At 50.5% G+C, this 70,936-nt stretch overlaps 1 protein-coding gene across 1 annotated transcript; it reads left to right on the forward strand.

The window, feature by feature from the left end:
• The first annotated feature begins 18,421 nt into the window (after positions 1-18,421).
• On the forward strand, positions 18,422-56,789 carry NCK2 (NCK adaptor protein 2). Its single transcript, XM_082852120.1, has 3 exons — positions 18,422-18,659; positions 37,347-38,056; positions 55,563-56,789. The coding sequence occupies exons 1-3, from the start codon at positions 18,434-18,436 to the stop codon at positions 55,755-55,757; spliced, it is 1,131 nt and encodes a 376-aa protein (XP_082708246.1). The 5' UTR covers positions 18,422-18,433; the 3' UTR covers positions 55,758-56,789.
• Positions 56,790-70,936: the final 14,147 nt, after the last annotated feature.

A 70,936-nucleotide genomic window follows, 5' to 3' on the forward strand; every position in this document is an offset into this window, starting at 1 on the left:
AGATTCACCCTTCCTTATTGATCTGTATTTCATGAATATTTATGTATATTCCATGTACTTCCCCCGTTTTTTGGGGGGGGGGTTCTTTTTTTTTTTCTTCCCCCGTTTTATTCAAAGTAGCTGCACGACATAAAATTTAAATTTTCAACTGGAATTCTTCCATGGCTTCCCTCGTGAGTGAAGAGCCCGTATTACACAGAGTAACGAATGACGGTATCCGAAGGTGAGACTGTTCTAAACGAAGTTCCTTAAATTTGAATCCAACCGCAAACCAGGGCTTCAGCGTCGGAGGCAGCATCTCAGTGTCTTGTGTCCACCCGGGGGGTCTGGGGGTGGAGCTCGCACAGCTGCAGAGCGTCCACGCACGCCTTCGAGCGCTTGCTGGGTGCACGGGCTCAGGCACTTCTAAGCGCTCGGTTTGCGCGGAGACAGAATCCTTGTCTGCAAGGAGTCCCACTCAGCGAGAAAACAGCCAAAAATATGTGTGAAGTCCCCCGTCAGTGCCAGGAAGAGAGAAAGCAGAGCAGGGAAATTGTCAGGCGGGGGCGGCAGGGGGGATGCAGCAGCTCTTCTAGATGAGCTGGGACCGTGGGGCTGGGCGGAGGCTTGGGTGTCATCAGGGTTGGGATGTGGACGTGAGGGGGAGGGAGATGCCAGAGAGCAGGGCGTGCGGGCCTGGGGGAAGAGCTGGCGTTGGCAGTGGTTTCGGGTTGTGTTCTGGTGTGACGGGAAGGGATGGCAGGGCTTCAACTGAGGAGGCCCAGCCCACTGTCTGTTTGCAGGTACCACAGGCTGCTGCTGGGGAGTCAGACCAGAGGGTGGGGACGGACCGGGGAGGAGAAGGCTGCCTTGTCCGGGCCCTGCTGCTGCTGGCTTGGAGCTGGGCGGTGGCAGGGCCAGCGCTGGTCGCATCTGAGACGGATTTTGAAGGCGAGCCTCTGGGGTTTGCTGATGAAATGGATGGGGACACCACGTTCTGTGGGATGTGCTAGGATTCTTGCCCCGACGGGCACCTGGGTGAATGGTCGTCTCACGTTCGTATACTCAGAGGGGACCTGGGGAGACGGGGGGTGGGATTTTGTGGTTGCTGTTCATGTGATTGGTTTTCTTTTGGTTTTGGTTCGGTGTGGATGGTGACGAGCTCTATCTGGATGAGTCTGGAGGGCAGTGGGGCGTCCACGTGGAGGTGTCGCTGAGACGGGGTAGCAGGCGGCATCTGGAGGGGAGCCGGGCTGGAGGCCGCGTTTGGGAGTAGCTTGGGTAGAGACAGGGGTGAGAGGATCGAGGCCTGGCTGCTGCATCTCTGGGTCAGAAACACGAGGAGGGGCCAGTAAGAGACAAGGCAGGAGGCAAAGCAGGGCTGCGTGACCCCAGGCAGCCGAGTGAAGGGCGGCTCCCCACGACGGGCTCATGGGCCGTGTCCGCCGTCAGCGGGCAGGAAAGATGACCCAGAAGAGAGAGGAGTACTCATGCCACGGTGGAGAGAAGGGGCAATGACCAGAGGAGCCGATCCTTCGGGAAGAGGGGGTGGGTGGGGTCCAACATGGAGGAGGTGGCCCCCGACGGTCACCCGGGGACCGGAGGGACAGAGGCGCCTACAGCCCTGGGACCCCCGATGGCTTCTGCTTCCTCAGCGAAGGAAGAGGCAAGGTCATTCACCAGCTCCACAGCGGGAGTGGGAGGCGGTGCTCAAGGGCGGAGAAGGAAGGTCTGGAACAGCCCTCACCGGGGAGGGCGTTCACGGAGGACGTGGGCGTGGCTTGCCAGGCAGCCCCAGGCTCCCTCGAGCCGGCGTCAGACACAGGACGACAGGACGTGGGCCGGGGGGCGGGTGCGTCTCTTGCACGATCGATCGGTTGCGTCTCTTGCACGATCGATCGGTTGCCCTGGGGCTGGTGGGGAGTGGGTGCCACCAGAGTTTCCTGCACGTGCGCACGGACATCGCTGCAAATGCTCCTGACGTGTTACCGCGTCCTGGCTCCGTTAAGTCGAGGGTAAAGGATTATGCTTGGAGGAGCTGAAGTACTTACAGCAAAGACCGCAGGTGGAACCAGGGCAGCCTGGCCGGTGCGGGGCAGGTTAGCGAGGGGCTGATGGCGCCGAACCTGGAGAAACAGACGCTGTGAAGAGCAGGGTGGGGACCCAGCAGAAGGTGTCACTTAAAAGCATCGTGTGATGGGAGGGAAGGCGCGTGGAAAACAAGTCAGATCCCATCACTCACAAGAGCTTCTTTCCTTTCAACAACACCCAGGAGCTGGACTGGAGTCAGCGCAGGAGAGCTCTGTGTGTAACACACACAAGAAGTGGGATGTAGGTCCTGCTGGTTCCGGTAAAATCTGCCGTATTGGTCCCGAGACCGGGGCGGCAGGTACACAAGGTGAGCTGGAGTAGCTCGCGGCGCCAGAAAGTCAGGATGTGATCAGAGCGCACGCGCACGCACATGTGCACGCACAGACACAGACACACACATACATACATACAAAAACACACACAAACTCACACACAGACACACATACAAAAACACAAACTCACATACACACACACACACAAAACACACAAACTCACACGTACACATACACACATACAAAAACACGGACACACAAACTCACATACACATAAAAACACAGACACACAAACACATACAAAAACACACAGACACACACATACAAAAACACACATACAGACACACACACACAAACTCACACAAATTCACCACACATACACAGACATACAAACACACACACAAATTCACACAGACACACATACAAAAACACAGACACACACAGACACACATATAAAAACACAGACACACAAACTCACATACAAACACATACGAAAACACAGACACACACATACAAAAATACACACACAAATACACATACAGACACACATACACACACACAAAACTCACACAAATTCACCACACAGACATACAGACACACACACAAATTCACACAGACACACAAACACACACAGACTCACAAATTCACGCACACAGACACACACTTGCAATGACAGGGTATGTCACGGGGACACAGGAGCCAACGGAAAGAGCCCCCAGTAGCCGAAGTCGGCACAGTTGGAGCAACAAAATAAATAGGGAGTATTGGTTGCAGCTCAAAGTATAAAATAAATACGTTTATACTAATACGAGTAAATGATGGAATAAATCTCAACATGATGGGGGAAGGGGCAGATCTCCCAGGCAGAATCCCAGATAAGTTCTGCAGACCCTGGCCATCAAGGAGGTGGAGCGTCACCCCCACGGCAACCGTGGACTGTGCTCAGAGCCTCCTTCCCCAAAGCGCGGGGTGGGGGGAAGAGGAGAAGAAGGACTTTGCAGGGGGAAACCGGACAGTCAGGACTCAGCCAGGTGACGGGGTCAGCCCGGGGGCAGTCACAGTGACAGCAGGCACCCCGAGACAACGCAGGGACTGTGGGCTTTCACCTCTGTGGTCTCCTCCCCAAAGCCCAGAGCCCAGCCCTTGTGGGGAGAAAGACATCAGACAGATTCCACACAAGGGACATCGTGCAGAACACCTGCCTGGCCCTCCTCAAAAACGGAGGGTCATCAGAGCAAGGGAAGTCTGCAAAACTGTCACGCAGAGAGGAGGCTTCGGGAGACGTGACGAGTCAAGGCAAGGTGGTGTCCCGGATGGGATCCTGGGACAGAAAAAGACATTAGGGAAACACCTTAGGAGGCCTGAGTAAACTGTGGACTCCAGTTAGTGTATCGATATTGGTTTATTAATTGTAACAAATGTATCGTAAGAATGGAAGGTGTTAATAATAGGGGAAACTAAACAGTTCTAAAAAATAAAATGTATTTTAAAAAATCGCGTACAGATGCTAGAAATCTTTATTTCCTCATCGTTTTCTTGAACGATAGGGAAGATTTCCTTAAAAGAAGCGTACATTTGGGATAAAAGTTAGCGTTTCTCTCTCTAGAATTTGTAGAGGTGTCTGTTTAGTAATTGAACCAGAGTAGCTCAGGTCCCTTCTCAGGAACTGGGTCCCTGCCCTGCTGAGCACGATGGGTGCGGGTCCTTGTCCCCAGAGTGAGGAACAGAGGGGCTTTCTGTAATTACCTTTCCCGTTAAATAGGAAAATCTAAGCCAGAATGTGTAGGAATGTGGGCGTAAAGCACATACATCTGAAGAACTAAAATGACTGTGACAGCTTAGTCGTATTTGAGCGCTAGGAGACCCAGATCACAGGGAGTGTGTTTTGTAAATCACTTTGCTTCTTTTACCCTTGTATGTTTTGTAATTAGGCAGAGAATCCTGAATAATAAGGTAGCCAGGAAAAAGGTCAGGTATCCAATAGTGTAGCTGAATTCATTAGCGTGATTCAAGGAAGCGCATGACATTTATACTTTGATATGTTTATGAACCAGGTGTTTACGTTATAGAAGTTACAACTACTTTCATGGTTGTGGAAAAAAATAGCAAACCCCTAAATACAGTGACAGAGGGCTGTCTGTTTACTTCGGGAGCAGTGGCATGCATTGTCTGAAAATACTTCATGCTCTCTTGACGTTTTAGAGGAAAGTCAGGTTTCACCAAAGATGTCAATGTCCATTTTCAAAAATGGGTATTTTTCCTTTTTTTTCTTTTTTAAATTTCAGCCTTACCAAGGTATAATTGACAAAATTGTAAGATATTTAAAGTGTACATGGTGGTGATTTGATATAGGTATGCATTGGGAGAGTATTCTCCCCATCTGGTTAATTAGCACATCTGTCACCTCACATGTTTATCTTTTTTTGGTGAGAACATTTAAGTTCTACTCTCTCAGCGAGTTTCTATTATACAGTACAGCGTCATCAACTGTAGTCGCCATGTTTTGCGTTAGATCCTCAGAGCTTATTCATTTATAGCTGAAAGCTTCTACTGTACCCTTCTACCAACCTCTCCCTGTTTCCCCCTCCCCCCAGCCCCTGGCAGCCACTCTTCTGCTCTGTCTCTGTGACTCTGACTTTCGGGGACATCTTCCCACTGCTGGTGTTTTCCCCATCACTCCATTAACTGTGATGTCTTCCAGGTTGGTGTAAGGCAGTGTTGATTCCAAGTGCAGTGCAGTTTTATGGACTTTCATTTGTTTTACAGTTAATACCATATAATAAAATCGGCTTATTAAATTGACTGTGATTCTCCAAAATGATGGTGCTTAGCTGTTACCTAATGTTCGTGACCTTCTTCCCAGTGTGATGAATGTCTGACACCCAGGAGGAAATTGAGAGAGGTTAGCGAAAGTTAGCAGAATAGGAACTCCATGGCTTGAGCAGTAAATTATGTGGAAAAATAGTATTTCCCAGATTCTAGCTGAAACAACAGAGTCCCCAGTCCTATTTCTTCTGTAAAATTTCCTAGGTGCCAGTGAGTTGTATTGACTTACAGGCTAGTCTCTGGAATACTGGTTTTGTCCAGGCATTTCACATAGTAAAATGAGTTGCTGGGTGATTATCTCTTGAACACTGACTCACGTTTTAAGGTATTTTTCTAATGTGATTTAATTTGGGGCGGGAGGGAAGCGCTGATCCTGGCAGTAAGAATGAATTAATGGTAGAAATTCACTTTATAAAAGATGGGGAGAGGGTGCAGCAGAAACCCTAGATTTATAATAAAAGTATAAAATTTGGTCTTTATTGAGAATTGCCATCCACTAACAAATCCTGTTCAAGAAAGTTCATTTAGGAAATTTTGGGTACCTCATCACACCCAGTAGAATGTCTGCTACCAAAAAGCAGAACGACAAGTGTTGGTGAGGGTGTGGAGAAACTGGAACCCTTGTGCACTGCTGGTGGGAGTGCACACTGGTGCAGGTGATATGGTGCTTCCTCAAAAAATCAGAAATAGAATTATGGTCCAGTGAGACCTGCCACTGGGCGTCACACAGACACAGGTAGAGCGGGGATGTCTAACATTTATCCAGCACTGACCAGGTATCGGGTACTTCCTGTGATTGTCTCATTTCATCCTGATGTCTGCAGACAGAAACAGAGGTCGGAGGTTAAGCAGCTTCCCCCCAGGGTCGCTCACTGGTAGGTGCTGAGCCTGGATCTCCCATTCCTGGCCTCTTCCGACCAGAGAGGAACATTCCCAGGAATGGCTCCCGTCGGTGCCCACAGAGGAGACCTTTCCAGACTCAAAGACCGAGACTGTACAGGCCACAGCCTTTGACTGTGACCCAACAAAGTTAGAAAAATCATGAAAAGACCTTCTCCAGAGTAAACCACAGAGCAAAGGTCGCTGGGGTCTTAGAGACTCAGTACCAGTCAGCCATGCCCAGCAGGAGCGGCTGCAGGAAGGAGGCCTCTGCTCAGGGTGGCAGCAAGACAGGTGACAGCAGGACAGATGGCCTTCCCCGCCCCCCGCACACCCCCAGAGGGAAGGGCGTGAGGAATGGAGCTCTTTGACCCTGTGAGGTTTTCCCCCCGCCACCCCGGTACGCGGGCCTCTCACTGTCGCGGCCTCTCCCGTTGCGGAGCACAGGCTCCGGACGCGCAGGCTCAGCGGCCATGGCTCACGGGCCCAGCCGCTCCGCGGCATGTGGGATCTTCCCGGACCGGGGCACGAACCCGCGTCCCCTGCATCGGCAGGCGGACTCTCAACCACTGCGCCACCAGGGAAGCCCTGACCCTGTGTTTTGAAATCGGGAAAGTTTACCCTTCAACTTGGGCTGGGCCTGCTTGGCCTCTCCTCAAGTAAAACGTTACAACACCAGCGAGGCTCTTCCCAGATCAGACCTGGAAGATCAGGAACTACTGCTCTTTCCCGCAGGTGTTTTCACTGATGAAATTTATCAAAATGAAATTGAAACTCAGTTTTTGTTTATTGGCACCCGCCTTACCCTTGGGATTTCTTTTTTTGGGCCATGCTGCAAAATTCTGCTACCCAGGACTCTACCAGCTGCAAGGGGAAGGAAGCTCAGGCTTTGGGATGAGACAGTTCTCATGGGTTTGAATCCCAGCACAGGCACTTTGTAGCCTGTGGATTTGGACGAGTTATTTGATATCTTGAAGCCCCAGTTTCATCAGTCATTCAGTATGTGTATAGATCCTCTCTGTTTCAGAGGATGTCTGTAGACCTCGGATGAGCTCACACTTAGCAAACAGCCCAGCGGGCACGAGGGGAGTTGGCGGCTCCTCCTGTGATGGAGTGCCAAGCCTGCCCTGTTGTTTATTTTCTCTTTTATACGTGGTGTATTTTTGTGCCTCAGGGAAGTGGTAAGACCTTGACCCCTGTCACAGGTTAATTAACTTGCCGAGAGTTGAAACAGCCATGAGATTCCACATTGTGTCCTACTTAAAGTTGAAGCGTATCAGCTGTAATCAGTGATACTGCTTGTACAAAGCCACCAACCGACCTTTCTGTCCCCCCCAGGACACCACAGGTTCCTGCCAACTCCTGTCAAATTCGTTGGCCTCTGTAAAGTCTTTTATCCACAACACGGCCTGAAACTTTAATCACGAATTTATAGGGTCTTTTAAAGCTGCTTCTGAGACTGTTTCTTTGAGTGGGTCTCCTTAATGCAAGTGTACTATTTTGAAGTGTTTGCAAATAAGAACCAAGGGAGGAGAACACGGTGAGAAATGAGGGAAAACATAGAAAGTGTTCCGTGTTTGGACTGACCTTGGCACAATTGCTCACTGCGTTGGTTTTCTGCGGCTGCTGTATTCTCTCCCAGTTCTGGAGGTCGCAAGTCCCACCCAGGTCTCACAGGGCTAGGTCAAGGTTGCGCAGGGCCTCGTACTTCCTGGAGGCTCCAGGGGAGGGCCTGTTCTTGCTTCTTCCAGCTGCTAGGGGCTGCCCTCGTCCTGGCAGGTCCCCCCTTGACTCTTCTGTCTCCTTTCCGACTCATGGGGGCTCTATGGTCACTCCGGGCCCCCCGGGATACTCCCTCAAGATGAGCTGACCGTAATTCCCCTATGCCGTGTAGCCTGACATATTCACAGGTTCCAGGTAGGAGGATGTGGACCTCTTTGGGGGGCTGGGCTATTATTCCTCCAACTGCATCTACAGAAAACCTCTGTTTGAGTGAGTTTCCATAACAATTGGTTGACTGCCTCGAAGGCATGAGACGGTACGAAGAAAAATCCTCGACTCGTCTTGAAGTAGATTGTATTATTGGAGTAATTCAGACTGTACGTTGAAAATCACGGCAAGTTTGACTTTTTTTTTTCCATGTAGTCAGTCTCTTTTCTTACCTGGTTCTTCTCTAAACCAGTTATTTGCTCATAGCTCTGTATTTTGATATGTCTGTATCCATGTGTACACACAGGTATTTTTCTGAAATTCCGAGTTAACATCCTAGAGGTAAAATGTTACACCTGTTCTCTCTGTCTCTGTTTTGAATTGAATGCAATAAATCGTATTCCATCCATGTAAGGTTTCTATTACACAGTGGGATTGGCAGGGTTTTTTTTTTTTTTTTTTTAACATCTTTATTGGGGTATAATTGCTTTACAATGGTGTGTTAGTTTCTGCTTTATAACAAAGTGAATCAGTCATACATAAACATATGTTCCCATATGTCTTCCCTGTTGCGTCTCCCTCCCTCCCACCCTCCCTATCCCACCCCTCCAGGCTGTCACAAAGCACCGAGCCAATATCCCTGTGCCATGCGGCTGCTTCCCACTAGCTATCTACCTTACTACGTTTGTTAGTGTGTATATGCCCATGACTCTCTCTCGCCCTGTCACAGCTCACCCTTCCCCCTCCCCATAACCTCAAGTCCGTTCTCTAGGAGGTCTGTGTCTTTATTCCTGCTTTACCCCTAGGTTCTTCATGACATTTTTTTTCTTAAATTCCATATATATGTGTTAGCATACGGTATTTGTCTTTTTCTTTCTGACTTACTTCACTCTGTATGACAGACTCTAGGTCTATCCACCTCATTACAAATAGCTCAATTTCGTTTCTTTTTATGGCTGAGTAATATTCCATTGTATATATGTGCCACGTCTTCTTTATCCATTCATCCGATGACGGGCACTTAGGTTGTTTCCATCTCCGGGCTATTGTAAATAGAGCTGCAATGAACATTTTGGTACATGACTCTTTTTGAATTTTGGTTTTCTCAGGGTATATGCCCAGTAGTGGGATTGCTGGCTCATATGGTAGTTCTATTTGTAGTTTTTTAAGGAACCTCCATACTGTTCTCCATAGTGGCTGAACCAATTCACATTCCCACCAGCAGTGCAAGAGTGTTCCCTTTTCTCCACACCCTCTCCAGCATTTATTGTTTCTAGATTTTTTGATGATGGCCATTCTGACTGGTATGAGATGATATCTCATTGTAGTTTTGATTTGCATTTCTCTAATGATTAATGATGTTGAGCATTCTTTCATGTGTTTGTTGGCAGTCTGTATATCTTCTTTGGAGAAATGTCTATTTAGGTCTTCTGCCCATTTTTGGATTGGGTTGTTTGTTTTCTTGTTATTGAGCTGCATGAGCTGCTTGTAAATTTTGGAGATTAATCCTTTGTCGGTTGCTTCATTTGCAAATATTTTCTCCCATTCTGAGGGTTGTCTTTTGATCCTGTTTATGGTTTCCTTTGCTGTGCAAAAGCTTTGAAGTTTCATTAGGTCCCATTTGTTTATTTTTGTTTTTATTTCCATTACTCTAGGAGGTGGGTCAGAAAGGATCTTGCTGTGATTTATGTCATAGAGTGTTCTGCCTATGTTTTCCTCTAAGAGTTTGATAGTTTCTGGCCTTACATTTAGGTCTTTAATCCATTTTGAGCTTATTTTTGTGTATGGTGTTAGGGAGTGATCTAATCTCATACTTTTACATGTACCTGTCCAGTTTTCCCAGCACCACTTATTGAAGAGGCTGTCCTTTCTCCATTGTACATTACTGCCACCTTTATCAAAGATAAGGTGTCCATATGTGCATGGGTTTATCTCTGGGCTCTCTATCCTGTTCCATTGATCTATCTTTCTGTTTTTGTGCCAGTACCATACCGTCTTGATAACTGTAGCTTTGTAGTATAGTCTGAAGTCAGGGAGCCTGATTCCTCCAGTTCCTTCTTTCGTTCTCAAGATTGCTTTGGCTATTCGGGGTCTTTTGTGTTTCCATACAAATTGTGAAATTTTTTGTTCTAGTTCTGTGAAAAATGCCAGTGGTAGTTTGATAGGGATTGCATTGAATCTATAGATTGCTTTGGGTAGTAGAGTCATTTTCACAATGTTGATTCTTCCAATCCAAGAACATGGTACATCTCTCCATCTATTTGTATCATCTTTAATTTCTTTCATCAGTGTCTTATAATTTTCTGCATACAGGTCTTTTGTCTCCTTAGGTAGGTTTATTCCTAGATATTTTATTCTTTTTGTTGCAATGGTAAATGGGAGTGTTTTCTTGATTTCACTTTCAGATTTTTCATCATTAGTATATAGGAATGCCAGAGATTTCTGTGCATTAATTTTGTATCCTGCCACTTTACCAAATTCATTGATTAGCTCTAGTAGTTTTCTGGTAGCATCTTTAGGGTTCTCTATGTATAGGATCATGTCATCTGCAAACAGTGACAGCTTTACTTCTTCTTTTCCGATTTGGATTCCTTTTATTTCCTTTTCTTCTCTGATTGCTGTGGCTAAAACTTCCAAAACAATGTTGAATAATAGTGGTGAGAGTGGGCAACCTTGTCTTGTTCCTGATCTTAGTGGAAATGCTTTCAGTTTTTCACCATTCAGGATGATGTTTGCTGTGGGCTTGTCATATATGGCCTTTATTATGTTGAGGAAAGTTCCCTCTATGCCTACTTTCTGCAGGGTTTTTATCATAAATGGGTGTTGAATTTTGTCAAAAGCTTTCTCTGCATCTATTGAGATGATCATATGGTTTTTCTCCTTCAATTTGTTAATATGGTTTATCACATTGATAGATTTGCGTATATTGAAGAATCCTTGCATTCCTGGAATAAACCCCACTTGATCATGGTGTATGATCCTTTGGCAGTTTTTTTAAAGCCGTATGACCCTGGTCTTCTCTGAGGCCAGCTAGATTGGTCAGTCCGTAGAAGGATGAATGAGGCAGATGTATTGAATACATTCACTTTGAGTCATCAGTCGCCCTTTCCTTCACCTCCCCATTAAACCGGGCGGCTGAAGCCTCAGCAGCCACTGTCAGCACATAACAGGGTGTCCCACACAGTGAACAGGTAACCTCAGGTGATGCAAGTGCTCTCGGGGAAGGACAGCCGTAGGTCGTACACTGATGACCTCTGGGGAGGAGACCCTGGACAGTGGCACTTAGATGGGGAGGGAAGGGGAGGGGTCTCTGGAGAGGTGCTTCTGTGCCTGGGGCTTGAATCACAAGAGAGTAGACCCTGGGTCTGTACACTCTCCAGGGAACCCTGGTGCCCTGGAAGCATATCTGCTGCTCAGGAGAGCCTGACGGAAGGAAGGAAGGAAGGAAGGGGGGAGGGGCCACTAGGACTGGACCAACCCCCACCCCGCCCCCTACACTGACCACGTGTGCTGCAGCGCACACAGCACTTTCTTTCTGACTGTGGTTCCCGTTCTGAGTCTCTCTGTGTGGGCGGGGGGCTCGGAGCTGTCTTCACAAGCTCCCAGGTGAGGTGCTGTTCTTACCTCATGTGACAGAAGGGCAGCTGGGCGAAGGTGCACAGAGACTCTAACCCCGGCCCATATGACACAAAACCCCGACCCCTTAAACACGACATTCTCAGGCTGCTTGCGAGCATCCAACGTATCTTCTGAGGCGAGGCAAATATTGCTGTTCCCATTTTACAGAATAAGCTGAAGGCCGAGGAGGACGCACAGATGGCTCAGCTAAGCGTCGAATCCCAGATTCTTGACTAATGTTTTCTGTTTGCAGTTATGACCGAGTGGTTCAACTTGGTCCCCGTGACCCCTTGGGAAGTCCCTGTGAGCATTTTGGGGTGTTGGCTATTAGGAGGATTATGTAACCCAGTCATAAACCGGCAAGACGCAGTTACGGGGATCCGTTTTAGAAAGAGGGTCCCAGAATAGGATTGATATTATTTTAGGAGTTAAGTGACAACTACTGGGCCGAGAAAGTTTTTATAGCTATTCTAGTCTGTTTGGGTTTTTTAAAAAAATCTACTTCCATCTAAGACTTGGAAAAGCAGCTTATCATGTTCGGTTTTCTGAGAATTTCTTTTATTCGGTATAACATGGGGTTCTTGCTAAGCTCTATTGCAAACTGGTCACATGACATGAGACATGATCTGGCTATAAAATATTAAATTTGTGGCTCTTCTTTCTGTTGTCTTTAGGTGGGTGATAACTAGCTTAGTTAATGAAGGCAAAAATTAGATGTTCTTGAACTGCCCAAGCTGGAGGGTTAAACATTCATTATGCTTTGCATGTGACCTCTGTGATTCTTAGACTAAATCAGAATCCCATTTCTGACTCAAAGTTTCAGTAGTCAGAATGTACTTTTTCAGACTTTCCTCTGTTACAGCTTTTCCATATTAGGCATTTAAGTCAGTTGTACTCTCCTTTCTGTTGTGGAATAATCTTGTTTCAGCTCCAGCCTTTTCCTATTGCAGTCCGTCCTACGCTCATAGCAAAGTGCTCGTGACTGAAAGGAACCGCTCCGGCTGGGCTCCTGGAGCAGTTTCCCGGGGCCTCGTGTGGAGCCCCCAACTCTCGCCTCCCGCACGGCTCCCTCCAGGATGGGCGTCCGAGGGGAGGCCGTGGGGTCTGGGGCCCGGGTGCGGCGGGGCGGGGCGGGGCGGGGGTCTTGCTGCACCTGCGCCTGTGCGCTGACTGGCCACAAGCAGGAGAGAAAGCATGCGCGGTTTTATTCTAAGGCACTTCCGGAGTCACTTACTCCTCCTCCTTAGCCCTGGGCCCTCACATCCTGTCCCTCCCTCAACCACCGGGTCGTGCAGTCCCCAGCCCGTGGCCCCGTCCACGCGGCTCTCCTCTCCTGGTCCACAGCGGGGCCCTAAGGGACGCTGACCGCATCCGCCTTCACGCAGGACGCTGGCTGCCCGCTCGGCCCCCCCCCAGCCCGGCTTAGGAAGCTTTGCGGGCCACCAGGTCGGTATCTGCTGAGTATCTGAGGTGGAAGTTCTCAAGGATTGGTTGCCCCTTAAGTGCAGGTGCGGCTTAGGACAACGGGACAGCTGTTGATTGGCTGATATGCGAAGCATTGAAGTGAGCAGGTTGTTGATTGGTGGACTGTACTCGAGTGAGGCGTCCTCATTAGCTGGCCTTCAGAGGTGCTGGGATAGAGCTTGGTGGTTGGCAGCCTTCGCTGGGGTGACGTGGTTATTGATGGGAGACTGTGGTCCCTGGGGGAGGTGGTTGTTGACGGGGGACTGTGATCCCTGGGTGGGGTGGTTGTTGACAGGAGGCTGTGATCCCTGGGTAAGGTGGTTGTTGACGGGGGGGCTGTGATCCCTGGGTGGGGTGGTTGTTGACGGGGGGGCTGTGATCCCTGGGTGGGGTGGTTGTTGACGGGAGGCTGTGATCCCTGGGTGAGGTGGTTGTTGACGGGGGGCTGTGATCCCTTGGGGAGGTGGTTGTTGAAGGGAGGGCTGTGATCCCTGGGTGTGGTGGTTGTTGACGGGAGGCTGTGATCCCTGGGTGGGGTGGTTGTTGACGGGGGGCTGTGATCCCTGGGTGGGGTGCTTGTTGACCGGGGGCTGTGATGCCTGGGTGGGGTGGTTGTTGATGGGGGGCTGTGATCCCTGGGGGAGGTGGTTGTTGACCGGGTACTCTGATCCCTGGTATGGGGTTGTGTTGATGGAAGGCTGTGATCCCTGGTGTGGGGTGGTTGTTGATGGGGGACTGTGATCCCTGGGTGGGATGGTTGTTGACCGGGGGCTGTGATCCCTGGGGGAGGTGGTTGTTGATGGGAGACTGTGATCCCTGGGTGGGGTGGTTGTTGATGGGGGGTTGTGGTTCCTGGGGGAGGTGGTTGTTGATGGAAGACTGTGATCCCTGGGGGAGGTGGTTGTTGACCGGGGACTGTGATCCCTGGGTGGGGTGGTTGTTGACGGGGGCTGTGATCCCTGGGGGAGGTGGTTGTTGACTAGGGACTGTGATCCCTGGGTGGGGTGGTGGTTGACAGGGGGCTGTGATCCCTGGGGGAGGTGGTTTTTGACCGGAGACTGTGATCCCTGGGTTTGGTGGTTGTTGATGGGAGACTGTGATCCCTGGGTGGGGTGGTTGTTGACGGGGGGGCTGTGATCCCTGGGTGTGGTGGTTGTTGACGGGGGCGGGAGGGCTGTGATCCCTGGGTGGGGTGGTTGTTGATGGGCGGTTGTGGTCCCTGGGGGGGGTGGTTGTTGATGGAAGACTGTGATCCCTGGGGGAGGTGGTTTTTGACCGGAGACTGTGATCCCTGGGTTTGGTGGTTGTTGATGGGAGACTGTGATCCCTGGGTGGGTGTTGACGGGGGGCTGTGATCCCTGGGTGTGGTGGTTGTTGACGGGGGCGGGAGGGCTGTGATCCCTGGGTGGGGTGGTTGTTGACGGGCGGTTGTGGTCCCTGGGGGGGGTGGTTGTTGATGGAAGACTGTGATCCCTGGGTGAGGTGGTTGTTGACTGGGGACTGTGATCCCTGGGTGGGGTGGTTGTTGACAGGGGCTGTGATCCCTGGGGGAGGTGGTTGTTGACAGGGGCTGTGATCCCTGGGTGGGGTGGTTGTTGACGGGGGGGGGGGGGGGTGCTGTGATCCCTGGGTGGGGTGGTTGTTGATGGGGGCTGTGATCCCTGGGTGGGGTGGTTGTTGACGGGGGGCTATGTTCCCTGGGTGGGGTGGTTGTTGACGGGGGGCTGTGGTCCCTGGGGGAGGTGGTTGTTGATGGGAGACTGTGATCCCTGGGTGTGGTGGTTGTTGATGGGGGGCTGTGATCCCTGGGTGTGGTGGTTGTTGATGGGGGGCTGTGATCCCTGGGTGGGGTGGTTGTTGATGGGGGGCTGTGATCCCTGGGTGGGGTGGTTGTTGATGGGGGGGCTGTGATCCCTGGGTGGGGTGGTTGTTGACGGGGGGCTATGTTCCCTGGGTGGGGTGGTTGTTGACGGGGGGCTGTGGTCCCTGGGGGAGGTGGTTGTTGACCAGGGACTGTGATCCCTGGTGTGGGGTGGTTGTTGATTTGGTGGACTCCTGAAGCCTTTATACCGATGGGAAGCTTTCATAAGTCACTTACAACAGGTTTTAAAGCCCTTTGTTATGTCCAAGGAACAGCTGCTCAGTTTTTAGGTGCTTGGAAATTTATTTTTGTTCTGTCCCAGAGTCATAGATTTCCTGGGTGGATTAAGCCTGTCAAAGACCCCACACTAGTTCTCACCCCCTCCCCAGCTCACCCCAGAAGTGAGCACAGGAGCACAGCCCTGCGCTCAAACCGTGGCTCTGTTGTTCAGCAAGGCACGGAATCTCTGATCCTCTGTGTCCCGAAAGCTCACACTTCCCTGAATGGCGGGTGTTTGCAGAGTGAATGAGTGCCCCCATGTACTCCAGTGCCCTCCCCCAGACGGAGCAGTGCGCTGAGTTCACGCCCCGGACCCAGGAAGAGCACCTGTGAGGGGGGCTGTCAGAGTGACCTGGGGCCTGTGACACACTGTGCGTGCTCGGGCCCCGCTCCTCGAGGGTCCCATGGGGGTGAAGCCGGGCACAGCATTTTCTAGGTTCCCTCCCATGTGCTGTTCGATGTGCACTGAGACGTACCAGGCCCAGCCAGTGCCTTACTTACCTGCTTTTCGTGTAGTTAAGTCGTGCAGAAAATTTATAAATTGTTTTGACTGGTCTTAAGTGATGGGCTGTTCTTGTTCAAATCTCTTTTTGAAACTGTAATTAAGACAAACCCGGTATTCAAATAAAATATTCTCTGAAGCCCATTCCTATTACTGCTCTGGCCCCTCGCATTATTATTGAAAAAAGAGAAACGACCTTCATGACCTTCAGAAATCTAACCTGACAGTGAGTTCAGTATATAGGGAGATACCGCATGGACTTGAGATTTTCTGAAAGTAGATAACAATATTGTCTACAATTTGGAAGTGAGATTTGTGTAAACGCCCTTCTCAGATATTGTGTACATTATGCCTAAGGTTTATGACACATCTCCTCCTTCCCCAAAGGTTTGTTAGCTCTAAATTTGGAAGTTAATTCATGAAAGAGGAGAACATGCATTATTTATAAGTGTCTTTAGCATCTAGCAGCAAGGGTCATGTTATTTTAAAATGGGATTCATGCTTTTGTGGAGTCAGCGCGCTAGGTCCCCTCTGTCTTCCTGAAGCCATCCCTATAAATGAGGAGAACTCCTCTCTGTCAGAAAAGAAGGGGATCTGAGTCAATAGTCTTTCCATTATTCATCTCTTCCTAGTTTTGAGTAAACTTCTAGTCACTTAAAGGACTGAACGTTGAGTTTTTCTGCTGCAAAAATGCCCATCTTCTACCCGAGAGGTTACGAAATAGCTCATAACTATATTCATTACAGCCATTCAGGTATACCTTTGCTATTTATTACTTCCAGGATTGACTTAACTAGGTATGCAATGTACTGTATTTTTTGTTTGTTTTAATAAAGTTTTAATTTTGGAGTAATTTTGTATCACAGTTCACTCTCGGTATTGAATGTTTTATGGGTCTGGACAAATGTATCATGACACGTGTCCACTACTATAGTATTATGCAGAATTGTCTCACTGCCCTAAAAACCCCTGTGCTGCACCTCATCATCCCTCTTTCCCCTGTGCCCTTGGCCACTACTGATCTTTGTCTCTGTAGTTTTCCCATTTCCAGAATGTTATATTCTTGGAATTATTAAAGAAAAACTGACACTTGTTAAAGAACGGTTAAGCAGACTTTACTCAGGGGAGGACTCCGAGGGATTTTTGCCATAGGGGAGAGAGATTGGGCTCAACCCCGCATACAAGAAGGAAGAGTGGGGATCTATAGCCCAGGAGCTGGGTGGGGAGTAGATGGATGGAAAACTACTAAGAGGAAACATCAGAGGTAAGGGGGGTTTCTGGCTGCACTGACCTAACAGGGTCCTTCCTGAAAACAGGCCAGGACGGTCAGACATCACCTGGGTGAGGGTGGAGGATTCTGGCTGAACCAACTCAGCAGGATTCTTGCTAAAATTGGGCAATGGACATGGAAGTACAGACACAGAAATACAATAGTCAAGGTCTAGTCTGGGAAGAGGATTCAGAGGAGCCTGACGAAAGTTTGGTCAAGGAGAGTCTTTGTGAGAATCATACAGTCTCACCCTTTTCAGACGGGCTTCTTCCACTTAGTCGTGTGCATTTGAAGTTCCTTCATGTCTTTTCATGGCTTCACAGCTCATTTGTTGTTTTCTTTTTAATTTTTTTTAATTTTAGGCTGCATTGGGTCTTTGTCGCTGCACACGGGCTTTCTCCAGTTGCGGCGAGCGGGGGCTACTCTCTTGCAGTGCACAGGCTTCTCATTGCAGTGGCTTCTCTTGTTGCGGAGCACGGGCTCTAGGCGCGCAGGCTTCAGTAGCTGTGGCACGCGGGCTCAGTAGTTGTGGCTCGTGGGCTCTAGGGCACAGGCTCAGTAGCTGTGGCGCACGGGCTTAGTTGCTCCGCGGAATGTGGGACCTTCCCAGACCAGGGCTCAAACCCGTGTCCCCTGCATTGGCAGGTGGATTCTTATCCACTGCACCAACAGGGAAGCCCAGTTTTATCACTGAGTAATATTCCCTTATCTGGACGGACCACAGTTTATTTGTCCGTCACCAACTGAAGGGCATCTTGGTGGCTTCCAGATTCTGGCAATTATGGATGAAGCTGCTCTAAACATCTGTGCTTCAAGTTCCAGGAATAATTTTATATTTATGAAGAAGCTGCAAAGATAGTGCAAAGCATTCCTGACACCCCGCACTCAGTTTCCCTTAGTGCTAACGTCTTACCTGACCAGGGACATTTGTCAAAAGTGAGAGATTAACGTTGCTTAGTGGTAGACTGGCTTCACTTGGATTTCACTGATTTTCATGTTCTAGGATCCAATCCAGGATACCACGTTGCGGTTTGGGTGTGTCATGGTCATTAAATATGGTCATAAAAGTCAGCTTATCCTGAGAAAATGGATGTAAAGGTATCAGCTATAAGGATTTGGTGTTCCTTAATCTAGTGAACACGTTTAATTGTGATACGGTTATTTAGAATTTTTTGGAAAGTTTTCTGTTGTTGTTGTTTGTTTTTAGCAGAGAAGCAGAATTCCCCATGTGCAACATTAAGGTTCGCTTTATAAGGTCACCGTTTCTAAACAGCGTGCTAAAGCTTGTTGAAAGGAGGTCATCTTAAGGTTGAGTATTTGAGACCCTGGAGACAGCTGGTTGCCGAGCCGTAATAAAAGCTGTCCGGGTGTCGTTTTCCGAGTGGATGCAGCAGCCGTGGCCCTCGGCCGGGTGTCTAACGAGCCTCTCCAAATGTTTTGCTGGCAGAAGGACTCCATGAAAGATGACAGAGGAGGTCATCGTCATAGCCAAGTGGGACTACACGGCGCAGCAGGACCAGGAGCTGGACATCAAGAAGAACGAGCGCCTGTGGCTGCTGGACGACTCCAAGACCTGGTGGCGGGTGCGCAACGCGGCCAACAGGACGGGCTACGTGCCGTCCAACTACGTGGAGAGGAAGAACAGCCTGAAGAAGGGCTCCCTCGTGAAGAACCTCAAGGACACGCTCGGTGAGTGGCGGGCGCGGCAGGACCCCGGCCCTGGTGCTCTCTCAGCGGGACGCGGGGTGGAGGTCATCTCTTTCATTTGCATTTGAGGAAAAAAAAAGGGTATGTTTTAAATATTGACATCTTTCTACTTGTCTTTTTAAAAAATCTCTGGACATTGAGAGATCCAGTGCAGAAATATCCGGCTGGTCATCTCCTAGAGGTTCTCGAGTTTGGAGGTTCACGTGAGCTGGCCTTCCTGTGTGTTTCGGGCCCCCCTGCGTGTCTCCGTCTCCTGGCATCGCCTTTCTGGAGGGTCCTGAAATGGAATGGCCACCTCCGGGCATGCCCCCAGGTCCGCCCAGGTCATCCCATCAAAGCGTTTTCTCTCTCGAAATCCTGTGTGTGTGTGGTGTTTGCACATAGAGGAGGAGATGGCAAAAAAGTACTTTGCACCCGGGGAATCTTTTCCCTCTGTTAAACTGGTGGCGTTTCACGGCGCAGTCCTGGACAGTGGCAGCTAAGGTGGGGACTCGAGCGGCGGTGTGATGCGAGGCCGCCAGGGTGACCCGCAGGGGGCCTGCTGGGTGCCCTGCTTTTTTCCCACGTGCCTGTTCCCTTCCCTGGTGTCCGGACGTGGGAAAGAGCCCGAGTCCCCTGAAGTTGATGGTGTCCGATCTCGCCTTTGCGTGGACGTCCTGCAGAGGATGCGAGAGGGTGACTTCCTGAAGGTCAGCAGTGCCTCCTTCTGTGAGCACCATGTGGGTGGCCCCCGGGACCGCTGGTTATCACGGAAGAGTTTGCTCTTGAAACAGGTCCATGTCATCACCCATGTTACATTTCCTTGAGGCTTTCCTTTTTATTTCTGACAAGAGAATTAGTTTCACTTGAGGGAGGGGAACAGGCAGGAAACCTGAAAAGAAAATTAAACTCTGAATGTGATGAGTGTTGCAAAATATTCACCTTTCATTTTCTGAAGTCTTGAAGGGTCCACTGACTCTTCAAAACCAAGTAAAGGGCTTCCCTGGTGGCGCAGTGGTTGAGAGTCCGCCTGCCGATGCAGGGGACGCGGGTTCGTGCCCCGGTCCGGGAAGATCCCACATACCGCGGAGCGGCTGGGCCCGTGAGCCATGGCCGCTGAGCCTGCGCGTCCGGAGCGTGTGCTTCGCAACGGGAGAGGCCACAGCAGTGAGAGGCCCGCGTACCGCAAAAAACAAAAAACAAACAAACAAACAAAAAAACAAGTAAAGCCTTCATTCATTGGGTAGTAATTTTGTGTTGTGGGTTAGGTTATTTTCACGACTTGGAGAGAGAAATGAGACACTGGCCTGCGTGAGAATCACACCAGCTACCGTAGATTCTGCATGATTGAGAAATTCCGTTTTTCATGAGCAATCTGATTCTTTTTCACAAAAGTGACCCTCTTTATTGTTTTTTCCAAGCGTGTCACTTGAAAGAAACGTTGTTGTCCTGTGCTTATAACTCTCTATTAACTGTGGCTAAGAAACGCGGGAAGCGTGAGTAGGTAAATACTTTAGGAGTGCCCTGCGCTTAATTTTATTTATTTTTTCCAATTTCAGCTTCTCACCCACTAAAGTACCTTTTTTTGGAGATGCTCAACATTGTTGACTTGTTTTGTCTTCTTATCCTTTTTCAAAACTACATTCTCAAGATTCTAGTAAAGAATGAAACACCCAGAAATGGAACGGAATGCTGGGGAGTGAAATAAGGCGAAGCAAAAGCCCTCTGACTTGCCTACAATTCCCTGGAACAGCTCGTCATCCCTCCCTTCAGTCTTTAGAACGAGAAGACAGCTGAGCTCGGCAGCACATCTGGCGCTGGGGTTCGGTTTTTCACGAGTGGCAGTCAGTCCCCAGGGCTCCTCTCAGAACTCGGGGGGCCTGGCTCAGCCAGGCTGTCCTCGTGTGGGTGCCAGGCTGGCTCCCCCGCCCCGACAGATGGCCCCCCAGCTCTGCGGGCACACGTCTCCTTCCACAGAGCCAGCCAAGTTCCATTTTGGGAGAACACAGATTGTTAGAAAGCTCTTCCTGAAATAGAATCAAAGTTGGCTTCTCTTTAACCCTCTCCCCTCGGCTCTCCTTGGCCCTCGAGAGCCGTGCTGGGGAGACCTGCTGCTCTTCTGTGGACCGACCACCCTTTTCCAGGCCTCCTCCCCCGTCAGGCACATTACTGCCTTGGAAACGTTTGTACCTAGCGTTATTTAATGTAAAAACACCAACAAAGCTATGTTCTGAACGTCCATATCTATCCGTGGTAGTTAATATTTGTAGTCTAGAGACTGTTGGAGGTCAGTATGCCCATTGCCGAGGAGAAATGCCCCCATTCGTTGTCTTTTTTGCTTCCATGTGTTTGTCGTGGTCACCCAGAGCCTTGCTTTTGTTGGACAAAGAGAGACCTTGTTGTCTCGGCATCCATTGCCCCCCTTGAACGGGGTCACAGAGAAGGGAGGTACCCAGACAAGAACCACCGTGGCGGTGTGACTTACTATTTCTCCATCATCAGACCTGACAAGGCACCAGCGTCGAGAAGGAAGGTGGGAAAACTTTCCGCAGCCTCTCCTGCCGCCCACTGGTCTCCGTTACAGAGAAGACTGGAGCTAAAGCATCCGTGGCTTCCTGTGTAAATTACCGTGACGGGTGTGCTGTTGGAATTATAGCGTGATCATAGACTGATTACGCACCCAGCGGAAGTTCTCTCTACTGTGTATTAGAAGGAGTGAAAACAACGCCAAAGTCACCACCACACATGTTGACCTTCTGATAGCGACTCATGACCTCATCCGCATTTGTAATTCTACTGCCATGGAAATCCACCCGATTTCCAAAGCCACGGTTAAGATTTCCCCGGCAGGCACCTGGTTTGAAACACAATAGCACTGGACTCCCCGTCAGAGTCCCTGTGTTCTCCTTGTGTGTTGGCATCTCTAACTGCCGGGGACTGGGACTCGGCAGAACTCTCTCCTGCTTTTCTGTATCCCTGTGCTGTGCTGAGGTCGGTCGCCAACTTAATTTAATCGCATGTCATAGTTCGTTACAGTAACCTCCAGAAAGCGGTACCTTTCCCAAAAAGTTCTCTCCGTTAGGAAAGGACTAACGCTCTTCCTTTTCCCTTAATAATTTATAATTAAATAAAACAATATGACCTCGTGTTTGTAGACGGGTAGCACGTCGATACACTAGGTCTCCTCTCACGTTCAGCTTATGATCACAATTAGTCAAAGAGAGCTTTTCCACGGATGACAAGGAGCCGTCCTCAGAACCGTTCCTGCTGGCAGAGCCCAGGCGATGTTTTGAAAGGCTCGCTGCATTCCTGGGCTCCGGCCTGGCCTCGGTGTTTTCCACGACCCGACTCATCAAAGCATGCAGGTTAGGTGTTGGAAGGTGTTGTGCTAAGTCTTGCAGGATGGGGAAGCTGCTCCCGGGGAGGGATTTTACTGAAGAGCGGTTTTTGTCACCACTTGACAACGGCAGCTGGAACCCGCCGAAGCCCTGAAGGTTAACTGTCTTTGCGATGGTTGCCTGAGGCCCAGGTGCTGACTTGGGCTACCCAGGAAGCTACGGTGCCGTTTATAATCTGTTAGCATCCGCCCGTGGAGGGTTTGTTCCAAGTCACACACATCCTTCGCTGACCACCCTCCTGCGGCATGTGGAACCAGAGGTGAGCCGCCCCCGGGGCTGCCGCTTTAGCCTTGGCCCCAGTGTGCCCCTGCCTGAGGCCAGGTAGTCACCTGCCAGTGATGAGCTCCGGAGCGGTGCCCACCTCTGCGACTCCAAGCCAGCCCTGGGAGCAGGGAGCGGCCACGGTGGGGGGACCAGTGCTCACTAACTGCAGGAGCCCTTGCGCGGTTGGGGTTGGTGCTTTTGGTCGGGGCGGGGCGGTTCCTGGGGGAGAAGTTCCCAGGGCTCCTCGAGGCATGTCCATGTACGCCTGACTGAGCGTCTTCCCCAAGAGAAGGCCTGTGACAGAGACGGGTCACATGCCTTTAGCATGAACTGGGGTTTTTTCACCAAGTTGACTATCAGGGCTTACTGGGTGGGCGTTTGACAGGGCTACGTCACAGAGATAAGCAGCTAGGATGTTAGAGGGAATCCTAGTGATACTGGGTTCCCTGTTTTAGAGATGAAAGCCAGGACCTTACTAGCAAAACCAGAGTGGGGTCTGAGTATGACAGTGATCGTGTATCGGTGTTAACGTCCCGGGTTTGTGTCGAGGATGCCCTTGTGTGTGGAGGTGACACCGTGTTGAGGTGATGGGACAGGGCGCTGGCAGCCTACTCTCAGGTAGTTCAGGGAAAATAACATCCTTTGTGCTGTTCTTACAACTTATCTGTACATTGAACAAACGGGCAGACGTAGACTGGTTTAGGGACTACCCCAGGCCGTGATGCTGGATCATAGCAGGGGAGAGGTTGTACCTCGGGCTTCCTGTTCTATCCGGGCATCTGCGGTGCCGCAGGGTCTTACAATCGTCATCAGTCTTTCAGAGATCAGAGGATCGCCGAGGACCTGCTGAGATCGGACCTAACACACGAGGTTGCCGCCGGGTGTGAACGTGCCAGCGGATTCTTCCTCAGAACGGTTCCCCAGGACTTGGTTCCGAACTTTCCGTAATCATCCAGCAGGTGCCCTCCGTATCACTGGCAGGCAGGTGAGGGAACCCCGCTTCCTGCGGGAGCGGCCCAGGCTGCTCTGGGCCAGTTCAATGTAGGCATTTTTGTTACAACAGAGATGGGGCGAGAGATGGGCTCCAGCCTCCGTGATGGGGAGGCCGTGGGGGGATCTTCTTTCCGGCACTGCAGGACTGTGGTCTTGGCTGTGATCAGAAGCGTTCTCAGTAGGGCTGAAGCAGGGCAGGCGATCTGTCCAGATGAGCCACGGGTGACGGATGCTGTAGTCGCTGGTTGTCACAGGCTGAGTTGGAGTCGTCCCTCCCTCGCTCTGGCCCTTGGAAATGCTTCTAAGCCACCTGGTTCCCCGCTGAGTGACCTTCGGGAACAATCACCAAAGGCTTTGAAGCAGGGATGCAGATGTGGTGTCGGGATCGGTTCCGTGTCACAGGGTGTGTGTGGATCAGACGGGGGAGGCCGGCTGGATGTTCTTTCACCTGGTGGGTAGAGTTCAGCCCCTGACTCTGCAGCCTGTGATGTAACTGGAAGAGTGACAGTGGCCCGGATGCGCGGGGGCCATTAGGACAGTGGCGCTGCCCCTCCTGGCCCACCAGAAACGGCTGGATGAGGCCACTCGGGCCTCTCTTATCCTTGCGGGAGCAGCGTACGTAGGAGGGTGAGGCTGGGGTCTTTTCAGATCCAGGCTCGGCACACGCCCACACGCCAGTTGAGCGATTTGGGGCGAGCCGTGGAAGCCGCAGAGCCTCAGCTGCGGCGTCTGTCGGACGGGTTGAGGGACCACTTGTCCCATCAGGTGGTTGAGACTGAACTCCGTCACGTGAAGGATGCTCGGGGCTGGTCTTCGGTGGAGGGAGAGGCAGAGGCTGGGAGCAGGGGGCGTGTGGGAGGACAGTGAGTGAGCTGGCGGCACTGAGGGCCCTGGGTGACCCACACTGGGGAGGCCCCCATCATTAGGCCTGATGCTTTTGCAGAGGGGAGCCCCAGCGGTTGTCCTGTGGTGGACGGGGTGGTGGCCGTCGGGGTGTATGGCAGGCATCTTGATTCTGGTCCTCGGGGTGGGAGCGGCGGTGCCAGTGTGTCAGCAGGAGGCTGGGGACGAGATCTCACGGTGGCTCGGGGGGATGTCACCAGCCCTGGGCTTCGAGGGAAGGCCCAGAACTCTGTGCCAACCGGGTGTGAAGCAGCAGGTTAGTCACAGGTGACTCAAGGGTCTGCAGCCTGAATGAACAACCGGCAGAAAGACCAGAGGGTTAGGGAAGTAGGAGGAGAACCTGGGCCGTGATGATGAGACGCACTGGAGTTGATGGCGGGCCCTTCGGTGGGAATGTTTCACGCTTCAGGCATGCGTCTCAACTTCAGGAGACAAAATGCAGATTTTGCTGCCACACACGGCCGGCAGGGGAGCCCTGGCGTTCGAGGCATTTCGCGAGGTTCCTCCACCAAGCTTCCGCTCCGCCGTGGTCTCGGGGGCCTCCGTCTACTTTCTACAGCTGCCCCCAAGCCCTCCCCTGGGAGGGAGGCCCTGTGACAGCCGGTGCCTGGGACCCGCGGGCTCCATAACCACCATCCCCGCGCTCCCGACACCCATGTCACGCCCGAAGCCAAAAGGAAAGCTTAATGCAGCAGCAAATTCAACCCGAGACCCGGAACGGATGTTGTGTGCGTTTTCCAGTGTGTAGGCAGTGATAACGATTTCTGTGTGCCCCTCTGGTGCTACCTACCTGTACAGCTTTTTGTTTAATCTTCCCAGTAACCCTCAGAGGAATATACTAACATGCTTATATTTCACGTGAAAAAAATGAGACTCGGAGGTTAAGGGATGTGTGTGCCCAAGAACACACAGTAAGTGATGGGTTGAAATTCAGAGCAGGTCTGCCCGACTCCTCAAGCTCTGCTGTTGTTGGTCAGCCTCAGGGGTTGGGGATTCAGATTGCGGGGAGCCCTGGGGGGTGAGGGGAATGCCGCCTGCTTGGCATCAGTATTGGTGCATGCAGTCGCTCCCTGGTCCCGCCTGCACGGCTGGGTTGGTTTTCTCCCACCCTTGCTGCAGCCCCTGGGACTCGAGGGGACCAGCTATACTTCACAAGCATCGTTTCCTCCCGGCCCTGGGGGTTCACTTATCAATAACCGCCTGGTTCCGTCACACTGAGGGGAGCAGGAGCCTTTAATTAAAATGATTCAGAAGCCGAGTGTCCCATGAACTCACCTGCTTTTCCCCAGATCGATTCTTATTTCGGCAGTAGTTGTGTCGGCAGCAGGCATGTTCCGGGGGGTCTGCGCGCGTGAGATTTCAGCCGTCTTTGCCGTTCACAGGCTCTTTGTGTGACACGGGTTTCTGCACTCAGGTAGTCCTCAGAATTATCCTCTCTGAAATGCCTGTCTTTTATAAAACTGTTCATTGAAGACTGGCATACTTATTAAAAAAAAGAAAATTGGAAAATAGAAAAAAACAAAAATCACCTGTGATCTTATCACCCAGAAATAATCACTGTTGGCGTTTGCATCTGTTTGCTAAGTATCTCTACACACGTAGAATCAAAATCAGGTTGCAAAGGTGACTTCTTCGCATCAAAACCACTGTCACCAGGCAGTCAGTCCTGAAACGTCTACCCGTTCGCGGAAGCCTGATCGCGACACGTGCTGGAAAGGACCTTTGCCGAGTGAGTTTGGTCCATGCCTCCCGGTTCCTTAGTGGTCAGGATGCTCTGTATAAAACCGAAGAGGAGAAGCTGATTCTTTATAGTGCATTTGTCTTAGAAGTAGCTTGGTTTCCTAGGATCGATGTCCATAAAGAATAAGAAAATTACTGTTAGTCTTTTCACATGTCACTTAAGCATACTTCCTAAACTCAGTCACCTTCTAAGGAATCAGTACAAAAAAGTACAAAGTACATTTTTCTCACTTAAAGTGCAGAGCCAGACCACGCCCCATGAAAAGTTTGTATGTAACATGCGAAGAAGATTGACAGATCTCAATTTGATTTTAAAGGTCCAGCTTCTCCAACCTATCACCTCTTCCCCGTATTAAAGCAGGGACTCTGGGTTTTCAGAGCTGCATTTAACACTTGAGGTTGACCTTTTCGGTCTCTGTTGTATAATCTACCGTTGTACGAACCCGAATTAGGTATTATGTGGCATAACTTAGAACTCTTTAGAATTCTGTCCTGCGACATCGTTCGCGGTACAAATGACCCGCCAAATGTAATGCCCACAGACTATGGAAACGTCTACAGCGATTGTGGTGCCCAAAATACACTTGGGTTTGTTTGCATATATCGTTAAGTGTCCAAGTATTTAGAACAAGAAACGTAAAACAACTCACAACGGATTAGTGGGAGGATAATTAGAAAATAGAGACAGATGGTTCAAAAGAATGCTAATGGGAGAAGAGCCAGGAGAGGGGATGGGGAAGGAGGAGGGGTCTACGCTTGGGAGATAGAGGAGAAGCAGGTGTGCGGTGACACGGGGTCTTGAAGCCGGACGCGTCGGCCCCCGGGCCCTCGAGCCCTGAGGAAGGACAAGGACACCATGTAAAGCATTTCCCAGTTTCTTTCCCAGCGACTGGCACCTGGGTTGCTTCTTATTAAAATGATTGTTTTTCTAAATAACATCGATACCAGCCTTTCTGGACTCCAAGTTACTCAAGTGGGAGCCTTCGATTTTAGAATAGAGAAAACGTGGACTACAGATGCTGAGAATTAAGTGAAATCTTCTCTCCATGTTTCCAACTGCGCTTCCCCATATGGCCCGCACTCAGTTTCAGATCTCGTCCATATGTCTCGAACGTTCCTCTTGCCTATTACCGCTCGTGTCTGTCGCCGGGGCCGGTGTGGGGTGCAGGGGGGTTTGTTCAGGACGGGTGCCGTGGTGCTGACTGCAGAGCCTCTGGGGCTGCTGGAAGGCCTGCCAGGCGCCTCCTGCCCTGAGCCCCGCGCCCTGCAGCCACCGCTGCTCTCTGCACGGGCGGGCACCTGCTCACATCACTTTGTCCACAAGCCGCTCCCCGATCAGCCCCTGCAGCCTGCCGTCCCTCTCTCTCAACTCTTAACTTCCTTTCTCTGCTTCCAAACTCACGGATTCTGTGAGCGTCCAGATTGTCCCCCGTGGTTCTCACGGCTGGGAAGCCACCTGGAGGGCAGCTCTCGGTGAGTTTTCGGGCTGGGGGTCTCCTGGAAGCCAGCCATCCTAGGGTGGCTGTTTGCAGGGAACCTCCACTGATTTTATAGTTTTGGCTTTTTTCACGGAGCAAAGCAGTTGAGTGTCTAACTTGGAAAATTTACAAGTGGGTGTTCATCGTGGAGCGTGAATTGGTAGTGAAATGGTTGGGGTCCTTAGGCGCTGATCTAAAGTGACCGGTCCTGTAGTATTCAGCCCAGCATGCTCAGCCAGACCCTGGTGACAGGAGTTGGCTGTAGGATCCAAAAGGGCCACTTACGGTTCTCCTGTGGTTGTTTTTGTGTAGCCTAGTATGTACAGTTAAGTTTAAAAAGTGAAGTTCATTCGACACTTTGGGCTCTCTGTGGAGAATCCTTGAATCCTGGAAAGGGCTCTGGAGATAACCTGGTCCACAGCTTTCCTATGAAAATGAGGCACGTTGAGTTACTTGTCCAGGGTAACAAGGTGCTTCACAGCAGAGCCAGGAGCAGGCCTTGGGCCCAGGCAGGGCGCTGCCACAAAAGCCAGCCGGGAACGAGGGCCTGGCGGCCGAGCCCAGCTACATCAGGACCCCTCCCTGGAGCCGGCAGGGGCCTGGCCTCTTAGTAACCAGAGTTCACCTTGTCCAGAGCAGCGTGTGGTCCCGGAAGCCCTTCTGTCCAGCCTTGGAAGATGGCGTGTCCCTTGCACTTCCTAACTGAAGGCCAGCTTTGCACCGAGGAACGTCCTCTCCTGAGATGCATCAGAGGGGCCCTCGTGTCTTAGCTGCTCCTGAACCAGAGAGCAGGACTGAGGCCAGGCTGTCCCGCAGGAGCATTTGAGGGAGAAAACAGACACGTGCACACCTCCGTGGAGAAAGCGTCACCTGTTCTTTTCTCCACCGGACCTTGGCCCTCAACCAGAGAGGAGCGATAATAGCAGTGAAAGCACCACGCCCGCAGTCGCGCGGCTCCTGCTGTGTCCGGGACGCTACATTCGGTCCCCTCCTCAGGCTTTGGACCCTCACAGCCGCCCCACCAGTGCCACTGACATCCCCGTGTCACGGCTGCAGAAACGGGAGAAGAGAGGGCAGAACTGCCAAGGTCACAGGCCAGCGGGGCAGGAGCCGGGCCTGGAGCGGGGTCAGAACTGGGGTCCGGTTGTCTGCCAGCCGCTCGCCCCCACCAGTGTGTCGTCCCCTTACTCGCTCGCTCTCTTTTTTGTTACCGTTTTTCATCTTGCTGAGCAGGCGTGGGCTCCAGAGGTCGCGCTTGTGAGCTTCTGCCCGTGTCAGGGGCTGACACCGCGTGGTGCTTCAGAAGGTCGCGTTGAATCCGTGCACGTGCGCGGCCCACTCCCACCCCTGTTCTGCACACTCAGAGGTGCTTGTGCTGATGCAGCAGGTATGTGTGTTGGGAGGTACTGAATATGTATTTTTAATTACAATCTATAATTACAATTTCTTTAAAAATTCTTTTGACTCGCATCGTGCTACCGTTTGGCTTTCGCATTTGGTTGACCATATCCTGTGCTTCTAAACCACTTTTCTTCAGGCTTACACATTCAGTCATGTTCTGTGCCTGCCTGCTCACGAGGGAACGGGCTCTCTTGGGGGCAGGGATGGAAATTCCGGTTCTGAGCCCTGGGCCTGTGCGATGGTAGCCTTTGCCCCGACGCATCTCCGTCTTGTGCCGGCTGCTGGTACATCCGCCCGCTGGAAAGGGGACCATCCAGGCACGTGGATGGTGAATGGCTCCCTTGTCCCTTGCCAGCTGGCGGCCCGACGCGGGCCGTGTGGATCTGCCACAGGGGTGGCAGCTCCCATCCATCTCATGAAGGCTCCTTCCTCCCCCTGCCCCGTCCTGAACCAGCCCTCCCTGAACTTGGGGGTTCCATACGGCACGTAAGGGCACGTTTCATCGTAGGGTGAGGGGTATGCACCTAAGGTGCGCGTGCCTAGGAATACAGAAGTAAACCCCCTGGGTTCGTGGCAGTTTCGGGGGGGGGGAGCATGGAGCCCCCGGTGTTTCCCACAGGCCGTACAGCAGACTGACTCCGCTTTAGGAAAGGACGGTGGTTTTCACCTTCGAAAGCTCGATTTAAGCTGCTAGTGGGAGAAAGGCTCCTGGCCCGACTTTATCCTCAGCCCTTCACCTCCCTGGGGCCTGGCACACCCCGCCCGTCAGGAGAAAGTGTTCCCCGCTCTTGCTGTCAGGACCTTACAGGGCAAGCGTCTGCTTTGCTGGTGCTGACGTGGCAGCCGCAGGGGTGCGGTTTCCTGCGGGTGAAATGGGTTCCCGGGACCAGCTGGACAGTACCAGGCATCTCAGACCTGGGCATGAGAGCCATCACCCGGCTGCTCCAGGTGACATCTGCCCTCCTGTCACTCACTCAGAGGCGTGACCGCGGTGCGACCCGCTGGACGTGCAAGCCCAGGGAGGATGAAGCTGACCCCTAGGGCTGCATTTAGTCCTCCGTCCCAGATGCGGCTGGGAAGTAGGGTGTCCTCCTCTTCGAGTGGACCCGGTCCCTGTCAGTGAGGCAGGCGCGGTGCCAGGCGCAGTATCTTCCACCAGTGACGCGGGGACGAGGGTGAGATGGACCAGCTCTGTGCCCTGCCCACCACAGTCATGCTGCCTCCGCCGGGCGCGTCTCTGCCCCTCCCTCCCCTCCCCGTCCCCTCCCCGGACCCCTGCCCTGTCCCCCCCCACCCCCGTTCTCCACACACTCTGCATCCTCCCCAGGCTCGCACGTCCAGCAGGTAGCAGCGGTTGCGCCTCTGAGTGACAGGAGGGGCAGGTGCCACCTGGGGCAGCCACGCCCCAGTCTGCTTGGCCTGAGTCCCGGCCGGCTCTCAGATGCTCTGCACTGACCAGCCTGTCCGTCGCTCTCCGGGCTGCCCTGGGGGGTTCCTCCGAGACCCACCTCGGATGGGGCCGGTGGCCCTGGGTCCCTGTGCAGAGCAGAGCAGAAGGCGAGGTCAGGGGGCTTCGGTCGGTTAGGCCTAACGTCCATGCCACCCAGAATGACAGACCTCGAGTGCAGGCTCTTGGGGTAAATATTCAACCCCAGGCTGCTCTGGGATTAGGAAGCAAGGCCTGTGTCTGCTCACCCCTGCGCACAAGCCTAGGGGCTCCCCAACTTTTGCTCTGTTTTCTGCGGCGTACTCACCCACGCGTACCTGTTTTCTCAGGGGGGCTCACCAGTTTGGCGTATTTCAGGAGGTGAGGTGGAAGCAGGGGAACGAGAGTGGGGAAGGGTCATTTTATTTTTTCCAGAGCCCTCAATCAAAGTGACAGAAATCCAGAAATCAACTCAAAAGTAGCTAAAGAAAAGCAACAGGAAGAAGAGGAGAATTTAAAGAGGGATTAGCTCACATCATTGGGAAGTGTGGTTGGATTCCCGGGCTCAACTCATGTCATCCAGGTTCTGTCTCTGGGCCTCTTCTTCACACAGGCACCTACAGGTGTGGCTGACTCTTGAGAGCCAGTTTCCCCCACCCCAGGCTGCAGGGGGAGTTCTGATCCGAGCCCTGGGGATGGGCCCTGCTGAGACCACGAGAAGAGAGGAACTGTTGAATAGAGATGGCGTAGCGGGTGTGGAACAGATTAAAGCAAGAGAGAACTACTGCATTAATCCTAAATGGTGGTCCTTCAGAAGATCCTTCAGTTTAGTAAATGGGAGGTTCTTCCTTTATTCAGACACTCGACTGTGAATCCTGGCACTAGACATTCTCTGAGTAGTGGAAGCTAGTCTGAAAAACTAGATACGAACTAAATGAACATATAGGACCACGAATAGCTATTAGGAGCCAAACATTAAATATATCCTCTTACATGAAAGGTTATTTCAGCTACTTTGTCCCTGAACCAATCTTGTCAGACCTCCTTAGCGTTTAGTGATAAAAAGCTTCTGTATTAATAATTTCAGTTGACGTTCCTAACCCTGATGGGGAAAAAGCCCCACAAATTAATAACCTCTATGCTTAACTTAGTATAAGTGACATTTGAAGTGCAAGGAAATTTTCTACTTGCATCTGGTTTATGTCACAAATCTGATTCGTAGCAAAAATAAAATGGCTTTGCCGTAGAGCTCCTGAAACTCGGGTGCGCTGTGTCTAAATGTATGGGCTGGAGTACTTGTATGAACTGTCCAATTTGTTCGGCATTTTATCTTAAATCTCCAGAATTCCAGCTGGAAGATGACAGGACATATTTTAAAGTCGTCTGCTATAACATCCCTTTATCTTTTTTTTTTTTTTTTTTTTTTTTTTTTGCGGTACGCGGGCCTCTCACTGTCGTGGCCTCTCCCGTTGCGGAGCACAGGCTCCGGACGCGCAGGCTCAGCGGCCATGGCTCACGGGCCCAGCCGCTCCGCGGCATGTGGGATCTTCCCAGACCGGGGCACGAACCCGCGTCCCCTGCATCGGCAGGCGGACTCGAAAGTCATAACTTTGCGGGAAGAAAGTTACTCAACATCGCCGAATGCAGCGTGCTGGCAGTAGGAAAGGTTTCCTAGTGGCCGCGTTTACATATTCTCATCCATGATGTGATGGGTCCAGTGCGGGCCGCATCAACACCTGCAACAAAACGTCCAAACACCACATTCTGTACGGTGGAGGATTTTACGATGAACTTGAGAACTAAAAGAGACGCACACCATTTGAATTCGTCCTAGATCTTGTGAAAACATGTTAGTGCTCTCTGGGCCTCGGTCCGTCCATCGTGGCCTGGCCGGTGCTGCCTGGGTGTCCCGCACCACGTGGTCGGTACCCGAGGCCAGGGTGTGGTGAGGAATGTGGCCAGCTGCTCTGGGAGGCGCTTCTGTCTGCGGCCCAGGCTGACCCGGAATCCGTGCTCTGGCCCTGGGGAGCAGGCCTTGGAAAGGGCCAGGAAGCGCGTTCTCCCAAATGCGGCCCAGAGAGGGGGCGAGCGGAAGCCCTGGTTAGCGAGGGCATCTGGTGGGCCAGGTCCTGGTTAGTTACTGTTCAGTAGGTGAAGATGGGCTGGGACTTGGCAGACCGGGTGTGAGGCTCTTGCCTCTCCAGTCAGGAAAAACGTGAAATCAGAAGGAAATTAATCACATTATCCTTGTTAAAATCACAACACACATTGGAGTCAGGTTGTGTTTTTGATACAACTGGAAGAAGGAGGTGGTCTGACTTGAATGAACGAAGAAAAAGAAAGCAGAAGATGTGGGGAAATACACAGGCAGAGAAAGTGGGGAGCAGGGGAGTTCCCACACTGCCTCCTTCCCTAAAAGATAACGGATTTGCCTTTGAATTAGAGCCTGGACGCCAAGGCCGTTCAGAGCTTGGGGCTCATACACGGGTCTCTGTCCCCTCCGACCTGGCAGCTCGTAGCTGGCACGCGGCGGCAGTCACGTGGCCTCGGGGGAGGTCCAGGCAGGGGGAGATGACGGGGTCCTGAACCTCCAGAGCCTGTTCATTCGACGTCCTTGTGATCCCGGCCGCATGACTCCGGAGCCATTCACCTGGTTGTCCTCATTCAGAAAGGCCGCCCTGGCTGCTGGTGGGTGGGTCCCCTTCCCTCTGACGCCTTTCTCCTCCTGCCTGCTGTTCCCCGGGGCTCCCCAGGGCTCCCAGCCCTTCGGCCCCATCCACCCGGGCTCTGGCCTCGGGCAGAATCAGGGTCAGGGAAGAACTGGGGAAGAAGAGGAAGCTGAGAGCCGTTGTCAACAACCCAGGACTTTGTTCTGTTTACACATTTCCACCCGACGCCCCCTCCAGCCTGCCCCAGCTGTCCCCAGACTTGTCCTGGGGCCCCGGCCTGTTGCTCCTGATGCATTTCTTATCCCAAACCTTCTTTCCCTAACCTCAGCCCCACTTCCACCCGGACACACAGGGCCCATTTCATTCCCTAGAATCAGTTTGGGAGGGTGCGTGAGGGGATCTTGAAGCCCCATTTCAGAGCCCTGAACGCATTTGCCCGTGGAAATCATGACACAAGTAACGAGCATCTGCCGTCACGCTTCACACTAGCCTCTGACGGAACTGTGCTTCTTGGTGACTCTGGATTAAATAGGCTTCCATTGGATCACGGTCTGTCTGTGCCACTCCACTGGCTGCGTGTGTTGGGCCAGTTCCCTGGTCTCATTCAGCCTCGGTTTCCCCATCTGCAGAAATGGGGGGAGCCGGGTCTGTCACAGGACCGTCGTGAGGTTCAGATCATGTAGATGTCAGTGCGGCCGGGCTCCTCCCTACCCGCCCCTGACACACACCTGCCTCCTGCATTTCACTGCGCCAGCGGCCGTGTATCTCTGCTCCCATAAGATAATGTTTCCCAGGTGCCAAACGCCTGACGGGCAAAGTTTCTGTTTGGGTGGCCGTCTGGCACGTAGGGTCACGGCCAAGAGTGTTCAGAGAGGACTTAGACCCTCTCCTGCTAAAATATCTGAGAAAAAAGAAATTCAACACCCAGCTCAACACCAGTTAGGAAGAGTCATAACTATTCCTAAAGCACGTTCTGTGCTTTATATGCGTAACCTGAACTTAGGTACCTGTTCTAGGCCGATTTGTCCACCCTCAAAATTCATATGTTGATGTCCCATTCCCCAGAATCTCAAAGTGTGGCTGTATTTGTATAGGGCCTTTAAACAGGTAATTAAGTTTAAATGAGGTTTCTTAGGGTGGCCCTAATTCAGCATGACTGGTGTCCTGTAAGGAGAGGAAATTGGGACACAGAATGCAGATGCGGTGAGAAGGCAGCCGTCTGTAAGCCAGGGAGAGAGGTCTCCGAAGGAACCAGCCCTGTTGACCCTTCATCTGTGACTTCCAGCCCCCAGAACCATGAGAAAACACGTTTCTGTTGTCGAAGCCCCCCAGTCTCTTACGGCCCCCTCGCAGACTGATCCAGTGCCATCGTCCACATGTTAGGGCAAGAAAACTAAGACCCAGAGAGACTAAGTAACTTGCCCAAGAGCACACAGCCAATTAGTGGCTGACGCGGGATTCCTGCTGGGGCTGTGCTCTCAGTCGTTCTGCTGTGCTACCCCCAAGACCCCAGCCCAGAGTTGCCTCAAAGACTGTTTAGGTCATGTTAGAGCAAAACAGGTTAATTTTCCAGGGCTGTTTGTATGTAGAAAGTTCCAGTCTTGATAGAGACATATAAGCTTCTCTTATGGGCAGGGAGTGTGCCTGTCTTACCTCACTCTCCCCAGAGTGTAGGAAGGTTCCTGGAAGGAGCTCAAGGCTGAAGTAATTAAATTATTTTGTGTTTGAAAAAAAGCAGACAAAGCAGTATGTTCATTCAGCGGTATGACTGACTTACGTAAGTGTCTTCCACGACGCATTATGAGGCATGAGGTCTTCCATGGCGTATTACGAGGCGTAAGGTCTGCCGTTGTCTTTTCTGTTGATCTTGACACCTTTCCACCTTTTTTTGTATATATTTTAATTTTATTGGATTATAGTTGACTTACAATGTTGTGTTAGTTTCAGGTGTACAGCAAAGTGATTCAGTTATACATATACACATGTTTCATTCTTAGATTCTTTTCTCATATAGGTTATTCCAGAGTATTGGGTAGAATTCCCTGTGCTCTACAGTAGGTCCCTGTTGGTTATCTATCTTACGTACAGTAGTGTGCAGTGACACCTTTACGTCTTGATGAATATTCTAAAAGCTGCTCTTCCCTGGCTCTTCAGGTAGGCTTCCTCGCTCACAAATTTGGAAAGGTCTCCTAGAGAGTTATTTTTAAATGTTATTTCTTGAAATCCTTGTTACCCATAAAGATTGCACTCTGCCTGGCCATTCCCGCTCCGCGTGCTGACGGCCCCGGGAGGTTTGAAGGCCTTCGTGCCCGAGCTTTCTGGGTGGAAGTTTACTTGCATGAACTGTCCCGTGTGCCTCTGGACTAGGATGCCATTGAATCATCACAGTGCCGTGTCATTGCAGAGTTGAACTCACCTAGCTTTGAAATCAGAGGTTGAGAGGTTCATGTTTTCAGGTGTAAAGCAAATGAACTCTTACATGGAAATCGAAACGTTTAACTTGGTCCAGTGTCCCGGCTTACTCTTCATTTGCCGTGCACTTGAGTAAGACACTGAAGAACAAAAGGAAACAGCAGAAGCCGTTAGCTTAAAGAATTGGTGTCTCGGAGCCTCCCTGGTGGTGCAGTGGTTAAGAATCCGCCTGCCAGTGCAGGGGAGGCGGGTTCGAGCCTTGGTCTGGGAAGATCCCACATGCCGCGGAGCAACTAAACCCGTGCGCCACAATTACTGAGCCTGTGCCCTAGAGCCCGCGAGCCACAACTACTGAGCCCACATGCTACAACTGCTGAAGCCCAGGCACTCTAGGGCCTGTGTTCCGCAACAAGAGAAGCCCGCACACCGCAAGGAAGAGTAGCCCCCGCTCCCCCGCTCGCCACAACTAGAGAAAGCCCGCGCGCAGCAACGAAGACTCAACGCAGCCAAAAATAAATAAATAAAATAAAGATATTTAAAAAAAAAAAAAAGAATTGGTGTCTCCGCTTGAAGATCCAAGTGAGTGAGCACTTATCACGGGTGTGCTGTCACCTCACACTCCTTGCCCTGCTTGTGGCACTGAGCGGAGCACGTGTCCCGGGGCAGAGAACGCAGCCGAGGCGGGTCTGCTCTGGAAGCCAGCGCCCAACTCTCCGTGGTCGGAGACGATCATGACACCTCCTTTCATTCCTCTGACCACCCCAGCTGGCAGGGGAGTAGAAGCAAAGGTAATTCTCAGGACCAAGCTGTCTTTACTGCAGGGAATTAAGGGAGAAGGAGGTACAAGCTACCCATAAAAGTGCTGTGGTGTCCTTTCAGGAGAAAACAAACGTTTGCCAGTGGCCACAGTTTCCATGCCACGAAAACCTCCTCCCTGACTTAGCTGGGAGACGTGGCGGGTGAGCGGCATGGCGGGCCCCCCGTCCAGGTCCACGTCCGCATCTCTGGGGCTGACGTGCCCTCCTCCCCTCGGCTCACTTTCTACAGGGTTCCGGAATTCCGTGCATTTTAACCAGGTTAAAGCATTTTTACCTTAGGGCTTTTCCAGCTGTGTTCCTCAGGCACAGGAAGGGATAATTTTCACATTATAGCTCAGCACTGACTCACATATGTGACTGAAGCAGCAATTCTATGTTTGATGCACTCTGAGATTTTCTATCTTGTTCCCTTTTAAAAAGAAGACAGCACATACACACAGGCCGGTCACAACCCCGTTAAACCGATTTTCTGATCCATTAGTGGTTTTTCAATCAATGTGAAAAATTCTGCCGTAGATTTAATGTATCGGCTAGTTTTTTTCTTCTAATTCACTCATCACAACTTGTGGGAAGTCTCTGCAGTGTTGAAAGAAAAGAACAGAAGGAAGGAGGGGTATGGGTTTCTGCCCAGTGGGGCCGCTCCACTGCCAGGTGGCCCCGGGAGGGCACTGAGTGTCCTCGGATGGAGGAGAGGGTGCTGGCCTGAGCACAGGCCAGCCCTGAGGGGTGCTGAGGGCTGGGGTGGCTCTGCGAGCTCATTTTGTCCAACTTCCCGTCCAAAACGCATAAGACGTTTTCTGTCCTGTCTTTTTTTTTATTTTATTTTTTTAGGTCTTTTGTAGTAGTGGCACGGGGATGCTCTCATCATTTTCAGACTTTACACTGTTTTATCCTCTTGGTTTGCTGGTGCTCTAGCAGGTTTTTGAGGAAAGCAGAGAGATCGGTTTTGGTAATAACCAGCTTTTAGGCATTTAGCCACTGTCACCTTCTCTGCTGGTGAGTGGCTGGTCACCAGCCACGGGACCCAGTCCGTCCTATATCAGGTGCAGGTGCTGCCTCTTGGACCAGGCCCCGCCCTGAGCCCTTGTCGGGTCGCCGGACGCTGAGCCCCGTGCCCGCGTGGAGCCCATGCCGGGTCCCCACGCGCTGAGCCCTGTCCCCGCACTGAGCTTTGCCGTGTCTCCGCAGGCCTCGGCAGGACCCGCAGGAAGACAAGCGCCCGAGATGCATCGCCCACACCCAGCATGGACGCGGAGTTCCCCGCCAACGGAGGCGGCGCCGACCGCATCTACGACCTCAGCATCCCGGCCGTGGTCAAGTTCGCGTACGCGGCCGAGCGCGAGGACGAGCTGTCGCTGGTGAAGGGCTCGCGCGTCACCGTCATGGAGAAGTGCAGCGACGGCTGGTGGCGGGGCAGCTACAACGGGCAGGTGGGCTGGTTCCCATCCAACTACGTGCTGGAGGAGCTGGACGAGGCGGCCGCCGACGCGCCCGGGGGCCCGAGCCTGCGGCCCAGCGCCGCGCTCAGCAACGGCCAGGGCGCGCGGGTCCTGCACGTGGTGCAGACGCTGTATCCCTTCAGCTCGGTCACCGAGGAGGAGCTCAACTTCGACAAGGGCGAGACCATGGAGGTGATCGAGAAGCCCGAGAACGACCCCGAGTGGTGGCGCTGCCGCAACGCGCGCGGGCAGGTCGGCCTGGTGCCCAAGAACTACGTGGTGGTGCTGAGCGAGGGCCCGGCCCTGCACGCCGGCTCTGGCCCCGCGGGGCCTGCGCGCGCCGGCCGGTTCGCAGGCCGCGAGTGGTACTACGGGAACGTGACGCGCCACCAGGCCGAGTGTGCGCTCAACGCGCGGGGCGTGCAGGGCGACTTCCTCGTCCGCGACAGCGAGTCCTCGGTGAGTGCGGGGTTGGGGGGGCAGAGGGGTGTGCCCGTGTGTGCGCACGTGTGTGCGGGTCTGTGTGTGTGATGTGTACACGTGTGCGTGTGTGCATGGGGCGCGCAGGGCGGCTTGCTCATCAGGGACGGAGAGTCCTCGGTGAGTGGAACGCGCGAAGGAAGCGGAGAGTATGTACGTGTGTGCATTCGTGTGCCATTCCCTTCTGAGGTGTGTGAATGGCCTCAAACAGCAAGGGTATTTGGGGCTCATGTTAAGAGGGATGAACACAGTTGGTCTGTGTTCTGAGACCCCCCGCTCTGCCGTGGGCTGAAATCCGCCTGGACTGCCCGGCCTTAGCTGCACCTCTTCTCCGGGAGGTGCGTTCTTGCAGGTGGCACAGTAAGTACAGTGTGTTGTTAGCTTCTGAAGGTTTGCTGCCTCTTGACTGAGATCACCCCTGTTCTGTCGTGCAGACTCAAATGTCATTCTCTCCCCTGGTTTCCCCGTTAATGACCCCGTCTCAGGCCTGGCGGCTGACCTTGTTTCCTCTCTGGGTCTGAGACACAACAGATGTTCTCGGCAAGGCGGGCACCCGGTTTCTGACACAGCCTCTTGTTGGTTGGTTGGTTTTGCTTTTTAAGCCGTGTAATCCTCAGTACATCTCTGCCTCAGGCACCACTGAGTTTATTTCTGAAAAGCTTTTAAAGCACTTAGGAAGAGAACAGAAACGGAAAAGACAGTTGTCGAGAGAGAGGAGTTTGTGTGTGAGAGCAGAGTCGGCGGCGTGAGGCCTCTCGACTTGGAGCAGATTGGTTTCCAGCACAGACTCGGAGGTCTGTGTTTCAGGTGTACGGCCGAGCCCGTCTGGGGGAACCGGGCTGTGTCACGCAAATTGGCCTTTTTGTGTTTTCTTTGTGGAAGTACTACTAAACCGATGTTGTCGATCCCTGCAAATACACCTTCCAGAGTGAGTCCCCCCCGAAAGGAGAGTTTTGAAGATCGAGTCCAGTGTAATTTCCTTTGTACTGGTTCCTGCAGACTTCAGCTTACTTTTTAATTCTTTTTTCTTTTTTGGCTACATTGGGTCTTCGTTGCTGCACGTGGGCTTTCTGTAGCTGCGGCGAGCGGGGGCTACTCTTCGTTGCAGTGCGTGGGCTTCTCATTGTGGTGGCTTCTCTTGTTGCAGAGCACGGGCTCTAGGCGTGCAGGCTTCAGTAGTTGTGGCACGCGGGCTCAGTAGTTGTGGCACACGGGCTTAGTTGCTCTACGGCATGTGGGACCTTCCTGGAACAGGGAACGAACCCATGTCCCCTGCATTGGCAGGCAGATTCTTAACCACTGTGCCACCAGGTAAGTCCCAGTTTAATTTTTTAAACGCAACCTGTAAGACTGGTAAGCTCATGCTATGTACTGTAATTGTTGTCTTCTGAGAAGGTTGATACCACAATAAGTAAGTGCATAGTCAAGGTTCCTGTTGACTGATCTGGGAGGAGCTCGAGGCCCCAGAAGTGATTTTCCCCTTCAGAGAGGGGGGCAGATGTGGTGGTGGTGGAAACTGGCCCCCCTGATGGCGGCAGCAGGTCGTGGAGTCGGCGGCGCCTGCCCTGTGCTTGGGCAAACGCACAGGGCCTGAACGCTAACTGCATCTGAAGTCTGAATACTGAGCTTTTCTTTGCTTTCTTTTTTTTCTTAAATTTTAATTGCAGTATCGTTGATTTACAATGTTGTGTTAATTTCAGGTCTACAGCAAAGTGAATCAGCTATACATATACATATATCCCCTCTGTTTTAGATTCTTTTCCCATATAGGCCATTACAGAGTATTGAGTAGAGTTCCCTGTGCTATACAGTAAGTAGGTCCTTGTTGATTATCTGTTTTATATATAGTAGTGTGTGTATGTCAACCCCATTCTCTCCATTTATCCCTCCCCCCTTTATCCCCTGGTGACCATAAGTTTGTTTTCTACCTCCGTGACTCTCCTTCTCTTTGGTAAATAAGTTCATTTGCACCTTTTTTTTTAGATTCCACATATAAGCGATACCATAAAGACAAATATCATATGATATCGCTGAGGTTTTCTTATCCAGAGTTGGTGGTTTCTGGCAGGACATCACGTTAAGTTGTTCTAACGTGAGGTCAGCTCCGTGCACAGATCAGGGCGGAGGCTTCAGAGAATCGGGTCCGGAGCACTTCCAGCCCTCCTGAGAGAAACTCAGAGGAAGCACCGGTTACCCGATCAGAGTAGGAGGTGATCAAGGGACAGGTACGATCCGAGTCGAGGAGTATTGTCTTGATTTTGGAATGCTGGGTTTGAAGAGACGTGTTAGAAGGGAGAGGGCTGAAAGCAGCCCCCCAGTGTGGAGACAGCGCCCCACGTCCTTCTGTCCGGGTCTGGGGTAGGGGACAGTCCTTGGCAGAAGGTAGAGGGACATCGCTGGCTTAGGGAGGACCTGTCGCTTTTCCATGGGACACACATGCAGGCAGTGGTCACTGATCTCGGGACTGAGTCCTTTTGGAGGTAGAGGGGTACTTTATCTGGCCTCCATCCCAGAACTTGAAGAAGCTCCAGTGTCACATTTGTCTCACGTTATTAGAGAAAAAGCTAACTTTTTCTAAATCATTGAAACATTAATTGTTTATATTTTATTTTAACCATTTTTTAGGGGAGCCTTTCCAAATTTTTTTCCTTCCATTTTAACTTAGAAAACCAAGCTCACGACAGCTCATCGTGTGCTGGGACCATTGATTCCCGGGGCAGAGGAAGGGGTTTGTTTGCTGGGACCCGGTCAGCTCTGCACCCGCGGTGGCACTGGCTTGGGCTGAAGGCCGCCAGGTGGCCCGAGGGTGCGCAGGGCCGCTTGCGTCCTGACGGAACTCGCCGTGACGTGGCACCTTCTGCTGTTCGCGTGCCTGCCTTGTGCCAACGGCACGCTCAGCGGACTCTCAGGCGTGTCGCTGCTCTCATCCTGCAGAGCCACGACAGAGAGGGGCCGGCTTCCTGTCTTCCTGCTCGTAGCCAGTCCGTGCTCAGCTCGTCTGCAGCGGCGAGGAGCCGTCCGGATGTACAGATGGGCAAGTCCCTTGCCTATTCCTTTTCCGCCGTCCACTGCATCTGCCTTCCTGCCACTGTCTCCCCATCTCCTTCCTCCCCTCCTTTGTCTTTTTCTCTGTGCATTTTGGCATCTCTAAGGTGAGAGCCTGGGCTCCAAAGCCACCGCCAGGCCGGTGTGAGCCCTTAGCTTCATAATCTTGCAGGTTCTGGGTCAGCGTTCCTGCCGGACTCAGAGGCATCCCCATTTAATTTCCTTTCCTTCCTTGTGGTCTGTGGGCCCAGGCCTCGCCTTGGGTTGAGGGAACTGCAGGACCTCCTCTGTAAGCACAGCTTTTTTGGACTGCATCTTCAAGATGCGTTTCATTTTTAAAATATCCTGAGTGATTCCAAGGTAAATAAGCTCGACTCTTGCTTGCTATTTTGCATTTAAAAATATTTCATATTTTTCTGTTTTGAAAAGTAAAAATATACCCAGCTCTGAGTCCTGGGAAATCTGTGCTTGCGGGGGATGGATACGGGGGGGAGGGGGAGGGAGGGATGTGCATATTTCAGAAAAAGAAGCAAAACTTTGGCATAGCCTGCAACATCCCGGGTCAGTGATATGCTGGGTGTTTCAGAGGTATCTGTTAGACATGTTTTATCAGTCAATGAATGAACCAGACCACCCTGCTTTGGCTGTCCTTCCTGTCCTGAATCTTAATATCGACTGTTCTTTCTTCATCTTCTCTCTCCCCCTCCCTTGCTCTCCTCCCTCACCTGCAATTGTCATTTATCCTCAGCAGCTAAAGATGAAACGGTATGGCTTCTTCTTCTCCATATTTAACCATCATACCTCCACCTGCTAATCCAAACCTCATTAAGTCTAGCAAATTCAAAATTCCCGCCTGCCTTCTGATGCTCAGCGTAAATCCTTATATATTTGTTCAGCCTTATCCTGTGGATATGGTTAGGAAGCTCTGCTTACGATGGAGAATAACCAGTAACTAGATTTCTGTGTGCTCTGTAAGTGGTCAGTGTTTTATTTCTTCCATTACTATAGAAAGTGACAGGTTACAACTAGGATGAGGTCTGCGAAGCATCAGCCTGTGGTATAGGAAGGCATTTTTCTCTGTAAGACATTAGGGATCCCAAAGAGAGCATCTGTTTCACCTTATTTATTGTGTCCGACAGTAGTACTTAGATACTAATTTTTTGTCATACAGCACATTCACGTGTGAAAAGACTTGCTAAAGATAACTTACTGTATATATTGGCCACACTAACAGTCTATTTGGGTTTCATCTCTTACTCTTAAAAAAAAATCTATTAAAATTATTTGGCCAGGAAGAAACAGAATAGAAGGATTAGCATAGTTCCTTGCTATATTTTTCAAATTGCATTTCTTATAGTAATTGGAACTTTTTTTTTTTTTTTTGTGGTACATGGGCCTCTCACTGCTGTGGCCTCTCCCGTTGTGGAGCACAGGCTCCGGACACACAGGCTCAGCGGCCATGGCTCACGGGCCCAGCCGCTCCGCGGCATGTGGCATCTTCCCGGACCGGGGCACGAACCCGTGTCCCCTGCATCGGCAGGCGGACTCCCAATCACTGAGCCACCAGGGAAGCCCTGTACCTGTAGTTTTTAACAGCACACACCCACAGGCAGACCCGGAGTGAGGGACGGGGGGCTACCGCCCCAGCAGGTGCACGTGGGCCCTTCCGGCCCGTGTTTTCTGCCCTGGTTGTGGTTTCTTCCCCTGGTGAAGGGGAAGCGCCTTGTGGGGCGAGGTGAGAAGCCTGGACAGAGGGAGGAACGTTTGCATTCGGCTCTGGTCGGTGCTTGCTGAACATTTCCTTCTTGGAGGCAGGCGGGCCCACCTCTTCTCTCCCCGCTGCCAGGGGTCTTCACCGCGTGTCCTTTGGGAACAGTTCCTTGGCGACTTGCAGAAGAAATTCTACAAGAAGCATTTACGTTTTGGTCTGGAGATGCGGGCAGGGAACGTACTTGCCCAGCAGAGATGGTATCCGAGGCAGCTAACAGTCCCGATATTCAGATACTCGGGAGGCCCGGTGCGTGTACCAGCCAGAGCCGGGCAGAGTCCCTGTTGCATTTCAAGGAGGTTGAGATAGAAAAACGTCAGGTTCGGGGACGATTGTTGCCTGACCCCAGGCCAGAGGGGGGCAACCCTTTTTGGTTCAGGAGCCGGGTCTGAGCCGTGTCGAGGGTGATCTGAACGAAATGATGGGTTCCTTTGTACCCCCGCCGAGGCCCCTCCTCTCAGCATCCCTTCTGCCAGGGCCCCCCTGCCGATTCCTGCAGTAACTTCCAAGGCAGGAGAGCTCGTGTCCTCACCCATCCTGCTACTTCGGTTTCCTCTGTCCAGATTATAAGGTTTCCACCGGAATTACACCAGTTTTTAGCACATAAACTTTTTTAAAAAATGTTTTTTATTGTGGTGGCAAAATATATATAACATAAAAGTTGAACATTTTAATCATTTTCAAGTGCAAGTTCAGCGACATTAGACATTAAGCGTATTCACATTGTTGTGCAAGCGTTACCACCATCCTTGCCCAGGGCTCTTCCGTTTCCCTCACTGGAGCTCTGTCCCCATTGAATGCTAACTCCCCATGCCCTCCCCCAGCCGCAGGCTGTTTTCTACTCTCTGTCTCTAGGAATTTGACTAAGTACCTCCTCGTATAAGTGCAATCATGCAGTGTCTGTGCTTTTCTGTCTGGCTTACTTCACTCAGCATAATGTCCTCAAGGTTCATCCGTGCTGTAGCCTGGGTCAGAACGTCCTTCCTTTTTTAAAGCTGAATGATACTCCGTTGTATGGGTGGACCACACTTTGTTTATCCATCATTTGTCAAAGGACAGGTGGGTTGCTTCCACCTGTGTGTAAGTGTCTGTGCAAGTCCCTCTTTCAGTTCTTGAAGGTCTATACCCAGCAGAGATTTTGGAGCAAACGGTGATTCGTTGGTGAATTTTTTGAGGAACCGCAGTCTGTTTTCCACTGCGGCTGTACCACTCTACCTTTCACCAGCTGTGCGTAGGGGTTCCGGTTTTTACACATCCTTGCCAACAGTTGTTGTTTTGGTGTTTTTGTTTTTTCATAATAACCAGCCTCATAGGTGCAAAGTGGTGTCTCACTGTGGTTCCGATTTGCATCAGCCCAGAGCCTTTCAGTCTCAGCTGCACTCTTGGCCTATTTGTGGGTGTTTCTCATGGTGCTGTTACCAAGCAGTTCCTAAACGTGGCCTCAGTAGCACTGCAAGAGCAGCACAGAGAAATAAAAGAGTCGCCCCACGGAGCTCATAACACAGAAAGCTGTTTTATCATTCTGTTAGATCACCCTCCCTAGTCGTCCAATAGAGCCTTCTTTTATTTTTTTTTTTTATTTTCTTATTTTTTGGCCATGCCACGCAGCACGTGGGATCTTAGTTCCCTGACCAGGGATCGAACTTGCGCCCCCTGCAGTGGAAGCGTGGAGTCTTAACCACTGGACCACCAGGGAAGTCCCAATATAGCCTTCTTTTAATCAAAATTGATTCCCTGTCTGTACTTACACCACAGGCTGTAAATTGATATGTATATATATATATATATATAATATCATTTATTATTGATAAGTCACTCCAGGCATGGCATGGCCAAAAGACAGAGAATGACAAGGGCAGTATTCTAAAAGTCTGTCCTCCGAGGTGTTCCCATTAGCTTTAGGAAATGCATCTGGGGACGCAGGGAGGGATAATCGCACACGCACATACTAACTTACAAACGGACCGTAAACACTTTCGTTGAAAGATTAGGTAGATGGACTTTGAGGGCCTTACTGTGTTTGCTGGTCGATTTCTCTTCACTTGTGTAAACAAGTTTATTTCAGAAGCTAATGAGAGCCATCATATTTGATCATGTCACCTGTGGAATTGGCTTTAGGCCTAGAGAGTAAATATTTCAGAGACACGTTTATGGGAGAATAGAAAATGCCAGTCAGAAGGTAAACTGATGTAAACACAAAGAGGAGAGCTCCTGTATAAAGGGGGAGTCAATTTTGATGAAAAAAGCCTCTGCCGGACGGCTGGGGGTGGCGGTGATCTAATGGGTGATGGACCTGGAAGGCTGGGGGTGGCGGTGATCTAATGGGTGATGGACCTGGAAGGCCACTTTTCTGAGATGAGAACCGGGAGAGTATCGATCAGCGGAGTACAATCTGCCTTCAGCCCACTGGCTCTCAGGTTTCTTTGGCAAAGGAGCTACTTCTCTGGACAAAAGAGTACCTTCCTTAAAGAAGCAAAAAAGAGAGAAAAATTTCCATGTACCAGACAAGGGGGAAAGAATGATGCAGCTTTTGATAAGAAATCGACAAGGTGACCCCTCTTTGGGGGCAGAGAGAGCCTTAAATATTTGTATCAATTGTTGGTGCTTGAAGACCAGCATGACCAGAAATCCACCCAGCGCCCACCTGGGAGGCTCAGTAGGCCACACAAGGGGCACTTCTATTCTCGTCTTGCCCTAAAATCTGAAGTGAAAGATACGTGGACATTTTAAGGTTATTAAAGACTCAGGAGGGCCTGGGAGCAAAGTCCCTGCTTCCTCTATTATTTCTTCACAGCCACGTGCTTAGAAAAAAATCATATGAACACCTAGGCTATTGGGGATGGAGGATGAATCAAAGGATATTGTGGACTCTTCTCAGTGCTCCTTTTTTTTTTTTTTTAATACTGGTGATGAGAAAATCGTGATTCAATCTTGAGTAAAGGAGAGAAATATTTGACCAGGGAGTCTACTTTATAAAAATATAAAGGTGCTTTTCAGCAAGTGTTTGAAACAATGGATCAAGTTGGTGAAGCTGTAGAAATAGTATCAAAGATGGTATAATTGGTTTTCCTTTCTAAAAGTTGTCGTGAGCAGAAATTGCAAAGAGGTAAGATGGAAGAATTACCTGAAGGAACGAATAGTGGAAGAGATGCTCAAAATTGGAGATTCACCTGTCAGTGCACTTATTGAGCACCTACTGTGATCCCGGTGTGGAGATGTGGAGTTCAGTCAGGGTCTAGTACTCAGACGGATTATATTCAAATAGGGGCCTAAAATCTAAAAACAAAAATAGTGATAATAAAAGCCCTGAGAGAGGGTGGTTTTTTGTCGGTCTATCAGCTGTCCTCACACCCCCCTTGGAAAATGACTTCCGAAAATGTCAGGTGAGTGAATGACTTAAACTAACAGATAATTCTTCAGAACCCCAGGTTCAAAACCTGTGAGAATAGAAAAGTCAATTCTTCGAAGAATAGTCCGAGGGAAGGAGAGAACAAGAAGTGATGTGATGTTTGAATTCAATTTGAAAAGTTAGCACAGTATTCTGCAAAGAGAAATTATACCAAATAAGGAGAAAGGGAACCATGGGAACGTTTGGACAGTGGGAAGAAGCAGGAAGATAGGATTGAAGGGAGGACGGAAGCTAGGTGTTCCAAAATTGGAAACAGTTACAGGACCCAGTCCAGGTTTTAGTCCAGCCCAAGACAACTTTAACAACTTGCGGTCCTGTGGTGGCTTAAAAAGATGTCCGCAAATCATCTGATACCCGTCCTTTCAAAGGGTGGAGGTGACGGCCTCCCCGTCAGCAGGGTGTCACTTGATAACTCACATCTGATGAATAGAATGTGGTAGGAGAGGTGGTGGGCGACTCCCGGGACTGGGTCGTACGTGCATGTGGCTCTGCTGCATCTGGGACCGCTTGATTTGTGGGGGGCCGGCCGCCACGTTGTGGAGGTGCTGAGGCAGGACCATGGGGAGGCTGCAAGACCAGGGATGGAGGCCTCCGAGCGGCTCATGTGAGCGGACCACCTTGTATGTGGACCTGCTTCCCCAGCTGGGCCTTCGGATGACCGCAGCCTCCGCCCATGTCTTCCCTACAGCCTGATGGAGCTTGGCGGCCCCAGGTCAGTCAAGGTTTAAGGCACTCCCAAATTCCCAATTAGAAATTGTTATTTAAGCCACTGGGTTTGGGAGAGATTTGTTACACAGCGGTAGACAAATAGTACGAGTAGCCCAGGTAGAAAACAGGACCATAATAAGATAGGAGACAGCAGGAACTGAACATTAAAGTTCAGGAGGTTGTGCTTTGCCCTTTGTGTTTAAAGAGAGAACAGACAGGTGGCTTTCATGTCAGTGATGTTCCTTTCCTTCTGCTGAAACCCAGGAGGAGACTTCAGAGGTACCAGGTGGCAGACGTAGGGGTCGTACAGCCTCAGTCACTCCCGGGCCAGTTCGCTCAGCGACCATCTGTTGAGTGCTTATTATGTATCAGGCCCAGTTTTTTCTCCCAAATATATAAAAATAAGAAAGAAGGAGCCTCTCCCTCAGAACGCTTAGAGCCTCGTAGGAGAGCCATGTAGACAAGCACTGATGACAGTGGTCAGGGTGCAGTGCGGTGTAGTGCTTCTGTGATAGGACGTAGGCCTCTTGTAGGTGATGTGGAAAGTATGTTCTCTGGAGACTTTAACTGAAAGCTGTTTTAAAAAATCGACGAGATGCTGATGGCTGTCTTTATAAAGCTTCATAAGGAGCTTAAAAAAGGGCCACTAGGTGACAGTTTTGCTTAATACGTCCCCAAAGATGTTGTGCTTCTAACATTAGTAGTTTATTCAACTGCCCCAGTCTCTTCCCAGTTTCAGGAGTTATCTCTGTTCCATAGTTGCAAAAACTGAAGAACTGTTGGGAAACTTGCCCAAGGTCTCAAAGCCAGTAAGTAAAGGAGCCAAAATAGGAGAGCAGGCAGCCTGGTAACGGAGCCAGTGACTCAGCTCTCCTGCTTCTCAGCAGCACGACTGTGGTGGAGAACGGGGGCCTGGATGGGCCACCGCCTGCCCGTGTCACGTGACCATCTGCTCATGGTGGACTGGTTCCTTACAGACTGGTGCTTCTTCTGGAAACAGCTAGAAAAGCTGCACAAAACATTGAGACAAACACAGAGCAGCAGAGAAGTAGACCTTCAGTAGTCTATGGTGCTGGGGGGCAGAAATGGGAGGTCAGGCCCCCTGAGGGGGCAGGGCCCCCAAAAATCTATACACTGGGATCAAAGGCAAACTGGGAATAACACCAGACTGTAATCAGTTACATCCCTCATCGAACTAAGGTGCCCTGCCCACCCTGGGTGCAGAAGCAAAGCAAACCCTCTTGGAGGACAGTAATACCATTGAGAACCTCAAAGTGTCTCTTTGATTTTTTTTTTATACACAATATGCAGCATTCAAAGAAAAATTACCAGGAGACAAAACTAGATGACCAAAATCAAAGGCGGGGGGAAGACATTAGAACAGACCCACAGATTTCGAGTTTTTATTTTATTTATTTATAAATTATTTATTTATTTCTATTTTTGGCTGCATTGGGTCTTCGTTGCTACGCACAGGCTTTCTCTAGTTGTGTTGAGCGGGGACTACTCTTCATTGCAGTGTGCGGGCTTCTCATTGCAGCGGCTTCTCTTGTTGCAGAGCACAGGCTCTAGATGCGCAGGCTTCAGTAGTTGCAGCATGGGGGCTCAGTAGTTGAGGCACGTGGGCTTAGTTGCTCTGTGGCATGTGGAATCTTCCCGGACTAGGGTTCGAACCCGTGTCCCCTGCATTGGCAGGCAGATTCTTAACCACTGCGCCACCAGGGAAGTCCAGATTTTGAGTTTTGAAATGTAGTCTTTAAGATATATGGATAAATAGGTTCAAGAAACTCAGCAAGATGAATGTGAGCAGAGAATTAGAAGTAATAAGGGAGAATCAAGTGAGAATCCTAGGACTAAAAAATACAGTAACTGAAATTAAGGACTTGGTGGGTTTACAGCAGATTAAACACAGCTGAAGAAAGGATTAGTAAATAGGAAGATAGCTCAGAGGAAGAGAGATTTTAGGATACACATGCAAAAAAATAAAAGGACAGAAAATACAGAAAAGAGCGTAGAGATTTTGCTACAGACCGAATGTTTGTGTGTTGTCCTTCCCCCCACAACTTCCCCCCTTGTTAAATTCATAGGCTGAAGCCTGATCCCCAATATGATGGGATTGGGAGGGAGCCCTCTTGAATGGGATTAGTGCCCTTATAAAAGAGACCCTCTGCCACATGAGGACACAGTGAGAGGGTGGCTGGCTGTGAACCAGGAAGCAGGTCTTCACCAGACACTGAATCTCCTGGCTACTTCACCTTGGACTTCCAGCCTCCCGAACTGTGAGGAATACACTTCTGTCATTTTTAAACCACCCAGTTTACGGTATTCTGTTGTCGTAAACAGAACTAAGATTTACAGGACCAAGTGAGAGGTTTAACATACATGTAATTGGTGTCCCCAAAGAGGGGACGTCGGGGTGGGGGTGGACAGGAGGGTGGAGCCGTGTTTGAAGAGGGATGTGCCCCCGCCCCATGACTCACTAGTGGCCGAGCCTAGTCTTCCAGTTTCAAGTTCAGCACCTTTAGAACATTTTTCATTGTGACACGTAATACACAAAAAAATTTCATTTAAAAAGTACATGTTGAACCCAGGTCAGGAAGGTCAAAAAATAGGACCCAGGTCAAGGTCAAGAGATAGGACGTTGGCGGCCCTCTGGAAGCTACTCACATACCTGTATGTGCTTCCTGATTGCACTGTACCTCCTGCTAGAGATCACTGCTCCCTTTCACTGGGAGCTGGTCGTTTTCTTTACCGTTTTAGACGTATGTTTGTGTGTTTGGGTTCTGCCTGCTTCTGGTTTGTACAGTTGATATCGCACTGTGGCTGTTCTTACTTTCTTCTTTTGTCCACACTTTGTGAGATCGTTCAGTCCGTGTGGACGCATTCATTTTGTTGTGTGATGAAGCGTCCCCTCCTGTGTTTATTGACTCCTGCGGTGGACGTGAGGCATGTCGGCACCTGGGGCCAGCATGAGTAGTCCTGCTGCACCTGTACACGCTCCTCTGAACCCGAGCACGCCCTGGGGTGAGACAGCCGGGTCCTGGAGAAAGCGCGTCTTCAGCTTCTCGATGGTGCAGAGACCCTGTGTCCAGGCCCGCAGCAGTTCTGGCTCGTGCTCCCACCACCGGGAGGGGTTCCCGGTACAGCTCTCTCCCTGCCTCGGAAGTGACCGTGGCTTGCTGGCTCTGGATGAGGGACTCACCCTGTACCCAGCATGGGAGGCGCACAGCACTCCCTCGTGTGGGCCTGCGTCTCCAGGTCATTCGCGCCCCAGCTGCTGGGCTGGTGGGTTTCGGCCCTCTTTCTCAATGCAGACGGGCCAGCAGACACCTGTCACGGTTCTGTGACAAGCTTAGGGTTAGAGCATCGCTGAGGCCTCCCGCCAGCACCCCCCGCCCGTGCAGGTGAGTGTGGCTCCGGCCTTCCTCACTCGACTCCCGGAGGCCGGGAGCTGAGCCTGGAAGGATCACAGCCCTCGTGTACCGGGCCGATGGGGCCGACTTCTCAGGGATCGTGCGGGGCAGGTTCGTTCCGGGCCTGGAGCAGCCGCGTCTCCGTCAGATCCAGGGGACCGGCTCAGTGTGAAGGGAAGAGAGTCCCTGCTGTCCCTTCTGGGGGCTTCCCCACAGGGACTGGCTAGAGCAGGGCCTGACTTCTCAGGACAGAGTCAGAAGGGCATCCGCCGCCTGGGGGTGAGCGTGGCCCGGCGGGGCCGCCTCCTTCGAGAGGCTGCTTAGCCCGTAGAGCTCATTCCTGTCTTGTCCTTGTGGCTCTGAGCATTTGAAAACACTGCTGGTGGTTGGCTCAGAGCCCATTTCTCAAACTGCACCCGCGTCCCCGGGAGGGCTCCTGAAACACAGGTCTGGGCCCCGCCCCAGAGCTGCTCATCAAGGGTTCCGTGCTGGGGCCTGAGAGCTCGACTTTTCACCTGACAGATTCCAGGAGACGCTTATGCTGCGGTCTTGGGAGCTCAGTTTGAGAACCACTGATCCATTTCATCTTCAGGCTTCGTTTAGAATTCAGTGGTAACACGTAACAGTGCATTTTAGTACGTAGATTGGAACATGTACCCCTGCTGAATTGCGATTGCCCCAAAGGTTCAGCAGCCCTGCTTGACGTAAATTTAGTTCATTCTATGTCCTTAACGTCAAGGTTTCTGCTCAGGAGCCCACGAAATTAAAAATCACTTTCTCTGCTGCATTGGTTTTACTGCTGTAATGCACATACACACATGGCACACCATGATGTTAAATGAAGGAGCTTAAATTAAAAACAAATTCAGAGTCGTCTGTGGATCATGGGGCTTAATTAAAATTGAGCCTATCACATGCCGACTCTGACTGACTCACCTACTCCCTCCCTCCGTACGACGCCACTTTGCCTGTGAATTGATTAAAGTATCTCTAAAAGGAGCTCAGTGCCTGGCTTGTGCTAAACTATAAAACTGAAGTCGCCTTCTGTCTGTATCTGAAGGCACAGACTCATGGCACAGAATGTATGTGCTTATAAAGATTAACAGATGCTCGAAACTAAACGTCACTTCACAAAAACCTGAAGCCCCAGGAGAGAGCTGAGCGGTCCCTAGTGTGTATGTGCTGCTGGACCCAGGGGCGTGGTGACTGCCCACGGAGCTTCTCCTTCACCCACCAGGACTGATCACCGTGTGACAGTGGCCCCAGGGCCGGTGCTCCGGGCCATCCTGTGCAGAGCACCTGTCGGGCGGTACCTGTTTTAGTTTGTTCTGTTTTCAAAACCGTATACAACATGCACCTTGGGCGGGAATACGGAAAACACTGAGGCCAGCTCGCATCCATCGTGTTCAGTTTCTGGAAGATGGTAGTGATTTGAGAATTGTGCAGGGTGATTACCTAGAATGTCCTGTGCCGTTTAGCTGGTTGACAGGGTCATCGTGACATCAGCGTTCGTGATGATTCCTTTTTTTTGAGGGGCCGTCCAAGGCCCCTGCGCCCCATCCGCACTCGCCCTCCTGGGCTGGCTCAGAAGATCTTCACCCCATGGTGATTCATTTCTAAGAGATCAAGTTGGGGAAATAATTTTCAAGTTCTGTGTCTCCTTCCCCACCTGCTCTGGGCCCCTAATCCTCTAATGGCCATGATTCTGAAACTAATACCTAGCCCAAGGCCTAATCAGAGATAAAACTTCCTGTCTCTTCCTGGGTTTCCTCCAAGTCGTCAAGCCCTGGGTTTAGTATGGAGATAAGGTGAGGTTTTTCCCTTAAAGATTTGTTTTTATTTGTTCGGTTTGGGGCAAAGGGACACACAAATACAAACTATAAATCCACGTGTCTCTGAGATGCGTTTCTGCCTACAGCTGTGACAGGTGGCAGCCCGCCCCAGAGCTGGATTTTCTCAGACCCCCATTTCCCTGAGTTGTCATTCATTTATATGGAGTGATCTCTTGTTTTGCAAGATTTGTACACCTTAAGTCGAATGTTTGCAGAGTGGATGGGGGCGGGGTGCTTGCTGGTGTCCTGATGGGAGGAATGCGAAGCAGGGGCCGGGCTGGTGGGCGCTCACCAGCAGTAAATTCCTGGGTTTGGAGAAAGGAGGTAGCCTGGTCTAGGAATTCAGTTTAGACCTGGATTATCCGGCTCCCACCATCCGTAGGGCTCCCTGCGGAACACAGCCGGGGATTGGACGCGGCCCTACCCGGCCTGATGCGTCAGGACGCCTTCTGCTGGACAGTAGCCAAGGGGGGCCGAGCTTATCGGCTTCTCCAGGGTGGTCAGCTTGTGAGCTGAGACCTACGGGAATGGTCGACCAAGGAGGGGGACAAAGGCTGGCTCAAACCACATGAACAGGAGTGAAAATGGGACTGGGGTTGGGAGGGGCATCCTTCTGTCTCCTCGGTCGGATCTGGGGAAGCGGGGACAGGTGACACAGCCCTGGTGGGCCGCGGTGGGTGGCTGGGTTTTATTCTGAGGCCACTGAGGGAAGCCGGTGTCCGTCCTCCTCTCCCTCAGCCGCGCCGGCCACTTAGTGCCTCCGGAGAGGCAGGACCCTCTCCCTTTCTTCACCGACGTCCCCCCTCCCCTCTTCAGCGCTCAGCCACCAGCGCGCCTCTCGGGCCCAGGTCCGGTTTCTGTGGAGGCCTTTCCTGACCTCCCGCCCCGAGTTTAACTGCCCGGTGCCACCTCAGTACTCCCTCCTTTCTCTCTGCAGAACTCAGCACAATTTGCGCCTATGCACCAGCTCCTTCTTTATCCGTTTCCCCCACTGGATGGTCACTTCCAAGAGAGCAGAAGCCCATGCAGAGCATACATGCTGTGCTCTCATGCACACGCAGCCAGGGCATGGCCTGTTTGGTGTGAGTCCGTGTTCAGTAAATAATTGTTTATCGAATCCAGCAATACCTTTTTTCCCCAAAGAATATTCCTCATTCAGTGTCTTACCCTACATATTTTTCAATAAATGAGATGAAAGACTAATTTTAATAAAAGTAATAATAGCTTTCTAAAATATAATATATTCACATATACCTAGGGCACTGACATAATCACAAATTTAAACATTTCTCAATAAAATCTGTATGTGAACCATAGTATAGCCGCCTCTGGGATACTATGAACCATGTTAAAATGCAGCCAGAATTTTCCACTGCTCTTAAAATATTTATTTTTAAATAGCTGAGAATTAGAAAAATTTAAAAATTTTAAATTGACATATAGTTGATGTAAGATATTCTGTAAGTTACAGGTGTACAGTGTAGTCATTCACCATTTTTAAAGGTTATACTCCATTTACAGTTATTATAAAATACTGGCTATATTCCCCTTGTTGTACAGTATATCCTTGTAGCTTATTTTATACCTAAAGTTTATACCTCTTAATCCCCTACTGCTATATTGCCCCTCCCCGCTTCCCTCTCCCCACTGGTAACCACTAGTTTGTTCCCTATATCTGTGAGTCAGCTTCTTTTTTATGTTCGCTAGTTTGTTGTATTTCTTAGATTCCACATGTGAGATCATACAGTGTTTGTCTTTCTCTGCCTGACTTCTTCACTTAGCATAATGCCGTCCGAGTCCATCCATGTTGCTGCAAATGACAAAATTTCATTCTTTTTTATGAATGAGTAGTATTCCATTGTATATATGTACCACATCTTTTTTATACGTTCGTGTGTTGACGGACACTTGGGTTGCTTCTGCACCTTGGCAATTGTAAATAATGCTGCTAAGAAACCCTGGGCTGCATGTATCTTTTTGAATTAGCATTTTGGGTTTGTTTTTTTTTTTTTTTTTTTTTTTGGATATATACCCAGCAGTGGAATTGCTGGGTCATATGGCGGTTCTATTTTTAGTGTTTTGAGAAACCTCCCTGCTGTTCTTCACAATGGCTGCACCAATTTACATTCCCACCAACAGTGCAAGAGGGTTTCCTTTTCTCCACGCTCTCTCCCAACATTTGTTATTTGTGTTCTTTTTGATGACAGTCATTCTGACAGGTGTGAGGTCGTATCTCCTTGTGGTTCTGATTTGCATTTCCCTGATGATTAAACGATGTTGAGCATCTTCTCATGTGCCTGTTGGCCACCTTCACTTCCTCTCTGGAAAATGTCTATGCCGTTCGTCTGCCCATTTTTTTAATTGGGTCGTTTGTTTTTTGATATTGAGTTGTATGAGCTGTTTATATATGTTGGATATATATAAATAACCCTTATTGGTCACATCATTTGCAAATATTTTCTCACATTCAGTAGGTTGTCTTTTCATTTTGTCGATGGTTTCTTTTCCTTTGCTGTGCAAAAGCTTTTAAGTTTAATTAGGTCCCATTTGTTTATTTTTGCTTTTATTTCCTTTGCTTTAGGAGACAGATCCAAAAAATATTGCTACGATTTACGTCAGAGTGTTCTGCCTATGTTTTCCTCTCGGAGTTTTACGGATTCCAATCTTACATTTAGGTCTTTAATCCATTTCGAGTTTATTTTTGTATATGATGTTAGAGAATGTTCTAATTTCATTCTTTACAAGTAGCTGTCCAACCTTCCCAGCACCGCTTACTGAAGAGACTATCTCTTCTCTCTTGTATATTCTTGCCTCCTTTGTCGTAGATTGATTGACCATAGGTGTGTGGGTTTATCTGGGGGCTCTCTTTTCTGTTCCGTAGACCCATGTGTCTGTTTTTGTGCCAGCACCACGCTGTTGGGTGAACTTCTAATAGTGGTAGGAGTTAGAGAAAGTGAAACTTCTAGCTGCTGCCTGTATAGAAATGACTTTTTACAAATTCAAGAAATAGCTTGGGGAAATGAAGATTTAACACCGGTTAACAATGTGGTGCTGTCCATTCCATAGCGAGTCTCCAGGTTTCAAATAATGAAATACATTTAGCACCGAAACCCTACTAAGCAAAGTGTCAGTTTTCTTCACTGCAGAACACGAGCATCTCAGCCGACCTCTGGGGTCGTTGTAAAGACAAGGAGCCGCCCCGGGCATGGACGCAGAGCCCGGTGCCCCGCCCCCAGCCCTGCTCGTGGCTCGTGGCTCGTGGCTCGTGGCCCAGGGCCGGGTGGTAACTGGTGTCCTCTTTCCTCTGCAGCCCAGTGACTTCTCCGTGTCTCTCAAAGCATCAGGGAAGAACAAGCATTTCAAGGTGCAGCTGGTGGACAACGTCTACTGCATCGGGCAGCGGCGCTTCCACACCATGGACGAGCTGGTGGATCACTACAAGAAGGCCCCCATCTTCACCAGCGAGCACGGGGAGAAGCTCTACCTCGTCCGGGCGCTGCAGTGAGCCCAGTGGACGCGCCCCGGAAAGGCGCCCCGGCCCAGGCCCTCCCGCAGGCCCGCTCCCGGTGGCCGCCCCATCCTTGCTCTCTCCAGCTGGTTTCCCTTTCTGTCCGGGTTGGTTCGTTTGCCATCCGCCCTCCTTTGCCGTCCCAGGCCCTCCTGGACGGTTTTGGTGACGGGGAGGTGAAAGGGGGCGAGTCAGATCACTTTATTCCTTCTCCGTGGGAGCCAGCCTTAGTCTGTTCAAGTCGCTCGTGCCAGCCAACCCCCCCTTTAAAGACATCGGGCGCGGTTTGGGTGCACCGGAGCCGCCCTTACTTCTGTGAGCCACAGCGCACGGGCCCTGGGTGGCACCTGCCCAGGGACCACCTGTCCTGGTCCCGGCATCCCTGGATCTGTGTCATTTGCGTTCACACAGCTCCCAGACTCTCCGGGGGTGACCCCGGGCACTCGTAGCAATACTGGAACCACCGGGTGAGACGGGAGGGAAGAAGCTGTCCAGTGCCTTTGGGGCTGCACCTGCAATAAAGAAAAGAGGTCCTGGAAAGTCGGTCCGGAGACTCGGAAAGACAGAGGTTTCGGAAATGTTCCCCCAAGAGATGCCATCTGCATATAGTGCTTTTTCCTCTTGCCCTGCGGCTCGTTTCAATCTCACAATGATGTATTTAATTCTCAAAGTAATATGTATCTATAGCCATTTGTTGACACTAATACAGATGATTAAGGAAAACAGCTGATCTTTGGGAAAGGGGAGCGACCAACACTTCACACACACATACACTATATATATATATATATATATAAAATTTGCTTTACAGGGAAATTTTTCAGGGTTTACAAAAGGATATGTGATTGGTAGTAGGAGACACAGAATGTTTATGAAGAAATTGCATTTTCTTTTTTCTTTACATTTGAACTCCTTTATAGTTTAAATATACACTCTTGAGATGGGCACATTCCTACAGCTGAGGAAGGGGTCTTGAGACCTCCTAAACTTGCATACTCAGTTTTTTGGATATTGTAATAAAAAAGTATTATGACACGACTCTGTGTGTGTTCATCTGTGGCAAAGCTCGGACTCAGCGATGGGACAGGAGCCCCTGCAGCCTTTCCTGAAATTCTCAGTGCCCGAAGTGGGGAGCGTTTCTAGAGAGGTATTCTAACAAATTTATTACTCGTGTGTTTTCTTTTTCTACCGCCGCATTTTTGTATCTTGAAATAATTTTAATTAGAGCGACTCCAAGAGAAACCGGAATCTCAAGCTTGCCTTTACCCTTACCTTCACTCTTTGGAAATTATCTGTTAAAAATATTTCACCAGACTGTTGTCAGCTAGCCCTCCCTCCCCCAGCTTTCCTCTCCCCCCCCCCACAGCTTTCCTCTCCCCTGTCCCGCCTGCCTTCCGTGCGCTCGGGAAAGCCTTTGTCGAGCCCCCAAGGGCACTGGGCACCGGGAATACAGAGCCACAGGGCGCGGCCTTGGCAGCCCCATGGCTGATCACGGCTGACGTGTGCTCAGCGCTCCCTCTGGGCCGGCCGTGGCATCCTCACCCCAGCTCCTCGAGGCCGTCCTGGGATCGTCCCCATCACACGGATGGAGAAGGTGAGGGGCAGGTGATCGCACGGGGCACGGCTGGTGCCTCGTGGGGCAGGTGACAAGCCCAGGACTCTGGCTTTGGGGCCACGCCCTCCCAACAGCGGCCGGGGAGGCTTCCAGGAGAAGTAAGGTATGTGGTGAGAGTTTGCACTGAATCTGCCATTCCTGTTCTCTGTGAGATCATTGTATCTTTAGTTGTTGCCTTTGAAATTAGACATCTGGTGTCTGGGACCTGAGGTTGGGGGCACCTAGTTACATAAGAACAGAGCTGTGCAGGTGAGTGAGGCGGACCATCACCTTAGCCAGAACAGGCGGGTTCTGGACATTGTCATGGAAATCCCACTTCTTCCCGACTCTCTGATCCGCCTGCTGTGTGTACCACGTCGACGTCATGCGGGAATCCCTCTACACCGTGAGTGCCTGGACAGCAGAAACACTGATTTACACAGCAGTTCAGGAGGAAACAGTTAAAGGACACACCACAGACACACGTTTTGGCTTCAGGAACTTCTTTAAGGCTTAGAGTTGCCATTGACAATTATTTTTCATCTCAAACGACCGTGTGGGAGTCTCCAGCAGCGTGGGGTCGATCAGGATTCGTATCTATGCACTCCGGGACGTCCTAGCACCAGGTGGGCCAGCGGAGCGTGAACTGCTAGTCCCAGTATGAGCCTGTCGATAGAGTGGGTGCGGGGGAGGGGATGTCAGGCAGGGTCCCCGTGTGGTTTGGAGTGTGGACCGCCGACGCTCTGTCCAGGCCTGGCCAGAGATTTCCTGGTCAAATCTGGTTTTGCCGTTCCCTTGCCTCTTTGCACAGACAGCAGAGGACAATAAGGTCGATTCTGCTCATTAGTTTGCATTAAACGTGGCTTCGTTTTCCATTAACGGCCTGTGCATTACAGTCTGGGGCTACCAGGCTCTTCACGAGTGGCTTTTGCCAAATGCCATTAAATCCTGTTTCTAGGAGCTAAAACTGTCCATCTTCTCTTCCAAAGTGCCTCACACATTAAAGTCTTCAATTGTAAATTAGAATCTTTGTATCTCCTGAAACTCTGCCATTTCCCAACAAAGCATTTCTGGTGCCTTACCGTTTTGTCTTTGGTTTCTGTGTACTGACTGGTTTATAATCTACTCTTTTCGCCATTTCTACTGCCCGGCGCCAGAACGCCAGCATAATTTCTCAAGACCAAAGCTCAGAACTGAGAGGATGAAAAAGCTTGAAAGGATTCTTTTAAAATGCTACTTTTCAATAAACACAGGTCTAGTTTGGGCCAGTTGCTCACTAGAATCCAGCGTTATTCATCTGTGAGTGTTTGGTTCACGTATTTAACATCATTTCCGCTCTAACACCTGGCCCGGGTGCCCTCTGCGGTCCCCAGAAACAGCCTCCCCTGTGCAGACGCGGCCGCTCCGGTGGGAGTGCTGGGTCGTCCTTCTTGGCCCCATGACTTCAAGCAAATTATCCAGCCTTTCGGAGTGTTTGCGCCCAAGTCAGTAGGGCTGCTTCCACCTCTGTACTGCGGGTCCTGCGGGGTCAGCTGGGGTGGCGCCCTGGACAGGATCGTATGCTGTGGCCACGACCACAGGGGACGCCAGCCAGGCCTCCGTGTGTCACGTGACCCGCGTGACCCTGCCCTCGCTCCCCGTGGGCTTCCTCAGGGGCCCCACCCAGAGCTCTGGCCCCAGGAGGCCCTCAGGGAGTGTGGTCCTCGGCCTGCGGTCTTAGAGCCAACCCGCCCCCTCTCTTAGAGCTCAGCCTCGTCCAGCGTTTGAAGACGTGCTGCTCCCACCAACTCCTCCTGGAGCTGCAGCCCCAAAGCCATGCTCGACCGCATCCTCACTTGGGTAGCCGACAAGCCCGCATCCCTGGAAGTCACCTCTCTTGGGGGGGACACCCCTCGGTTTTCTCCATGTTACTGGGAGGAAGCCCTCACCTTTCTCGGCCCCAGCTGGCAGCGCCGTAGCCGTCGAGCGTCAGGCAAAAGCTGAACGCGCCAACAACCAAAGGTCCTGAAGACCTTTGCCCTGTCTCAGCTGCCGTCGCTGTGACAAGATACCGTAACCGAGTGGGGTGGAAACAGATTTACTCCTCACGGTTCTGGAGGCTGGAGGTCTGAGGTGGCGGCGGCGGCCTGGCAGGGCTCTGGCGAGGGCCTCCCAGTTTGCAGACCTCCGACTTGGACCCTCCAGTGGTGGAGAGCGAGCCAGCAGCCCTCCGGCTGCTCTGATGAGGGTGCTAACCCCTTCAGGATGCTCCGCCCTCACGACCTCATCGCCGCCGCCCCGAAGGCCCGACTCCTGACACCTCCCGGGCCAGCGGGTGGCCTCTTCCGAGCACTTCGCTGGAGGTGCCGCATACCTAGTTAATATGCACACGTTACTGTAGGTTCTGAGGGTTGACAAACGTGTTTACGGTTCTCTGGCTGCTCTCGCTGTGTGATGATGCCGACGACTTGAATGGATTGTAAAAGAAAGTTTTGTTTTTTTAAGAGTCTACCTCTTTCATGGTAGAAAATGCAGTTTTCTACTGCATTACAAGTATTACAAAAAACCATTGCAATACAAATATTTTTTTAACTTAGAGGCAATGGAAAAAGTTGGACGTACTAAAAATATACACTTGTTCCGAGGAAGGTGACCAGGAAAATTAAAAGTATAATTCTTCAATCAAGACACTGCCATATTAGGGGAACGATGATAGTCTCATAAGTTCTTAAGTAGGGTATCATCAGATGACAGGTTTGATGACAATCTTTTCCATGTACAGCAAACTACCCTAAAGGAAGAAACTGGAGAAGTGGGATCCCTCCACCACCAGATTCTGTTGGGGGGCCAGATGCAGACATGCAGCCCGGAGCACCCTCTTCTCAGCAGGTGGTACCCCACTGCCGGATACAGCGATTCAGACCTGGAGGGTAACAGCTCCATCCGCGAGAAGACACTCCTCCACGAGCTTCTCAACTGCGCTGATACCCACTGGAGGGCAGGGGCTCCCGGGACCTCCTGTGGGGAGTGGGGCCGGCACGGCAGGTACTATTGCCTCCCACTCTGTGTGCACACCTCCTGCAGCCTCACAGCCTGCCCTTTCTGTGCCTTGTCTGGAGAGAAACATCTGGTTGTCGATGACTAGAATGGGCTTTTTTAAAACACAAAAAACCAAACCAATCCTTAATTTGCCTCTACCTCCACTTGGATCTCTCCTAGCACAGCTCCCAGCCTCACAAGCTAACTGGAAAGACGGTGATGTTCCGTCCTGGGGGGGAGGTCCTGTTACTTGACTGGAAGTCACTACTGAAGATGGATGGGCCTGACGGCTGGTACAAAAACCCACTGCATGGACATATATACACTACCAAATGTGAAATAGAGAGCTAGTGGGAAGCAGCCGCATCGCACAGGGAGATCAGCTCGGTGCTTTGTGACCACCTAGAGGGGTGGGATAGGGAGGGTGGGAGGGAGACGCAAGAGGGAGGGGATATGCGGATATATGTATACGTATAGCTGATTCACTTTGTTATACATCAGCAACTAACACACCGTTGTAAAGCAATTATACTCCAATGAAGATGTTTAAAAAAACCCGAAAAACTCACGGTGACAGTGTCTTAAAATGCATGGCCTCCTCCCCAGGGGACGGGCATTTGACCAGCTCCTAAGCTCAGCTCGGGGACCAGGTTCTGCAGCCGAAGTCAGGAACCGAAGACCAGAGCCTTGTACTCGAGCTCCCGCTGATGGGTGAGCCTGTGGAAGAGTAGGTCGCGGCCTGGGGAAACCCCAAGGCCAAGGAGGCGGCGGTCCTCCCTTCCTGGATGTTGAACTGCAACTTTGGCGTCCACCTTGGATCTAAGCCCGAGCCTGACCTGGGTCACTCCAGCAGCGTGACCTCCGCCAAGTCCTGAAACCCCTGTGCCTTCATGGCCTTGGAAGCACGGGTGCAGACCTACTCTCTGCTCAGCCATTTAAGGGTGATACTATAACTGTTAGACGTTATCATACGTGTAGATGAGGTGAGCTGCTTTGCATAATAACGTAAAATGCTTAGAACCTTTGTACAGCCTGTTAAATGATCTTAATGAAAAGGGAAAAATAGATTAATGTGCTGAATTATTATCTAAATATCTAAAAGCCTTTGGTAATCCGAGTTTCCAGACCACATCTGCTGGTGGGACCACGGAGCCCTGGTTCAAACAATTTCAACCTGGAACATGGGTCTAGTCACAGATGGAATTCAGACGCAGAATTCCTTTCTACAAAGACCAGGCGCTCCCTTCCAAGGCCATGAATAGTAGAGAATAATAATAAGGCATGACCTTGAAGTAATGAAACCAATGGACATATTTGCCCAACCAGAATGCAGATGTCCAAATAGATGTTAGTTCGTCGCCGGTCACATTCGGTGTTGGAGGTTTAGGGGCAGCATCTTTGCTGAAGTGCTTTGGCTCGTTCCTTGGAGAAAGCCCATCTCTACTGTGGTGCAGCCTTTGACTCACCGTGGTAGATCCTTAGGGCTGTTGTTTTGTATTTTGGGGGTTTTTTTTAGGTGTGAATGGTGACCTTGGTTATAAAACTATCTAGAAATTATTTTAAGGTGACATTTTATTTTCTTCACACTTTCTAATATTTCCCAAATGTTCTACAGTGGATATGAATGATCGGACCGAAAAGTACATTTTTAAAAATTCTTTATTTTTTAAATGGCATGGACCAAAATTGGGTGAATAAAAATCAGTGTCCAATCGGTTGCACTGGTTGCAGAAAAATATTTAGGAGAGAGATTTCTGCTGCTGACTTTGCTTGGTTTCTGGTGGTATTAGAACATACTTTTATCTTTAGTCAATGTTCTCATCAAAAACGCCTGTTAGAAACCTGTCTGTCAATTTTTTAAATGTAACGAAGCCAGTTAACAGCGCGGTGGACGGTGCAGAATACTGAGTTCGTAATCGAGGTCATCTGGAAATATTCCTTGAGAGCCTTCTCAGTGAAGCCTCCCTGACCATCCTGATCACCCTTATTCTGCTCTTATTCCCCCCCCCCCCAGTACTTACCAATTTCTGACATCCTGGATAATTCCCTGATTCTCTCTGCTTATTATTTACTGTCTATACACACACACCTCGCAGGGCTGAGATGAAGTTCCACGTGGGTGGGGATCTTGTGTTGTCAACAGTGTTTAGCACGTAGTAGGTACTCAATATTTGTCTACTAGCTCTGCTTGAATCAACCTGAGAGGAGAGTGGACTCAGTCCTTTCATCCCTGACGTGCCTTGAGGAGGCCCTTGAAAAAGATGCTTGCTTGACTGGGAACGGTTAGCGCATCCATACTTTTGCTTTCAAAAGTCTAGGTGGAGTTCCATCGTCTTTCCGGCTTTTGGTCAGCCCAGCTCTGTCTCCGTCAGTGTTCCCATCCCCCACCCACCTCATCACCTGCTCCTGCCTTTCTCGGGCAGCCCCGCACCACCTCTTCCTCCGTGAGGGGCTCACGGGCCCCCGGTTCACAGCGCCCTGCTGCGCTGAGTAGGAACTGCCAGCCACGCTGCCTTGCCTATTGCCTCCCCACAACCATCCGTCCTTCCCGGACATGGGCTTCCACCTCCTCACTTCGCTGCTAGGAAGGCCCATCCGCTCCTTCCTGCCCACAGACACGATGACGTCCAAACTCCAGAAGCCGGCGCGATCCCGCTGCCCTTGGCCCCTCAGGTCCTCGGCGTCTCCTGATCAAAACTAGGTTCTCACAATCCCACAGACAGGCACTCCCGCCTCCCTTCTGCGGCCGTTTTTGTAATAAGAGTGACTTTGCGCATCAGGCCCGCGTCCCAGCCTCCTCCCCACGTCCTCCTTAGTCACACTGCCCCTCCGGGAAGACCTCGGCGTGTATCTGTGCCCAGCTGCTGCTAGCCAGCCTCTCTGTGTGTCTGTGTCTCCTCTCTCCCGTCAGACTGTCAACAACTCTAGAGCAGGTTGAACAATACAAAATTGCCTTTTTTTTTTCCCCCAGGTCAGAATGGTTGAATGTTGACAATTTCTTAAGGTTCAACCTAAAAACTTTTCTCAAAGTTCTTCACACTGTGCTCCCCGATATTGTAGGAGCTTAGCAAATATTTGTTGGTTAACAAGAGAGAAAAAGGGAAGCTGAGAAATATGAAAATCACATCCTTCTCTCTGGCTTAATGAGAGTTAAACCAAACCCACCTTAAACACTCGGAAGGAGGCCCGGGCATATAATCGCAAGTTGGTCGCAAAGTATATTCCAGGTCCCAGTGGTACTTTGATTTATATGGAAACCTTGTGGGAAGACAGACCACCGGCCCCTGGGTCTGCATCTCGGATTAAGATCACGTGCCATCTGGAAAGGAGCCCAGGGGCTCGTTCAGTAGAGCTGTTATTTCTTATCTGTCTAATCCACCACAGCATTTCTGGAAAATCCTTTAAACTAGACACCACATGTGGCCTGTGACCTATTGTGAGTTTTTTAAAAATTGTGGTAAAATACACATGACAAACTTTACCAGCTTCATCTTTTTTTTTTTTTTTTTTTTTTTGCGGTACGCGGGCCTCTCACTGCTGTGGCCTCTCCCGTTGCGGAGCACAGGCTCCGGACGCGCAGGCTCGGCGGCCATGGCTCACGGGCCCAGCCGCTCCACGGCATGTGGGATCTTCCCGGACCGGGGCACGAACCCCCGTCCCCTGCATCGGCAGGCGGACTCTCAACCACTGCGCCACCAGGGAAGCCCCGGCTTCATCATTTTTAAGTGCACAGTTCGGTGGCACTAAGCACATTCACGTTGCTGTGCAACCACCGCCCCCCCATCTGTCTCTAGAACTTCTTTATCTTCCCAACCTGCAACTCTGTCCCTGTTAAAAACACTAACTACCCAGCTCCTCGCCCCAGTCCCGGGTACCCACCATTTACTTTCTGTCTCTGTGCGTTTGACTCCTCTGGGGACCTCATATGGGTGGAATCATATAGTATTCGTCCTTTTGTGAGCTTATCATAATGTCCTAAAAATTCATCCATCTTGTAGCATGCGTCAGAATAGAAAAGATCCGAAAGGAAGTTACATGAGTTAAAAAAAAATATACAGTTGGGGCTTCCCTGGTGGCACAGTGGTTGAGAGTCCGCCTGCCGATGCAGGGGACACGGGTTCGTGACCCGGTCCGGGAGGGTCCCACATGCCGCAGAGCGGCTGGGCCCGTGAGCCATGGCCACTGAGCCTGTGCATCCGGAGCCTGTGCTCCACAACAGGAGAGGCCGCAACAGTGAGAGGTCCGCGTACCGCAAAAAAAAAAAAAAAAAAAAAAACATATATATATATATATATATATATATATATATATATACAGTTACCAAACCCTGGTTCTTCCTTAAATTTTAAAATCCAGCTTACAAATCTTCTTATTCTATTTACAAACCCAGCATTAGGCAATTCCTTTTAATTACTTTGATTAATGTCTGTTTTCATTTAAAAATGGAATTAAACTCCTTTAAGTATTTTAAATTCATTTATATGTCTATTAATTAAATTTCCTTTTTAAGTGCTTAAGTTATGTAATTAACAAACCTTTCCAAGTACTTAAGTAGTCCTTGGAAATCTAATAAGTTAAACGTATAAATATGGTTAAGTCTTAACCTCTCTTAAATACTCCAATGCTGTTTATACTTTTGCTAAGATTCCAACCTAAATTCAAAAGTCTAAATTCAGTTATACATTTTAAATTAACAAGCCAAATTCTCTTAAATTTTATAAATACATGAACTACCAAATATACAGTTTCTTATCTCAAAAATATTAATGCTATAATTTAATTCATTTAAACATCTATATATTTAATTCAAAAATCTTCCTAGGATTGAGAAATATTTATCTACCAAAAAAAAAAAAAAATCATTGTCATCCCCAACGATGTGGCTTAACTTTCCTAAAAGGAATCTGGGTTTGCCTTCTCGGCTACAGGGTTTTTTATGATGGGGGAGGTCCCCGGCCCAGACATCCATCACTGGGTTCCTCTCTTGGACTTCAGACTTTCAAGCTCCTTTGTCTGCAAACCGACTTAAAATGCACGGTCAATCCACACCACTTTGATAAGCTTTCCTTGTCACTTTCCCACACCCAGAGGCCAGTGGTCCAAGCTCGTCGGACCGGCTCCTTTTCCTCCTGGGCCAGCCCTGCTCTCCGTGACCCTGGCTCCTTCCTGAGGACAGATTTACACAAAGACCTCTCACAGCCGATTCCCTCTGTCCCTAGAGGTCCCTGGGCTGAGTCCCTGGGTAGCAACGGAAGCTGCAGCCAAAGGCAGTGACCCGATCGTGCTATTGTGTGAGCTGGAAGTCATCGGGAGGGCAGCGGGGCCCAGGGCTGACTCACCAGGCACACCTGCCCACCCCCTCCCTCAGGGCTGGGGCGGACGGAGCTCCCAGGATGCCCTGGGCCTCACTCCACACCCCTGGCCCCTGGCCTGACCACTGGGGGCCCCTGTCCTGCCACATCCCGGCTTTGCCTTCTCTCTGCCAGTACAGAGGTGCTGAGCTCAGACCCTGGACACAGCAGCCCCCCAGCCCACCCCAGTTCCTGAGCCAGTCATGACCAGAACTGCCCGTACACGTAGGAGGCGCACCCCACCCAGAGTTAGAGATTGGGCAGAAACTGGTCGCCTGCCGGCTCCAGGGCTCAGGATCTCAGGGATGAGCCCTGTCCGAGCTTTCCTGAAACCTTCAGGCTGCAGCCTTTCTAGCCGGGTTGAGGGGCTGATCGGCTGGGCAGTAGCCCAGGGCACAGAGGCTGGGACAGCAAAGCTGGGCTCATACGTGGAGCCCAAGGATGCCAGTCACAGAACCAGACCTGGTGGAGAGACGGACGGGGCAATCCCTGGGGAACCAGCACTTTCAAAGGGCTTAAACCCGGAGCAAATGCACTAATACGGATGATGTCCAAGGCGGGGGCCGGTGAGGCCCGGCTGACGGGGATCTGGGAAGGAGCAATGGGCCAGGAGGGCGGCCAGAGCTGGGGGTCAGGTTCCAGAAAGACTGGAGGACATTCCTGGGGGAGCCAGGGCAGCTTTGAAATGAGCCTGCAGCTGACCTGAGCTGTCCAGCGCGTGCAGCTCTTGAGATGTGGCGGGTCCAGATGTGCTGAAGTGTAAATTGCATACCCCGTTGAGAAGACGCACAAAAAAATGTGAAATAACTCATGGATACGTTTTTGTATCAATAATATGTTGAAATAAAAATGTATTGGATCTATTGGGTTAAAGAAAATGCTTTCTTAAAATTCATTCCAACCTCTTTCTTTTCATTTTTTAAGCTGTGTCTATTAGAGGATTTAAAATGACATAATTGGGCCACATTATATTTTATGGGACAGAGTTGCTCTGGGCTGTTTATCCACCTGAATTCCCCAGGTCCCCCAGCTGGGCCCCTTCCTCTCCTTCCAGCCCGTACCTCTCACTGTTGAACAGTTCTGTCCTTGGAGCGCAGCGTGGCCGTGAGAGGGAAAGGATGGCGCTACAGAGCAGGAAGAGGGAGAAAACAAAGAAGCTCCTGGAAATTAAACAGAAGATGCCCTTATTGTAGAGTTGTCAGAGGGGTGAGGAGTACTTTGAGAAAAATCTTCTGAAATAGAAGAGGCAAGATCATTATAGGATATACAAGAACTAACCATCAACTATGAGGAATTCCCACCCCCAGAAAATGGGAGGAAATGGCCAGAAGAAAGTGATCCCAAGTACAGGGAGACAGACGGAGGAGGGGATGCAGAAGCTAAGTCCTCGTGTGTCCAGCAGGAACGTGATAGAAAGTGCCTAAGACTGAACGACTGGGAAAGGGCAGCTTTACCACATTATGCAGACGTTTGGTCCAGACGTAGCTGTTAGGTGGTGGTCTCGAGAGAAGGGGGCAGGGCATCGCGAATCCGCGAGGAGGAGAGACCACCCAGCCCACCGTCGAGGACCCCTCACCCTCTTACTTACCACAGGAGACATGATCCCAGCCAAAATAAAGACATAAATGTGAAAAGCAAAGCTTTTAGAGGACGCCTTAAACAAGATTTTTGTGAATTTGAAATGGAAAAAAATTTATAAAATGTGTAAACCTTGAGGGAAATAATAGACAAGTGCAGCCCCATTAAAAGGAAGAGTTTCCGTTTCTCCAAAGGAGCTTGTCGGCATTTTCTGAGCTGGATTTTCTAACAGCGTTTACGTAGGTTATATAGGTTATTCTCTGCCTGAGCGAGGACTACTCACGTATTGGTGAGTCATTCATGCATTCACTGAACAAATGTTTACTGAAAGCCCACTCTGTGCCAGGTCTCGACATGCATGGGGGAAAACCAGTAAACATCACCTTCATGAAGCTTATATTCGGGGGGGTGGGCGGGGAGGGAAGACAAACAATAAATAGTTAACATAAAAATGGGTAAATTACCTGATCTCATTAGAAAGTGGTAAGTGCTAAGGAAAAAGTAGAATAGGGAAAGGGGGCTGAACTTTGGGGGGTGCTGGTTAGACATGTGATTTTAATAATGTGGTCAGGGTGGGTGTCATTGAGAAGGTGACATTTTAGCAAAGGCTTAAAGGAAGGAGCTTGCCACAGAGATATCTGGGTAACAAATGCCTGATATCTTTGAACAGCTGTGTGAAGAGCACACGTGCTGCATCTGGAGCTGAGTGACTAAGGCAGAGAGGAGAGCAGACGGGCCGGGAGAAGCCGGAGGGTACGAGTCCCACCGGGCCAGTGGATGAGCCGGGCTTCCCGTCCCAGTGAAGTGGAGGGTCTGAGCAGAGGGCAGACTTAGTCTGTCCTAGTTGTTTCTTTAACAGCTTCGTTGAGTTATAACTGATATACCACAAACTGCACCTATTTAAGTGCACAATTTGATCATTTTGACCCAGGTATACACTTGCGAAACCATCGCCAAACCAAGATAATGAACAGACCCATCCTGCCCCTTTGTACCCCTTCCCCCAGCCCTCCGCCAGGTAGCCACTCACTGCTTTCTGTCAGCAACGATGAGTTGCATTTTCTAGACTCATACGGTGTGTACACATTTCATCTGGCTTATTTGTGACTTCCTCACTGTTTCATGTTTCCACAACCCATTCCTTTTCTTTGCAGAAGACTGTCCCGTTGTAGGGATGGACCAGAATTTATTCCCCAACCTGCTAGTGGGCATTTGAGTTGCTTCCAGTTTTGACTATTACAAATAAAGCTGCTGTAATCATCTGAGTCCCGGTCTGGGTATGTATTTGTGCCCTCTTTTCTCTTGGGTAAGTGCCTGCAGTGGGGAAGCTGGGGCGCGTAGCAGGTGCAGGTTTACCTTCACAAGAATCGGCTCTTTTGCAGAGTAGTTGTGCCGTTTTGCAGCCCACCACCAGGGAGGGTTCCAGTTGCTCTACACCCTCGCCAGCACTTTTAGATTTTAGACAGTGCAACAGGTGTGTCGTGATGTCTCACTGTGGCTTTAATTTGCATTTCTCTAATGACACATGACGCTGAACATCTTTTCTTGTGCTTTTTTGCCACCCAGATATCGTCTTTGGTAAAATATCTGTTCAGACCTTTTGCCCATTTTTAAAACTGGTTGCTTGTTTGCTTATTATTGAGTTATCAAATCCATATTCTGATAAATCTGGCAAATATTTTCTCCCAGCCTATGGCTCATCTTTTTTTTTTTTTTTTTTTTTTTTTTTTTTTTTGCGGTATGCGGGCCTCTCACTCCCAGCACAGGCTCCGGACGCGCAGGCTCAGCGGCCATGGCTCACTGGCCCAGCCGCTCCGCGGCATGTGGGATCTTCCCGGACCGGGGCACGAACCCGTGTCCCCTGCATTGGCAGGCGGACTCTCATCCACTGCGCCACCAGGGAAGCCCTATGGCTCATCTATGTATCCTATTAACTGTGTCATTCAAAGAGCAAAAGTTAATTTTTTTCTTTTATGGATCATTCTTTTTGGTGGTGTAACTAAGAAATCATTGTCTAACCCAAAGCCACACAGATTTTCTTTTATGCTTTCTTCCAGAAGCTTTATTGTTATACATTTAAGACCTTGATCCATTTGGGGTTGATTTTTGTATATGGTGCAAGTTATGAATCCAAACTTAACTTTTTACATGAATGTAAATTATGAATGTTTGAAACTATGAATATTCAAGAGTTCCAGTGCCATTGGTCGAAATGATTATCCTTTCTTCACTGAATTGTCTTTGCCCCTTTGTCAAAATTAAGTTCTTTAGATATGGGTGGGTCTACTTCTGAACTCTGTTCTGTTTGCCAATGTCTATGCCAGTAACACACTGTCTTGATTATTGTAGCTCTACAATAATTGTTGAAATCAGGGAGCATTAATCCTCCAACTCTGTTCTAAGTTGTTCCGCCTATTCTAGGTCCTTTGTATTTCCATATAGATTTTAGAATCAGCTGGTTAATTTCTACAAAAGAAAAAGGTCTGCTTGGATTTTGATTGGGTCTGTTTTGAATCTGTGGATCAATTTGAGTAGAATTGACTCTTCCAGCCTATAAGTAAGGTCTATATCTCCATTAATTTAAATCTTCTTTCATTTCCATCAGCAAGGTTTTGCCGTTTTCAGCGCACGGATCCTTCCCACCTTCGGTCAGATTTATCCGTAAGAACTTAATACAGTTGACGTGATATTAAGTAAAACTGATTTTCATTTCAATTTCCAATTGCTTGTTCCTAGGATGTAGGTAAGTACTTGATTTTTGTATTTGGATTTTGTGAGCTGCAACCTCGCTAAACCCATTGATTCTAATAGCTTTTTGTGAATTCCGTTAGGTTTTCTACAGAGACAATCGTGTTGCCGGGGAACAGAGAGGAGGAGGTGTAACAGACCACGGGGGGCTGGGCTCACCTGGCAGGCTTCCAGGAGGTGGTGACGAGAGGAAGTGAAGCTGCTGCCGCAGGCCCGAGGCTCCCTCCTCAGCCCCCCTCAGTGCAGCCGGAAGCTGGCATCGCTTCGGGTCCACCCCCTGAGGCAAACGGGGGAGATTTCATTTGGAACCAGTCAGGTGGCCAGAAAGGCAGAGCCCGAGACACTTGTGTCGCTGTCTGAGGAGAGCAGAGGTGGGTGGCCCGGGAGCCAGCAGGTGCGGGCTGGGCGCTGGTGATGCGGCACCTGCCTGGTCATCATGGGTGCAGCTGGGTCTGCTGGGTGACTCCTCCTGGGGTCTGCTCCTGTTCTCCCAAGCATTCTGGAAGCCACCTAGCCGCCTGGGATAAACCCCTTTCTGCTGCAGCTCCCTCACGGTTCTAGGATCCGGGGCAAACACTGGCCTGGGTGTGGCAGCCCAGCAGCCCTAATAATTGGGCAGGAAGGGATGGATCGGGGCCCCTGTGGGCTGCGTGGGAGGAAGTCTAGGTTGTCAGGCCTGGCAGGAATCCAGCACCGCCACTTTGCAGAGGAAAAAAGTAGATGAAAGACGACATTTAGCATTACGGGAGCCACATCTTAAACCCCAGGACCAGCTTCTGGTGCATACGGGGCACTTGTGCCCAGAATGGTGTTGCAGAGGAACTGAGTGGAACCTTTTGATCCATAATTGGAGACTCCCCTTCAAGCCCATGTGCACTGGGCCATCC

This window comes from Leucopleurus acutus (assembly GCF_964270905.1).
Source record: "Leucopleurus acutus genome assembly, chromosome: 12".
Lineage (NCBI taxonomy): Eukaryota > Metazoa > Chordata > Mammalia > Artiodactyla > Delphinidae > Leucopleurus > Leucopleurus acutus.

Excerpts from the sequence above, each read along its gene's own strand:
- NCK2 (XM_082852120.1), top strand. The coding sequence starts at position 18,434 with ATGACAGAGGAGGTCATCGTCATAGCCAAGTGGGACTACACGGCGCAG. Across the intron at positions 18,660-37,346 it reads GAACCTCAAGGACACGCTCG|GCCTCGGCAGGACCCGCAGG; the intron begins GTGAGTGGCGGG and ends GTGTCTCCGCAG. Across the intron at positions 38,057-55,562 it reads TCCGCGACAGCGAGTCCTCG|CCCAGTGACTTCTCCGTGTC; the intron begins GTGAGTGCGGGG and ends TTTCCTCTGCAG.